Here is a 68,480-nt window from a genome sequence, read left to right as displayed (position 1 = left end):
ACATAAATCGAAACATTCCACTTCTCTCCGCACACGGCCCCCAACGTACACACTCTAATGTTGATATTCTCCGTGTAACTTTCGAAGCAACGTATGTTAATAATAATATCGCACTATAACTCGTTTTTGGTAACTCAGTGCTCTTCTTCACCCCAAACATTCCAGACACCTCAATAGAATCCGAATATGACAAAAAAAAAACAACATAACGTTCAATACAAGTTCATCCAGTTTGTTGCACAGTGAACGCACATTACAGTAAAATATTCCCAGTAATGGTGACACAAGTCTGCGTTGGCAGAGCGATCTGCGCCACAGCAGCGCAGCAGCAGAAAACAGGGTAAATTAAATACATCCAAGATTTCTTACTCCCAGTGTTCCCCTCGAGCAAAAATATCATAAATTTTTCTGTGCTTCTGCCCTCACCACTTGCAGACGTACGTGGCTATGCAGCAAACTAAACACTCTCCCAATAAGTACCTGGAGACCGGAGCTCACTTCTGATATCTTTAATAGAAGCGGTGTAAAACTGTGGAACAGTACAGAAATATGCAGATTGACGATCAAACTCTATGCAGATGTAAATAAGCTGTTAATACGTTGTCATAGCGCCTACACTGTATGCATACACAAATAACATGAATGAACTCACAGATTGTGCTTTCTCAAGGGCAATGACGAGGCTGATGGAAGAGATGTTAGTCCGAGTTTGAGATGTGATCGGATCGACTGTGTGTTTTCCCGTCTGGTTATCTGGCCATCTTATATGGCTAAGTCCGATGTCATACTATCATCACAATGCTATGATGTCACAATACAGACTGGGGGGCAGAACACTCCCAGCCTGGTATCTGTAAAATGTCAAACCACCAGGATCCTTGACCTCGGGGAGTCATGCTTCACAGTCTTCTGTCTTGGAGTCACTGGGCAGAAGAAGGACAACCTCTGAGACGGACCTAAGGAACAGCTTTGCTGCACCGTCCTCGCTTATCTTTACCTCAATCTTCCTCGCCTTCCCGTCGTCACTGGAAAAAACCCTCATGACAAGTCCTAGGGTGTTAACTCGACTCTGGACTTGTCGCCATTGGCGACAGAACAGGTCCCTCTCATTGAACTGGCCTGGAGGTAACAGGGATGCACCAACCTACTGGGTAAGCAGAGCAGCTGGAGTAAGTGGTTGGGTGCTCTGGATGGAAAATGGAAATCAATGTCAAGCAGTTGGGTGCTTGAGTCTGGGGATGGTGTGGTCGGGTTCGCTCTGACCTTCCACATTAGCCACCTTGAGGTATGTGATGGCACCAATTGCCTTGGTGGAGGCGCCGCAGAAGATACGATTTTCTTTTTCCTCTGAGCTCTAGAGATAGGACAAATGCTCTCCCATTCATCGCCAGCGGGAGTAAGTTCTCTCAGGCTGACAGGAGCGGCAAAACCTAGAGGGTTGAATAGGCTGTTGACAATCGAAGGCACATTGCATCATCGTGTGAAATGTCTTTCGTTGGCTCCTACACAGAAGGCGAAGGTGTCAGTGGACAGCTGCATTGGGGGGGGTCCTGATCGAAGTCGAGGTCTTGTAAGCCCATGGCGATTGACTTCAACCCCGACGTGCTCAATATGCAGTACAGAAGTGTGCAGATTAACGATCAGTCTCTTTGCAGATGTAAATATCCGGTTTATCTACGTTGTCATAGCTCCAACACTGTAGGCATACACAAATAACGAACTCACAGATTGTGCAATGAGGAGGCTGATGGAATGAGCTGTTAGTCCGAGTCTGAGGTGCGGTCAGATTGACTGCGTGTGTTCCTGTGAATTATCTGTGTTTTGTCATGTAGGTCATTGCTGCTGTTAACACTGGATTTTCCCTTTGGGGATTAATCAAGTATCTTTATCTTAACTTATCTTATCTTATAAGTCTAGATGTCATACTACATCACAATGCTATGATGTCACAATACAAACTGGAGGCGGGGGGGACAATCCCCGCCTGGGAGCGGAACGTAGTTTAGTAACAAACTTTTTGTTTATTATTACGTTTTGCTAAAGCACTTAACTGTTTAGGTGCGTTGTTTAAATATTTTCATATTTATGTTATTATTTATCTTTTTTACTATTCAAATAAAAGTTATTAACGAACAAGTGTTTGTCTTTACTAAACAAATTCAGACTCAATAGTCTAACGAGGGCATAGCCGTCAGTGCTAGAAAAACACAAGTTTAAATCGAAAAATGAAATTGAATCATGCCCCTTAAAATCAAAAGTCAAGTCAAATCGTGGATTTGGAGAATCGTGACACCCACGTAGTTATTGATCTGGACCTGGTTTCAAGTGGTCTGTGTGTACTAAAAAAAAGCTTAAGAATTCCTAGGAATTTGAATGCACCATGAAAACCCGCTGTGACCCGGCTGCTAACTTTTATCCCGGGAAGCAGAGCGACCTGCAGCTCATGTTCCAGTTGCTCTGCAGAATACATCTAGCCACCCTCCCATTCAAACAGATTTCCACCCGACCTCACCAGGGTCGGGCCAATCACAACCTATTATCTCTTATGGGGCGGGTTTGATACGACGAGGATGCAGTGCTAAGCCACTGACGCACCTTACCAAGATGGCTGCCGCTGACGTGGAACTGTCTGTTGAATCCGCTGCCGTGACAGTATTAAACCAACTGGACGGTTTCATTGACATGAAAAGCTCTTGTTGATAAGAAAGATGTGTTTGCTGTACTTAACACAGGATTTGGTAAAAGTAAAAAAAAAAAATTGAATCTTTATTGAAAAAAAAGTTGACATATACAAACATTGCAGACATGCTCAACATAACGGTTATCAAAGAATCAAGAATATGAAATAAACAGAATCAGCATAAATAAACTTTATGAAAAGTTCAATTTAGCAACTCACCCACTCGGCGCTACGTCATACGTTTCCCCGCTCTGATTGGTTGTAGGACTATCCAATGCTCTGATTGGTTGTAGGTCTTTCCAATGCTGGGATTGGTTGTAGGCGTCTGGAAGGTTTGAGGTGAATAGGTCACTGAGCTCCCAAAGCTGAGATATAGTGCGATAATAATATTAACGTATGTTACTGTAGATTTATTGCTTCCATGTCAAATGGAGAACGAAAATAACAACGGGTCTATTCAGAGGCCCCATGGGAGAGGAATTGTGTTGATTCTTCCATCTTGACCAGAGGAGGAAATGCTTAGATTTATGGCAAGACAGAGGCTGAGCGGGCACCTATGGGTTAGAACCAGATGTGGTATGTTATCTCTGTACAGCTTTAAAGGCGAGTGCCGAGCGTCGCTTGGCAGAGAATACTTCCGGCTTTGTTCTCTCCTGGACGTCCCCCTTGATTGAACTTAAAACTCTATTTGTTTTATTTTTCTTTGAATTTGCCACAGGACTTCTCCCATTGTGTTGCTGAATTGTTTTTGATTCCAGCCATGGCCGCTACCCCCGCCAACAAATAACAACAATCACTACTTAAAGTAGGATTTTGAATTCTTTACATCAAAAATGGAATTCTTGATATCAATTTTTTAGATTTTGATATCAAAAGATGCTATTTGACTATTGATATACTGTATCAAGGGTCTGTTTTTGACATCAAATTGTAGATCTATAACAAGTTCAGTCAGAGTTGCAGCTAGTTTTGAAAAACTGAGTAAACGCTCAAAAGGCTTGCCATACAATATGCTGCTCGCATACAGGTGTAAGTGGCGGGCAAAGCCAGGGGCTAAAGTTCGACGACGTCAAGGAAATCCCTTTGTACACTTGTATATGGATTTTTCACTCTTAGACACTGACGTTCCCGTCTTATCTGCTATAGTACTCTCCCACGTGCACAATAAGATTGTAAACCGTCAACGCGCCCTGAAAGCGCTCGGTCTATAACCGCCGATCATCGTATGAAGAACAAGGCGTGCGGCTGGGGGCGCGGTCAAAAGACCACGTCCCACCTGAAGAAAGTACGAGAGCTCCGCCCGGACAAAGGAGCGGAGATGAGCCGCTGCCTCGCTGCGCGAAAAAGTCTATCACTTTGTCCGTCCCCTCATTGTCTCCTCGCTAACCCGGCGAGGGTGGGCGTCGGTCCTGACGGGGAGGCTTGAACTCACCGACCCCGCGCTGGAATTTCCACGGGGGCGTTTGAATGAGTTCACCCCCCGCTCCACTTGCATCATGTGAGACGTCAATGTGGGCCCGCTGGGAGGGGGGCGGGGTCTAGGCAGGTGGCGGCTCAGGTAGAGCGATGCCCGGGGATGTTTCACTTCCCTCAAGACGAGCCTCATGTGTCCTCCATTTCTAGTTGCCATGGCAACCTTCCTCAATACCCACCGCTGGGGGGGGGGGGGGGGGGGTGCAGGTACATCAGGCACAGCAGCAAAGTGATTCTGAGTTCCTCAAAGCTCCGCTGACACAAGGAACCAGACCTGACGTCGCTGCTCTTCACCACCAAATATGGTTCAAATTCTGCTCCAGTGTGTGAATGTGTTTCCCCTCAGAAAAACTTCCAGTTTGTCACGGTCACAACCAGCCCAGCGGCGCAAACAGATCAGAACGCAAAGTTGTCTCCTTGAATCATGGGACATTGAGCTTATTATGAACACGCTGAATGAATGAGTGAATGAATGAATGAGCGTTCAGACGATGGATACTGCACTGCGTTCCTCCATTAACGCCTGTGAACGGATGAATACGTTCAAAGCTCTAAAATTGAAAGCAATCGCTGAAACAAATGTCAACCCGGAGCACGAAGCGCCTTGAGACCTTGTTTCCCGTCGAAACACACGGCCCCACCGCGTGGTGTGCACACGGTGCGTTTTTCAACCCCGCGCGTGAAGAACCACGCTTCAGTTTTGAAGTTATGACACGGGATGAAATCACAGCGGATGTTTTGTGATGAAACCCGCGATGTTTCCCGAGCCACAGAGAAGAAACGGCGATTTTCCCGTGGCTTCCCCGTCGTCCCGCGAGGCTCAGCGTCGTGTTTACACCTTGGAACGGCCGCGAGGCGTCGCAGGGGCGTCCTGCGAGCGCATCCCCAAGGAAGCAGCTTCTGATGAAACCCACTGGAAGGCTCCTGGGGGCCCGGGGCTGATGTGAGGAGCGCAGAGCGTTACATCAGACTCTAAACACATCCGTGCACGCACGCACGCACACACACACACACACACACACACAGACAAACAAACACAGACACACACACACACACACACACACACATACACAGACAAACAAACAAACACACACACACACACACACACACACATACACAGACAAACGAACAAACACACACACACACACACATACACAGACAAACGAACAAACACACACACACATACACAGACAAACGAACAAACACACACACACACACACACACACACAGACAAACGAACAAACACACACACACACACACACACACACACACACACACACACACACACACGGAAACAAATACAGTTTTCCTCAGTTGCCTGGACATCATTCCTGGAACACGTCACCATTTGTCTCAAATCCTCACAAACAACTTTAAAAACTCTCGGGTCACTTCTGTCTCAGGTTTTGCCGAACGGGTTGTCAATGTTGAAACATGTGGAAACAGGTGAACAGCATTATGGGAAATGTGTGTTTTTTGGGGGGAATGGCGTAACGTGCAGGTTTTTGTGTTTCAGCAAACGAGAAAAACTGAAAAAACAAATATTAGCAGGGGGGGCTCAAGGCCAACCCCCCCCCCCCCCCCCCCCCGCCCCCACCCCCCAGCTATGGATCTTTTTATTTCAATATTTTTTTCTTGTTTTGTCTTATGTACAATGTATGTCTGTACATACTGTCTATGTATGTCTTATGTACAACATGTCTTATGCACAACATGTCTTATGTACAACATGATTTATGTACATGTCTTATGTACAACATGTATTATGTACAACATGTCTTATGTTCATGTCTTATGGTTGTACAAAATGGGCCTGGCCTTACCATATGATTCCCATTTGTTCAAAATTATTTGAAATATGCACATTTTTATTCATGCACTTGTCCTCCGCTCTAACGAATAACGCCTGGTGAGAAGATCATAATGAAAAGTTTTATAGCAGTAATAAATCACCGAGCCAGACCAGAATACTCAGGATTTATTAGATAGAGTCTGTGAGAGCAGAACTACGCTCTGTGACGGCAGTTTGAGCAATCAGGGAATTCAAATCATTTAATTTCATGTGATTCGAGGCTCTTGTATCGTTACGGAGTCACAGTATTCCTCGTCTGTTTAAAGTGTAATGTTGAAAGTAATTTAAGGTTTGATTGTTATTTGGGAGATTCCTGGAGAACGGAGTCAATTACAAAAAATGTTTTGTCTCAATGGAGGGTTTAGTGCACAATTGTTAGGACAAAACTTTTATTCCCAGTATGAAACTCCTGACATGCACTGTCAAGGCCATGCTGCCCCCCCCCCCCCCCCCCCAACCCCAACACACACACACGCGCACACGCACACGCCCACGCACACACACACACACACACACACCATTTGAATCTCTAATGTCCCTACATGGAGCTATGGAGCCAATGGCAGGCGGACAAGTTCCAGCCCCCCCCCCCCCCCCCACACACACACACACCATTTGATTGTCTGATGTCCCTACATGGAGCTATGGAGCCAATGGCAAGAGGACAAGTTCCAGCCCCGGGAGGAAACACCCCCCTGGGAGTTCAAATACATGACCGGCCCAAGGATATTTGCTTCCACTGTCTGTGGTGAAAATGCATCTCCAGTTTATTAGATTACATTAGAATCCAGGAATACAAAGAGGAAGCGACAAAAAGTGTAAACCCCGGGGATGTGTGATGATTGTTAAAAAGAGCAGCGCAAATTCAAACTGATGTATTCACGTTTCAGGGCCATAATTTGTCATAATTAACTGTCTCTCATGACCGGAGGAAAAGGGGAATAAACTTCTTTATACATTAATTGTTTGGCGGCCGTTAGATGCTGCATAATGTCTTCACTCAGACATAAACTAGATCTGCTGCCTCCTGTAGACACTGTTTTTCTAGAGCATATTTTTGTTTGCTCCAGTTGAACTCGCGTTGGCGTCACAGTTTGTTCTCAGATACACAGGCAGTTTCCTTTCACACGTTTCTTGTTTTAGTCACGGACAAGATAGGACATGAACAATAGGACAGAATCAAACTTGACCTTGATCTCTTTGAAAACTCGGATTTCTTGTCACGTTGGACGTGGGTGGGGTGGGGTTGGGATTCTTATTATGTCATCACATGGGGTGGGGGTGGGGTTAGGGTTAGGGTTCGGTCATCACGTGGGTGGGGTTGGGGTATCGTTAAACATCCTGTGGTCATTAAGAAACCATATGTTCACATAAAAGGAATATCAAAGGTGCTTTTAATGTCCTACAGATCGGAATTTGTGTCATGCGGACTGGGGTCATTTAGAAACCACATTGTGGCGGACAAAGGGCCGTGGTCAAGCACCGGCTGCGGACAACAGCACAGTTCCTTTTCCCGCAGCCACCAAACTGGCTCAAATTGGCCCATTCAGCGCCGTCCGACTTGAGAGGGAGTTTTTGTAATGTCTGTCTGTCTTACAGAGAGGATTGGCGCACGGGCTCGTGAGCAGCCCACCAGCGGAACCCCATTCCTCCTGCTCCGGAGAGGATCATTATTATCCGGATTTTTATAATCCTAATCCTCAGTTGTGACATGTTTGTGGACAGTGTTGTGAATCGGACAATAAAACTCTAGCCATGTTGGCGCACCATGGCTAGAAAGACTCCGCCTCCCTCCCTAAACCCTTACTTGTGGGGGTCTCTGCCCATAGGTAAGGGCCTGCCTCTGTAAGACAGACAAACATTAAGAAAACTCCCTGCCTCGAGTCAGACCAATCAGCGCCGCGTGGGTGCTGATTGGGCCGATTCGAGGCAGCTTGGTGGCCGCGGGAAAAGGAACTGTGCTGTCGTCCACAGCTGTAGCTTATTAATATTCAATAACCACCTCTCAGCTAGGTCATTTAAGGACTTCAAAAGCTTTAAAGACACCAAAGAGATCCACAACTTCAAAGAGATCAAAGAGATCAATGTTCTCAATTATCATAAAAGGACAACAAAGACACCCTCTGTTCACTTCAAAGGACAGCTGCACAGGAAGTCCCGCCCCCTGACCCATAGGGCCAAAGGTCAAAGTTGTAAAACTGTCACTTTGTTTGACAAGAGCCGGTACAATAATCTCTCTCACAACCTCATAAAAAAAGAGACAAACACAGACTTTCAATTTTATTCAAGTTGTTTTTCTGCTCAAAAGCTGAATTTATATGATAAAAACATTGACGCAACTTGACAATTTACTGCAAAAAAGATCAACAATGTTATCAATCAAAAAGACTTTTGTCTGAATGAATACTTTATTTAAAAACAATCATACACCATAACCAGAGCAAGGAAAAAGATAATCCAGATCACATGTTCAGTAGCAGTAGATATTCACATCTGATGAGGTTCAGGTTTCTGGAGATACTGTTTCACAACATCAACAATGGTTGAAACTTCTGCCATTGCTCCTTTACCTGCAACAGAAGGGAAATAGAAGGACAATTATAGGCCAGTGAGATATTTATTTGGCACAGGTGATCTCAGATGGGAGAACACACCTCGTGGTTTTCGAGCTGGGACTCTTAGTGACGGAGACCAGTTTGGCATTGTTTTTAAATGGTGAGTGTAGCAAACGCATTCGATGAAAACACCAGAGCTGGTCCCATCCAGTCTGATCGCCGACGTTATTATTTACACACACACTTTTGAGCCAGTTTGTAGGGATCCGTGCGGGACAGGGCAGCTTCCCGCACTCACAGTGACTGTCATGTGAGCCACATATCATAATAAGTCGAAATTGTTCCCACACAGCCATGAATCATACACTCTTCACTGTGGTACAGATGAAAAAATAACCAGTCCACATTCAGCGTGACACACTGGTCCAGCGTCTGACGGGTGTAAGTTAACTTTGGAGAAGTTCCAACACAAAGAGTCCCTTTACAGCCAAAAAAAAACTCGGATCAATAGCAGCTCGTATGTTGAAGTAAGGGCAGCGTTATCTCAGCGAGCTCTGCTGGGATCCCCGCTAAACTCCAGATGAAATCAAAACTCTGGCATTTTTTTAAATGAAGCTTAATTTTTCCGATCATTGGGAGACAACCCGGGGGATGGGCATCAGAATCTTTTAAATGCATCAGGTTGATGGCCGACCGCATCTCCGAAGAACGCGGCCGGGATCGCCCCGTGGCCCCTTAACATGTTTCTGTGGAGTCGGGAAATTCATCAGCTTCTGTACAGTCCGTGTGGAAACCAGCCAGACCCAGAAGAAATAGAACCTCTACTCACTGTGTCGTCTCTGTCAAAGTACAGTTCCCAATTCAACAAATTCACAATAATTAATTGTATATTCTCCATCCTGGCGTCAGAAGAGGCTCAGGGCTGATCAACACAACCATTTACCCTCTAAAATCTAAAATTCTGTGGCCTCAAAATCTGGATCAGACTCATCACTACTATGGCAATTAAGGTAATTAGGCTTAATATCAAATTGAGGGCACTTTTGGTTTCTAAGTTTTTCAGCTGTGTGGCCTGTTCAGAAGAAACATCCATGCTGCTACTTCTAGTGGTGTAGATGCAGAGCTACAGCCTTCGACGACCACAACATAGCGTACGATGACCGCCCCGCCCCCTTGCTCTGTTGAACTGCTCTTCATGATTAATTGTTAGGCCTTCACTTGTAATTCAAATTCAAAAGTATGGGTTTGGTCACTTATTTCACTGTATTCATTGCCAGTGAGGATGTGTAGTTTGAGCTTGTAGCGGCTGCATTTAGACCAGTCGATGTGACGGCCTGCGTGCATCTGTAGGAATACGACCACATGCTCTGACACAACCTGGATTTCCTGTCCTCACAGTCGTTCAGCGGCTGCATCAACGCGTACTTTTACAACCACAGTACTGCGACCAAATAAATTGATGTTCTGTCTGTGGTCTGCAAAGGACTTGCTCTCCCACTTGGACACGTTGAGTAGTGTTACACACTCCCTCCCCCTGTCTTCTGTGCTGTCTTCCTCTCTTCCTGCTCCTTTATGAGGAAACAAAAATAACACCTTTCGAAATACAACGTGTGCTCGCGCTTCAAAACGATATTTAAGCGCGATCGCAGAGCTCATGGCAGCGTTACGCACAGAGGAGATGCCGACCTCTGCTGTCGGCATGGCAACAGCATCGGATGACATTCTTGTGCTCAGCGAGGACAAATAAGTGTCAGGAGAGTTGATGATCTACTTCCAAACATGTTCCTAAGTGCCTCCTTATCCAAACAAGCGTAAATCAGGAATGCAGCGTATGAGATCGACACGTTCATCCTTGAGAAAGTGGAGGTGGAATCCTGCGTTATCCCGAGGTTCTCCAGGTGCACGCTCCCAGACTCCACTCCCGAAAGTGTGAAAAAGGTACTCAAAGAAAATGTGCATAAACAACGATGCACGTCATCTTGCAAACCTTGATGCTTTCAGATCATCTCGTGTATAATGTGATTGGGGTGAAATTCCTATGAAGCGTAATGATCCGGTCCTCGTGAATCTTAGTTTGAGTTCTGCAGAATAAATTAAAGTAAGAGATGCAGACTTCTGATTCCTGAGAAATACAGCTGTGAATCTCTCTCTCTTAGAGAAGACATTTTCACCTTTTAATGGTGAAATATTATTTTGCTCGGCCGATTTTGCTGAGCCGAGCAAAATAATATTTCACCATTAAAGTTATTGAGTTTTAGACATACACAAATGCTAGATTGCGGAGGGTAAACGTTACCACATTTTGGTAAATGATGCGCACCTTCATCGCCGCACACAAGCTTCTTGGCGATGCAGGGGATCTCCACGTACCCAAAGCGTTTGAGGGTGTCGATCTGCTGGGCGGTGATGGGATGCTGCCACATGGCGGTGTTCATGGCGGGACAGAAGAGCAGAGGCCGGCTGGCGTCCCACGCTCGCACCACGCACGTCTGGTCAAACCAGCGCACACACACCGGTGTTGATTCTTTGACTTATTTTCATTTAGTGGAAAATGAGGCTCCTCACATACAGGCTCTTACCAGAAGATTGTCGCAGATGCCACTGGAAACCTTCCCCAGCGAGTTGGCGTCCAGAGGAGCGATGACCAGCAGGTCCGCCCAGCGCCTCAGCTCGATGTGCAGCACTGGGTCTGAGCGCCGTGCCCACAGCTGCAAGGGACCAAAGTGTTTGGAAACGTCTTTAAACAAAGGTCTGTTTAGGCCTTTGATTAAAGCGGTGTTTAGATCTTTAGGAGAAGTGTCCTAATGTACCACAACACGCTTCGAAATGTATATTATTGTACCCAGGGGGTGAGAGAAATCAAATAAAAAGGATGTTACATACAAGGGTCATGACAGTGATGAATTACAACCTTCTTGTTGCGGTTGACTTGACAAGAAAAAAAGGTTTACCTGTTCCTGACAACCGAGTGAAAGGTGTGAATCCCCACAGCATGTCTCGCTTTGAGCCAGTTTAGTTCATCACATACACAGCACTTGGTTTCAACATTGTTCAGACTTGCACCTAGTCCAGGCCATTCCAAGGCGATATGAAAAGAATTGCTTTCACACCTCCCACTCGTCCCTGTCGCTGTAGACTTTCACGGCGATCTCCGCAGGATCATAGAAGTGTTTGCCATGTTCTGTCGTCACCACTCTGACATCCACCTAGAACACAGGTCAAGACAAGCAAACTGGTTTTAAACAGCACATTTTTACAAGATTACACAACTTAGAAATAGTTGTATCCACTGCATATGAACTAATCTATAGGCCGATAATTTATTGTTTTTACCAAAATATGTTTTAGAGCCCTCAGATCCAGAAACTCTCCTCTACCAATCAACCAGAAAACAGAGCAGCAGTGGTGAAGCTGCATGTTGTTCTTATGGAACTCTGGAATATTCTCTCTGTGGATCTGAGGAACTACATCAAAGAAAGCTTTAAAGAACCTTCCAAAAACCCTCTTACATTGGTTTTTAGCTACTGTATGATCAATTATGACACTATTATATTGTTTATTTTGTATTTTTTTCCATTATTCTTTCTTTCATTTCTCACTTTCACTTAATCTAAAGCACATTACATAGCACTTTAATGCACAAAATGTGCTATACTAGTATAGTTTGGCTGATTGATTGATTGATTGATTGGTGAAAGCTAAAGTTCATTAAATGCTATATTATGTGGCAAATTGCTTACTTTACTAACAGCTTTATTGTCACTCAGAGCGGAATGCCCCAAGTTCCGCCTCATTCATTCTGACCCTTTCAATATGATCGGGGTCATTAACTTTCCTCCATAGTTCACTAAACGTCTTAGCAGTCACAGCGGTGCAACAACATCGCCACCCAGCGGTCAGGTGAGGACCTACATGTTCGCTTCCAGACCGAACTGGGGCTGAAAACATTAAATAAACAATGTACAGGACACGAACGTGTACAACACACACTGTGACGGAGTACAACACACACTGTGACAGAGTACAACACACACTGTGACGGAGTACAACACACACTGTGACAGAGTACAACACACACTGTGACGGAGTACAACACACACTGTGACGGAGTACAACACACACTGTGACAGAGTACAACACACACTGTGACGGAGTACAACACACTGTGACGGAGTACAACACACTGTGACGGAGTACAACACACACTGTGACAGAGTACAACACACACTGTGACGGAGTACAACACACACTGTGACGGAGTACAACACACACTGTGACGGAGTACAACACACACTGTGACGGAGTACAACACACACTGTGAAGGAGTACAACACACACTGTGACAGAGTACAACACACACTGTGAAGGAGTACAACACACACTGTGACAGAGTACAACACACACTGTGACGGAGTACAACACACACTGTGACAGAGTACAACACACACTGTGACGGAGTACAACACACACTGTGACGGAGTACAACACACACTGTGACAGAGTACAACACACACTGTGACGGAGTACAACACACACTGTGACGGAGTACAACACACACTGTGACGGAGTACAACACACACTGTGACAGAGTACAACACACACTGTGACGGAGTACAACACACACTGTGACAGAGTACAACACACACTGTGACGGAGTACAACACACACTGTGACGGAGTACAACACACACTGTGACGGAGTACAACACACACTGTGACGGAGTACAACACACACTGTGACGGAGTACAGCACACACTGTGACGGAGGACACGGGCGAGGTTTCGTGGACACGTCACAACGAATAGCATGACGCAGATCTCACCCCGGGAAGCTCCAGAAGCTGAGACACGAGCAGCGGAACCTTCAGCGCTGCGACGCTGCCCGTGACGCCGACGATGACGCGGAACTTTCCGACAGAATCCCGCAAATCCAAGCTCGACCTCGCGGCGTTTAGCTCCGTCTGCATGTTGGCGGCACAGCGGCGTCCTGCCCCGACCACCACCACCCGACCACCACCCAACCACCACCCAACCACCACCCGACCACCACCTAACCACCACCTAACCACCACCTAACCACCGGACCGGACCGGACGCCGCGCAGCCCCGTGCACTTCCGTAAACACAGACCGCCGCCAGCCAATCAGCAGAGCAGACACTGGCACGAGCACGTCGTCATGCTGCGTTCAAGACCCATGGGAGAGATGGGAACCACCACTGCCAGAGGCGTCCGAAGGCCCAATTCCCTACGCGACTTGAATGCATCACCGCTCAACGCTCGTCGGGCACGCGCGCCTGGCGGAAGGAGCTCGTGGCTGCAGGTCAGCGGCAGGTGACGTCGGCAGCTCCCGCAGGAACCCGCAGAACCCGCAGGGAACCCGCAGGAACTCCAGGAACTCCAGTCAAAACAGAAAACACATCAGAAGTGAAACTAGAGCAGAATGTCTCTCACACCGCGTGTGTTTTGGGCCCAGCGCCACGAGGAGGTTTACCTGCGCGTGGAGCTGATCGACGCACAGGTGAGCGCAGGTGGGACGTTCGGTCGGATTTAGTCATTTATCAACAAACCCATAAACACTTGAAGTGTAGTTATTAACAGTAAAATATAATTGATATCATATAGATTCATGTTTTAAATCAATCTGTATATTATATACACGCCTTTCTCATTTAATGACAGTCCATCTTATCATGTTGTGTTTCTGGTTGCGTCGTATGGTCCGTTTTTCAAGAAGAAAGGGATGAATTCCATTGTAAGAAGCGTCCTTCACAGCTATTGTTTGTTTTATTTCCCTGAGTACACAGTATTCAGAAGAGATTAGTTATTTTTGAAACATCCGCACACAAACAGCACAGGACACAGAGTAGTCACTGAGTAGAGCCACCTACCTGTTAAATAACGGTGTTGCGGCTATTTAAGGTGGACTGAATAATTCGAATAAGGAGCCAACTTCAGCCTCGTACATGTATCTGCATCATTGCTCACTTTATTATTAATATTATTTTTATGATTGTCTCTTGGAGAACACTGTGCTTACTCTGTTGCATTCTGTACATACTTATTGTGGCGAGCTTGCGCCGTGAAACGAATTCATTCGGTCAAGACAGAGCGTTCTCTTATAAGTCCCGTACACCAGGGACTTATAAGGGGACAGCTTCCATCCATTTTCACATAGAACTCTGAGGCCATCACCGGCTACGACAGTCAACGCCCCGGTCCTGTCCTAGTCAACAACAACATTCAACGCAGTCCGGGTCACCCCCAAACACAAACAACACAGCCCAACCCCAACAGAATATCCCGAACAATTGAAAATATACAAAATAAAACAAAATGGAGACACATCACATCTCTGGACCCATAATCCTTTGCACCAACATAACCAAAAGGCCTGGGCCCAACCCCTTGGGTTGCTACAGCCCCCACCTGTAGCCCCCACCTGAGGGGTCATCACCCCCGACGACCATCACCCAATACAAAGTCTGCAAAATGTCCCGGTTGGCGACGCCAACAGACTGGCCGTCAGCGTTCTATAGAGGATGTCTCTGTTGGCACGGTGCGCTGGTCAGAGCGTGGGGTGCTGTGCTCGCCCTCATCCCCAGCAAAAGTAGGGACAAGGGGCCGATAGGGAGCGACGTGCCCCCGACCCGGCATGCGCACCCTGTACACCACCTCAGTGATCTGTCCCAGTATTTCCCCACGTCCTTGCTAGTGACTGCACAGCTTGGTGGACATCCCTCCCACCCGCACCCGCACCCATACCCACACCCTGTCCCCAGGCACGAAGGCGTGCCCCCCACAGCGGGGGACTGAGCCTGGCGGGTATACTCATGGACTACCCGCAGGTGGTCTGTCAGCTTTCGATAGTAGTCCAGTTCTGTGCCCTTGGAAATCTTGGCCTTGGGCGGGGCCCCAAACACCAGGTCTACAGGGGTCCAAAGTTCCCACCCGAACATGAGTACCACAGGCGTACACCGGCATGACTTCTGCACAGCAGTTTGGTAGGACCACAAGACAAGGGGCAGGTGGCGGTCCCAGTCCCGCTGGTGTCGGTTGGTGAGGATGGCCAGCTGAGTTGCCAGGGTTCGGTTGAAGCGCTCAACCAGACCATCACTCTGGGGGTGCAGTGGTGTCGTCCTCGTCTTGCTCACCCCTAGCCGCCTGCACACCTCACCAAACACCTGGGACTCGAAGTTCCACCCTTGGTCACTGTGGGGTTCAGCAGGAATCCCAAATCAGGCGAACGCCTCGGGCCACTTAGTGAAATAATCCATGATGACGAGGACGTAGTGGTTGCCCAAGTCAGTGACGGGGAAGGGGCCAAGGATGGAGCGCATTGGGGTGGACCCCCAACGCGCTCCATCGGGGCCTCCACCAAGTACTGCTACAAGGGGGCATGGGAAGGCTGGAAGGGTCCCTTCTGAGCTGTACAGAGGTCACAGCAGTGCACGTGTAGCTCGACAACCTGTTGGCACCCCGGCCAGTAGAACCCCAGCGGAGACGGTGAAGAGTCTTAGAGTTTCCGTAGTGCCCCGTCCCTAATGCACCGTGGACCGGCTGAAGGACCTGGGGATGGAGCACACGAGACACCAGCAGTTGGAGCAGGTTGTTTCCCCGTTCAGGTGCGTGCCATTGATGATACACCGCCCGGTTGCGGAACTCAAGGTTACCCCACCGGGAATGGTAGCCCTTCACTTCAGGGCCAAATGCAGACACCTCCGCCCACACTAGTCGCCGTCCTTCCTCCAGCCAGCCCCGCACTTGCACCAACACAGTGTACGCTCCCCGATGTTGACGCAGCTCCTGGTTTGACTACGGCCGCCACCCCTCGTCACCGCTGGTCTGGATGGCTGCCACCATCGGCATAACACATTCCCACTCCTCCTGAGGCCGACAGTAACGGCACTCCATCGCTTTACAGGGGCACCGGGAGAGGGCGTCAGTGTTACCATGCTGATGGTCCCGGCTGGTGCTGCACCTCAAGATCATATACCTGTAGGACCTCCAACCACTGGGCTACCCGGCCCTCAGGGTATGAAAGTTTCGGAGCCAGGTGAGAGAGGAGTGGCCAGTGCATAGGAGGAACCGATTACGTGCAGATAAGGTCGGAAGTGCCGCGTTAGCCAGTTGCTCCTTGCTTTGGTCTGCAAACAGGCGCTGTCAGAAACGTCTTTCCAGCGCTGTGACAAGGGCTTGAAAGTTGCACTGCTCTGTTGTTGCAAGGTCAAGCAGAACCTGCAGAACCTGGTGGATGGCTGCCTCTTTATCTCCCGTCAGCTGTACCGTTCTGCAAGCTGTACCTGGGCGAGATCCCACACTGTACCTTGGCAGCTTAGCAGGGGTTCGAGGCGCAGCCAACGGTTGACAGAACCCCAGGCGTAGGTGTCGCTGGTGGATTTTCATAGGCAGCCGACAACGTTGCCCCCTGGCCGCCGGGTGGCGACCGATCTTGGTTGGCTTCCATCTTGCGCCAGAAACTCCCTCTTTCTCACTGGGTGATGCACATCAGGTTGGGCGGGGCGACCTGTCAGTTGGTCCCATATAGCCTCTGGTATTTCAGGGAGCTTTCGATGAATTTGTTCCACATCCCACTTCTGACACCAATGAGGTGAGCTTGTGCCGTCAAACTAATTCATTTGGTTAAGACCGAGCGTTCTTTTATAAGCCAGCCAAGGGGCAACTTCCATTTATTTTCACAGACAACAATAACACATAGAACCCTGAGGCCATAACCGGCTACGTCAGTCAACGCCTCGGTCCTGCTTAGTCAACAACAGTCAACGCAGTCTGGGTCACCCCCCAACACAAGCAACACAGCCCAACACCAACAGAATATCCAGAACAACTGAAAACACATAATAAAACACAATGGAGACATATAACATCTCCAGACCCATAATCCTTTGCACCAACATAACCAAAAGGCCTGGGCCCAGCCTCTTGGGTCACTACAACATATTTTTATTATGACTTGATTATACCTACTACACTAAAATGATTTGCTCCTTGGTATCATACAAAATATGTTCTTAGATGGAGAGAGGTTATAATTTAAGAGGAACGTTTAAAATACACGGTTTGTGCCACTATGAAGAGTTTATCAAGTTGTGGAATGGTTTGGATCTAGTACTCAAGCAAAGTTCATAGGTGAATCAAATCTAGAAGATTTACAATAAAATACATTTTAAGAGGTATAGGTACTGTATGTGGAAGGGTTGATGTAATTGTTTAAATTATATCTGGTTGACACTGGGTTGATATTTGGGTCGTGTGTGTGTGTGTGTGTGTGTGTGTGTATAAGTATACTGTTTATATGAATATGTATATAACAGCATTGGGGTTGTTGTTTCTGAATTATATATCTGATAAGTATTTAGTTATTTGTTTGAGTTATGGAGGGGTAGGACCATAGTATATACTTCTTCGTACTCCATTTTGGAAACATTTTATTTATTTGTTGTTTCTAATTTGTCTATTGAGAGTTTGCTGGTTATGTTTATTGATTATTTTAATTGTTATTGTTGTTTCTTTTGTTCCTTATTGTTATAAATAAAAATCAATCAATCAATTTTTTTTGCCTATATTTGTGCCTATACATGTTTTTGCTCATATATTCTTTTAGGTTTTCTTGTGTTTGTATTTTTTTTCTGACAGATTTATTTCTTCTTCCCACTTTGTTTTGCACGTTCTTCTGAGTTTGCTCCTGATCTTTCCACTGCAGCGCTCTTAAAACCTTGGCTCTTTGAGTTTTTTCATGCAACCTGGCGCTTTGTTTGCCTTCACTGTTTAAATACTTGGAGCAGAGGTGACCGTGTTCTACCCCAAGCGCCTGCGCAGCAAGAAATAAGAGGACGCTTTATGTGTCGTTTTTGTTTTTGTTGGTTAGCTGCCGTTAGGGGCGTCCCCTAACGGCAGCTGCCGCACAACCAACAGCCCTTGCGTTGTGTGCTTTGCCCCGCACACGGAACGAAACTGACCCTAACGAGAAACAAAGATGATGAGGCAGGTATTTACTGACTCACATGCACTTTGGTTTTAATCTTCCGGTACAAGATGAAGTCTGACGAAGATCCCGTTTGTCTCTCCTCTCTCTCATTTTCCCCCAGAATATAAGTGTCCGTGTACATGAAAACGCCCTCAAGTTTAGCGGTGAGTTGTCGGGTGGACTTTGCGTCCTGGCTTTCCGCTCAGACGCGGTTCTAAACAAAGCTGTCGCAGGATAAGTCTGAAAACCTCTTTTGTCTTTGTTTTGTGTTCAGCACAGGGACACGGCGCTAAAGGACTAAATCATTATGAGTTCACTCTGCCCTTCCTTCTACCAGTGAAACCGGAGGTACTGTATGTGCACAAGCTGAAGTCGGTTTCACATTGAAAACACGGCCCTGACCCAGGGCGGCGGCGGCGGCGTCCTGGGTCAGGGCCGTGCTTCCACGCCGCGCGGACGCGTCGCTCGGCGGTGCATTCAAATCCCTTGAATGCGAGCGAGACGCCGATGTTTTCCAGGTGAGCGCCAAGTCCACCCAGCGGCAGGTGAACCTGACGGTGCGGAAGGAGCGGCGTGGCTGGTGGGAGCGGCTGAGCGGCCAGGAGCGGCGCCCCGCCTTCCTGGTGCCCGACTTCGACCGCTGGCTGGAGGAGTCCGACGCCGAGCTGGAGATCCGTGAGGAGGTGCCTGGAAAGCCACACTTTGCCGCGGTGGCGGGAGGCAAACTTTCATTTTGTACGAGTTCATGACGTTAGTCACTGGTAGTGAGTTTCTATCGCATCGCTTAGTTTTTAAGGAGTCACCCTGCTTGTTTGTAATGATTGCTCCAGGTTTTCACTTTTGGGCCCAGGTCACACTGGGCCCGTTGCAAAATGTGGCATCGCTTTAGATGCGGAAGGAAGGGATGGAACACAAAGATGAGTTTGTTGTTGTGGGGGCCCTGGTGCGGCCCAGCTCTCCTTGCGGCTGCAGCTTATTCATTCGTTCATATTCAGCCGCGCATGTGTTCAAGGGCAGCTGTCGCACAAAGGAAGCAGAAGACGCTGCTGTGTGGATACTTTCAAAGTTAAAACAAAGTATTTTTTCTTTTTTAAAGGAGGAGAAAAAGAAGAGATTAAAGCGTTTAAGGAACCAGGACAATGGTGAGTGAGAGGGATTGAGAATATAAAAATGACTAGTTGTAATAACTAGTGTCATTATACCAGGATGACAGTGTTTGTTTTGTATAAGATCAATGATATAAGATAATGATGATGCCGCAGAGAGAGTGGTTTTCTGAACTTCCAAGGAGGAGAACGTCCAGCTGGTTTGAATGTGTTTCATTTAAATAACAGGATTTAATGTTTGTTTGTTTGTTTGTTTTTACTCTAAACTGAAAGATGAAGAGAAACCAGACAAATTTGAGCCGAACTGTGAATTACAAACATCTACCACTGGTTTTATTTTCAGGGTTTGATTCTGTCTTGTCAGAAAATGCTGAAATAAGAGAAAATATAAAAGGATCAGGGTACTGTTATGAACTTTAAATGTTTATGTTTACGTTTAATGTTTACATTTAATCTTTACGTTTATTGTTCATGTTTAATGTTTATTTTTAATGTTAATGTTTATTTTTAATGTTTATTTTTAATGTTTTATGTTTAATGTTTGTTTGATTTAATGTTTAATGTTTTACGTTTAATGTTTATTTTTAATGTTTATTGTTAATGTTTATGTTTAATGTTTGTTTAATTCAATGTTTAATATTTTACGTTTAGTGTTTATGTTTAATGTGGTTGAAATGTTTCCTTTCAGGTTTCAGTGTCAGGACAGGATTCCTGTTCCTCTACAACTTGCTCCAGTTCCTCTGCTTCTCCTGGATCTTCATCAACATGAACGTACGTCTGGTTGTCCATGGTCCAGGTGAGGTCCAGGTCCTCTTTCTCCTCCTCCTCCTCCTTCACTGGTTGTAGTTTAAATCCGTCTCCTCCACCCGTCTCATTTCAGATTCTCTCTACGACACCTTTCGCTCCGTATCAGACGTCATGTTCTTCTGTCAGATCTTTGCGGTTGTGGAGGTTCTCAACGCGGCGTTCGGGGTGGTCAGGACGGGCGTGGTTCCCACTCTCATTCAGGTTCCAGGAGCTTCTTCCAGGAAACGTCCTTGAGCCTCCGCCTGGTTTATCATCATGTATATAAATCAAACACGTCCTGAGTTTTACATGTGACGTAGGTGGTCGGAAGGAATTTCGTCCTCTTCATCCTCTTGGGCGTCCTGGAGGAGATGCAGAACAGGCGGGTGGTGTTCTTTGTGTTCTACCTGTGGAGCGCAGCCGAGATATTTAGGTGAGAGAGGAACACGGTGTGAGCAGCCACAGACTGTCCTCAAATGAAACATCGTTCACCTTCGCTGCAGCGCAGGCGGGCGGGGCCCCAGGCCCTAGAGTGAGGGGCAGGGGAAATGCTCCTGCTCCTCCACCTGACACAGTTGCATTCAGATCCTGCTTCAGGTTTAGTTTTTGGACCTCAGTGACGTTGGTTTCACGTTCTCTCATTTTGTTTAAATAAGTAGATGTAGTCGTTAAAATCACTGACCGGTCTCAAACAACAGGCCCGGGGACCAAATGTGGCTCGCGAGCCGACTCCACGCGGCCGCTGCACGTTGATGACACGTGCTTCACTCTGGATCGCAAATCACTTTTCTTAATGAATCTAAACAAGTTTACGTCACGTTTTCAAAATAAAAAACAGGATGAAGTAGAATATAAACCAACTATGTTCTTTCTGATTATATGTCTATTTTTGACAGATGTATTTATTAGGCAATTCACTGTGTTTGAAAAAAAAAAGTTGTTTGAGCGTCAGAGGTCTGCTTTAAACAGTTCGATTCCAACGCTTTATGACGGAAGAGCAGAGATCCCATTTTGACCTGATCTTCCAGGTATCCGTTCGACATGCTTGGCTGTTTGGGCGTGGAGTGGAAGGTGCTGACATGGCTGCGCTACAGCGCGTGGATCCCGCTGTTCCCGCTGGGGGCGTTGGCCGAGGGTGGGTGTCGTATTCAGACTCTTCACTTCAGCGTCGTACTTTTTATTTTTTTATTTTTTTCCGCCGCGTAACGCTCTCTCCGCCCCTCGGTGCTCACCCCGCCCAGCCGTGGCCGTGGTCCAGTCCGCCCCCGTCTTGGATGAGTACCACCCGCCCGGCGTGCCGCTCCCCGCGGGGATGGGCGGCTCGCTGCGTCTCTCCCGCCTCCTCTACGTCTACCTGCTCCTCATGCTTTTGGGTGAGTCGACGAACCACCCGAGCAGATCGCCTCCTCCCCCGCTGACCTCAGCCCTCCCCCCGCTGACCTCCGCCCTCTAACAGAGTGTCTCTGCAGGACTGATCGTCAACTTGCGCCATCTCTACAAGCAGAGGAGGAGACGCTTCCGCTCCAAGAGGAGGAAAGCAAACTGACGGAGGCGCACAAATGAAGCTCTGCAAACACTGTTGACAGCCATAAGTGAAAAGACAGCGTCTCCCGTCCCCGTCGGCCCAGATGGATTTTAAATGGTATCGGTGATGAAGTGGTTTCTTTTATTCAATCCGTCCAGTCTTCCTCACCAGGTTCTCTCTATGTGGACAGTGCAGGACTTGTCAGCGTCTTCAGTTGTTCCTCCGCCGTCCGATGTCTTCCTGTTCGGTACCTCACTGTTGTTTTTTCTTTGACTCAGGTCACGTGCGTCTCGTTCCCTGGGATCGCAGCACATTTCACGGAGTCAGAATTCCATGTTACCTTCTCAGCGAGTCCCACGGGCCAAAGAACTTATTTTGTCACAGTTATTATATAATCACCTGATCACCGTTGTCTGACCAGAGTAGTCCATTCTACAACCCCGTCTCCACCCGGATTTGTCAACGTGAATTAGGTGCGTTCCCATCAGCTGCATTGAGGCAAGAGATTCCAATCCTCAATACTATTTAATCTTCGTAAGGTAGATGTGTATTATTACACTATTATAGGCAGATACTATTATAGTGGCATAAAACAAACTAAAAAAGACGATAAAATTGTGAATCGCAATTATTTGTGTGACAATTTTGAACTAAAATGTCAAGAATAAGACAGATCTACCCTGAAAACTGAAGTCCTGTCTGAAAGTTACTTGACACACACAGAAGGTTGGATTTGTACGGCTGAACGTGGAGGACGTCACACTGTGAAAACATTCACCCCATCGGACTATATTGAAACTCGCTGAAAAGGTAATGCACATGTTCCGTTCCCTTCATTGTTCTGTGAAATTTTAAACTGACTCGTTCATGCAAAACAGTCTTGGTTGCAAAAACAATCCTATTGATTCTTCATATACTGTATGTTGCAATCTTTAATAATTGCTGTAAAGTTATATTTGGGGAGTCTTGCTGTTCAACAGATCTCCAGGAGTGACTGTTCAGAGTTTAATAATCCAAGAGGTCCTTTATTTCCCCTTGTTTTCAATACTGAAAAAAATGTCCTCAGCTTTAATATTAATTTGATAGAACTTTAGATTATTCACAAATTAAAGTTCTAACCAAAACTTTGGATTAATTTGATATAAAGAGAAAGATACAATTAAGAATTTCCAAGATGGTTCCTACCTTACCACTCTATAAAGACAGAATGAGGCAGGATCTTTGTTTGAACCTGCTTCTCTCTGTGAAGGGTGTGGACAGAATTTATTACAGTTTAGTGCTTGAGGTCCAGCATTTCATGATTTCAGTTTTCCAGGACACACGAGAGTTCTTTAAAAATAATCTTTTTTTTTTTTTTTTTGTAGTTTCATTCCAGAACCAGGAAGTAAAAATCCTGTTTCCATGTTTTGCTCCAGCCGTGCACTGAGCAGTTGGTTTCACTCATCACTTGGACGCTGGGTTGATACTAATTAGCAGATCCACGCGATTGGCTCAAAATCACAGAGTGGAATTTTACTTTCTGAATCTGGATTTTCCACCCTTTTCCCCGTACCTTCCACTTTGCTGCATTGGGTGAAATCATTTTAAAATTACTTTGTCAATTGATTTTGTTGGTTGATTCTTCAAATTTATTAAATTTTTAAGCTTCAAGGCAATAAGATTTTTTTTTTTTTAAAGAATGTTTAAAGTGTGGTGCCTCTGTTTGTATTGCAAATATGATCAGTCCATCTGCAAACCAGAAGTTAAACACAGAGTTTAAAATAAATCAATATGGTCTCATTTGTGAAAAAAGTTCTTTGATAAACATTGTGATAAAAAACAAACGAGCAACTATGTACAAAACACCGTCTTCAGCTTTCCTCAAACATCGGACAAATCCGTCGTCGATCCGTTCGCCAGAACCGTCCGAAACTCTCGCGACACGTTCCGACAACGCTCGCCGCAGCGACCAGTCCCTCCACCTCCACCTCCCCGTCTCCGTCGGGGCGTAGCGCCCAACGCCGCGCTCTGTGTTCAGTCCGTTCCCTCGTCCGGGCTGTGGATCAGCTGGAGAAGTCGGTGTGCATGGGGGCGATGTTGTGGTCGAAGGCGGCGTACAGAGAGTCTCCGTTGCTCGCCAGCTTCAGCTGCTTGGCGGCGTGGGAGAGCTGGAAGGCGGCGTCGGGGTGCGCCGAGTCCGGCAACAGCGTGCACTCCCGCTCCAGCAGGTCGGCCACGCCCTTCAGCAGCTCCCAGAACCCGAAGGCCAGGGCCGCCTTCCGCAGGCGGTTCAGCTCCTGGAGGATCAGCAGATGAATCAAGGATTTTAATTCATTAGTTCGTTCTGTTTAAGGTTTTTCTCGTTACCTGCTGGGAAAACGTCACCGATTCCACACCCACTCAACATTTTTCCACAAATAACTGACTCAGTCACCAAAAGTTCAAGCCCTTGTTAAAACGTCACTTTACAGAAGCAACATCTGCTCATCCAAGCTACAACGCCCGCTCAGTGTAAAACAAAAGCACTTCTTCACACTTCCTGCCTCTGTGACTGAGGTGAGCTAACTGTTGGTGAGAACCTGCTTGGTTGATCACCGGTTGCCATGGTGTTGTATGACTAACTTCACCCCCCTTTTTATATGAGAAGAACAAATAAAGAGGAGAGCAGGAAGTGAAAGCTGCAGGTGGGTTTACTTTGTAGAAGGTTTGAGTCTTCTCAGGTAGTTTCCTGGCGTTCCGAAGGATCTTCTGCACGTCGGTCTGTGGACGAGGAGCGGACGCACGTCAGCCACAGGAGAGCCAGATCCGGCTCCTTGTGATGTTTTTGGTATCTACAGGCGCTACGGAGCGCCGGTCCGGTCTCACCTGCAGCCCGCTGGCCTTGATCCACACCGTCACGTTCTGGGCGTAGCTCCGCTTCACCTGGAGCTGCAGCGGGAACGGGCTCTTACTGTCGTCCTCTCCGTATGGGTTTTCAGCGGCCTCTGAAACAGCAGTGATCAGATGTAGAATCAGAACCGCGTCAGTCTGACGGAGGAGAAACCTTCAGACACGGTCTTTGATTAACTACCACCGCACCAGTCTGTAGACTGTACATTTTAATAATAACAAACAAGTGATTCAGGACAGAAAACAGATGTACGTCTTCATCCGTGTACATGTGGACAAACACCTTTTACTGAATATTTATTTCCCCGGTTGCACACTGTGTACAGTCATTCCACATTGCTCAGTGTACGGTATTGTATGGAGATGTTCTGTTTTGTTCTTTAGAATGTTTTCTTTCTTCCCTACTTTGATATTTAGGTTTAGTTGTTGAATCTTGGCTGCCTTACACTGACAGTTTTCAACAGCTCGCCTGCTTGACCCTGTCTCGTGATGATCACAACACTGAGTGAGTTATGGTTTTAAAATACACGCGGCAGAACCCTGGGATGAAGTATTCGATAAACAAACGCCTGGACAGGAAGTTACCGGATATGGGTCCGAGCTGAGAGACCTTTCCCAGCCAGGGCAGCGGCTCTGGACCGGGCTCGAACAGAGACATCATCAGGTTGGACTTCTTCTTGCTGTCCGCTTGGGAGTAGAGCATCCCGTACCACTCCGGCCTGCAGACGGAGAGCGCTGACGCACTGTGACAACTACTACAGCAGCTACATCAACAGCTGTATTACCATTATTATTATAATATTCCTTCTAACAGCTTTATTATAATAACTTATCTGTATAGTATCTCACCCCAGCTGCACCAGCGCCACCATGCCCTCCACCTTTAAACTGCCGTGCAAAAGGACACAGAAGTTGGGGCTCTTTCCCGCCATTTGACTGGCGGAGGCCTCCTCCTCGGCCTCCTCCGTGGGCCCCGCGCCGACATCGTCCGCCTCTGAAATACCACAAACGTCAAGCAACACTGCATCCGCCGAAGCCCTCGTCACGGAATGACAGGACCATCATCAGTTCAGTTCAAACCTTTGTTCACAGCGATGGGCAGCACCAGGTGTCTGGATGTGACCGGAGGACTGGAGATGTCCCCGATCTCAATGAAGCCTACGATCTCCAAATCTGAAATGGATTCAACAGGGGGAAAAAACTAAAAAAGTCTCAAAAGCCTCCTTCTGACCAGACGTTTTGCACAAGATCTATAATCATAACATGTTTTAAAAAATGGACATGTTCTGTGACATGAATTTGTTTGTATTTGAAATGTTTGAGGTACCCGTGCTGACGGTCTTGGGCAGCGGATCCACCTCCTCGTCCACTACCACGGGCTCCGGCCGAGGGAAGACCTGCACATCCGAAGACAGGTTCCCACAGTGCAGCGTGGCGTGAAAGGGGGAGTACGCCTGGTCGATCAGCCGCCTGCGGATTTAAATACATCTATAAATGTTTCTTCAACACAGCACCCGAGAACCGGTTGAGAAAAACAACATTTGTTTTTATTTAATTGCAGAGTGCCACAATTCTCCAGTTGAAATGGTTGTGTTAGCCCTTTTTTTTTTAATTACTTTTTATAAACAATATTATTATATATTATATTACTTATCCTACTGACTCCTATCTTAGTAACATACAACCCATGGGACATTTCCATGAGCCAGACATGTTTATCAAGGTGTTATTTGACATTCTAGCAGAGAGTTTCCAAACGGGGCAGCTGGATTACTCATAATAAAAGCACGATCACTGCGCAAGTCAAACAATTTAAAAAAAAGTTCAATCATTTCAACAACGTCTTACTTAACTTTTTATATTATAAAACAGGTCTGATATCCCACAATAAATCAAAAAAAGTGTCGGAAAGCTATTGGGAAAACTTCTGAAGAAACCCAATTTCCTGACAAAGCTCACCCGAACATGGCCTGCACGCTCTTCAGGCACAGCGGTCCCTCCATGGTGAAGATCTGCCCGTCTCCTCCACTGAGACGCAGAAGTTCCTCCAAGTTGTCCATTGCGTCAGACAACTGTAACTGCATTAGAGTAGAGCAAACACACAGCTCAGAATCTAAAAAAAGTGAGAAAAATTGCTCACTATAGATCATAAATAAAAAAATGTGTTTTCATATTTCCATATTGGACAAACAGACAGCATTTCTGACATTCCTGCTGGGGAAAGGCGGACCCCGTCACCAACAATGGAAGCAGCATATAGAGGAGCACACAAATAACACAAATACATTGAATGGTTGTTCGAGTGCCAGCTCACAATCTTACGGATTACCACTTTAAGTGCGAGAAAAGCCATATGAGTCAGTACCTCCTCTGCATTGGCAACACACATGATGAACAGCTTGGCTGGAAAGGGGAAAGGGAGCGGGAACTTCTTGTCATCCCCACGTTGTTTCAGTGTGTGGAGCGAGTGACGCAGGGAACCCTTTCCAATCCCAAATGAGCCGTCCGTCACCAGCACCACCTACAGGTAGGAAGGAGAACGTGCAAGCACATAGCCCACCACAATCAATCGATGGGAGAATTTGAGAATAATATCTCGGCAACACAGGCTGTCATCCAGTGAGTAGCTACGTTGTATTTATCAGTGAAGTTATGAAATTGCTTATTAAAAATACCTGACAGGGACAGGAACTGCCCCACTCGTGCTGCACTATGGTGTTGACTCCGTGAAGAGCTGATTCGAGACACGTTTTGTCATAATCTTGCAGGACACTAAGAGCTTCCTGCACAGGAAATACGTTTGTCAGTGAAACCAAAAACCTCCAAGTTACAACATCAAAATCTTTCACAAACCCAAGTGAGAAAAGATTATTGAATCTGAATGTGAGCTGTATAACATCTTTCCTGATCGCAATTTTTACAGCAAACCACAAAAAAAATCAACAGATCTCACAGTAATATGTTGTTTCCGTTTGTTATTAATCATAATCATATGCATTAATGACAATTATGACAGTATTATAGTGGCATTTGAACAAACAAAAGAATTACATTGTTATTAATTATCTGCCTGAAAATGAATTGTCAACTAAAATTGGTTTCCATAGTGTAGTGTATTCACATTTGCCTCACATTGTGAAAGGTTGGCAGTTCAAAACTGTGCTGGGAACAAAGTTTTAACTGTTGGTACAGCGATGACCTTCAGAACAAATGAATTAATCTTATCTTACCTGCAATGCGTTGTAATCTCTGGTGAACGGCACCATGAGCTCATGGTTGGAGGAGAAGGCCACCAACGACGTGAACTCCAGGCGGTAGTTGGTGGCCATGTGCTCAAACAGCATGGAGAGGCCGTGCACCGCCAGGCTCTTCCTCTGGATCTCCTCCACGCCATCCGACCACACGGGCCTGGTCATGGACAGCGACACGTCCATTAGAACCACCGTGGGCATCTTTGGCTCCTGGGGTTATCACCCGAACAGCAGACTGGACTCAGCGCAACCTCGTATGAACTCCCACTGGATGGAAACAAAACGACACAATCACTAAACATCAGGGGTGAAAATAATTTGTCTGATCGTTTTAATAACTTAAGAATTTAGACATTGTCATTGCAAGGACAGCGATTTGACTATGGAGACATGATAAAAGACACTAATCCATTGTGATCCTTGCCTATAATTTTTTATACATATTTATTCATCCTGTACAGAATATCCCATCTATATTTACACCCACAGCCAATAGTAGCAACTACACTGCCACTTAGGCCCTGCCTTAGAAAAAATAAAAATCATAAAAAATAAAATAGAATAAGAAGTAAATTAAAAAAAATAAGTTAAATAAATAAATAAAAGTTGCCAAACATACGAAAAAAGCAAAAGAGGAATAGTCAAATATATCAAATATACAGAATATGCAAAGTGATACTATGCACAGGACAAGTTATGGGTATGGTAATAAATAATGATTATAAATGCATTATAAGTGCAATTTTTTTATGGAAAAAAAAATTACAATCCCTGATGTGCAACTTGTCTAAATATGTGCAATACTCTTTAACACTCTGATTCCTATCTATGTTGTTTCTACTTGGGTATATATTTTTACTTTCTTTTAGTTACTACAACTCTTTATTGATGCACTTTATTTTCTGCTGTCACATTTTGCTGCCGAACTGTGCAAATTTCCCCGCTGTGGGCCCAATAAAGCTTCATCTTCTCTTAAATAACTGTATTTACTAGGTTGTCACCGTTTCTACATTGTTATTGGACGTATATAACTGCAGTGTGCGGGTCAGTGGGATCACGTATGATCAAGTGCAAGCGGACAGCAAATTGGTCAAACAAGGACAACAATTCTAATCACCAGCCCTATAATAATAATAATATAATAATAATAATAATAATAATAATTATTATTATTATTATTATTATTCTATTATTATTCTACTGATGTGAACACTGAACTGAGAATCCTGCATCTATCGTAGCCTCGGCTAGTCACCGTTAGCTTTAGCAACTTTAAATAGGACAGCGAACACGACAAGAAGGTTAATAAAATACACCAAACGATAAGAACTTTATAGAAGTCTTGAATATATAAATGCAGAGAACAACGTAGAAATATTTTGACAGTTTACTAAATATAAACAGAATGAAAAGATGTATACATGCCGACCGGATGAAGGATTTGTGTTGTGCACCGCATAAACCGTCCAGGCGAAACACGTGTGGTTTAAGAAGGTTCCTAGCGCAATTAACTAGTGGGAATATTGATAACTCAATTAATGCATAATATCAATTTTAACATTTAATGCCATTTTACTTCGGGGCATACAGAGAACAGAGAGACCAAACATTCTGTGGGATTTACATTTTAGGCAATGGAAGATAAACCCATATCAAGGCTTTCGAGTCATTCCAGTGTCATTCCAAGTCATTTTGTTTTATTTCAACAATTAATTATCTGATTATGTTCAAGTCTCAGTCTGAGCCTTTACAAGGAAGGAAAAAAAATCAGCTTCCAAGACAGAGGTTTAGGTCAAAACACCACTTATTACGCACAGATGAAATATTTGGAAGTTACTCGGGCCCCAGGATAAAGTGAGAGTGAGACAATGTCCATAATCCTCTTAGATTCAGGTGTTGGGTATTATGATAATCCACAGTGAAGACTTGTCCTACATAACCCCCTGGTCACTGGCTGCAGCCTGGACTTTTCTTCTGCTCCAGCTGCAGCTTCTTTGGGTGCACAATTGTATTTCCTGATGTCCGAACAATCACTCAGAGGTAGGTCTGTGGCCCGAACCACATTTATAAATGTTTTATTAAGACTAGTTGTTTCTTTGTTCCCTGTGACCTCATCAACGAGGTCAATCAACCAATTTTTTTGTCATTGTCCTCCGCTGGAGGTGTCTTAACATTTCATTTGCTTGTGGTTTTAAATGTTTTCACACTTTTGTGTTCATTTTATGGTTTGTTTGATACATCCTTCGTTAAATATCCTGTATGCAACATAAATATTTTGGCGATCTAATATATCCACATTCTAGTTTTTCAAGATGCGTGTCAATCAAACATACATGTATGTTTGAAACTAGCATCTCCTTTTTATGTATTACATTTATTGAAAAGCTATATTTGAAAAGCTATATATTTATTTATATTGCTATAAATTGTATAATATACTAGCTATTGACTTATATAACTAGTATTATGATATTATTAATATATATTGTAGAAAGTATACACACATATTTTCCCCGGATAATTTTTGTTCTTCAAAAGTTAACAATGTACTGTATTGCCATTCATTGCAAATGTGTTATTTAATCATTTGCATTAGATGTTTCCAATGCGTGTGGACGTATATTTGTTCTGTTAGTGATTCAACATTATGCAGCCATTCAGTGATGCTGTGCTTCTTCTGTCTTACAGCCCATAATGTAGTTTCTGATTTGCATTTACAACAGGCTGGGCTTCTTTACCAAGTGAGGATATGAGATGAATCAAATCGCTGGAGCCTTGAGTGTGATTGGCCCGGGGTCTTCTGGGGAGGTTGCTGGTCTTTCCCCATCCCACATCATCTATTTCCACAAACTAACTTTCCATAACCAGTGACACTATCACACCAGAGGACAATGTACTGTACACGGCGGAAGCGACTTCAGCTGAGCCGGGTGGTCTTCCTCCTCTCCGGGGTCATCCTCTGCATCCTCTACCAGCTGACCATCAGCGCCAGGCTGTCCGAGCCCTGGCACCTGCCCCAGATGGAGGATCCTGGGGAGGGCTCCACGGAGGAGGTTGAGGAGGCAGCTGAAGAGACCCAGGGTCTGGAGGAGCCCATGACAGCGACACACAACATGGAGCTCACAGATCAAACCACACCAGGGCCAGGCTCCGTACAGAACTATGAAATGACTTTAAACGCTACATCGGCCCCCGCCAACGCCCCTCCACCTCGAACCACCAGCCGGAACGTGGTGCACTGCATCTATGTGGATCCCGAACCTCCCAAGGAGACGCCCGTCCCGACTCCGACCCCCCCGGTACAGACCACCGCCCCCCCGGCCTCCCCCGGTGAAGCCCCACACATGAAGGGGGAATACCCCGTGGACATCTTTTCCGTGGAGGACCGCAGGAGAGGCTGGGTCATCCTCCACATCTTCGGGATGATGTACATGTTCGTGTCTCTTGCAATTGTGTGTGACGAGTTCTTCGTGCCCGCTCTGGGTGTGATCACAGACAAGTTGGCCATCTCCGATGACGTGGCGGGGGCCACGTTCATGGCCGCCGGAGGTTCAGCTCCAGAGCTGTTTACCTCGCTGATAGGGGTCTTCATCGCACACAGTAATGTGGGAATCGGCACCATCGTGGGCTCAGCAGTGTTCAACATCTTGTTTGTCATCGGGATGTGCGCCATCTTCTCCCGGGAGATGCTGCATCTGACCTGGTGGCCCCTTTTCCGGGACGTGTCCTTCTACATCTTGGACCTCATCCTGCTCATCATCTTCTTCCTGGATAACGTCATTCTGTGGTGGGAGAGCGTCGCGCTGGTCGCCTCTTACACGCTGTACGTGTGCTTCATGAAATACAACGTCCAGATAGAGAAGGCCTTTAAGTCCCAGCTCCATAAACACAGGAACATCATCCAAATCATCGCTGTGGTGGAGCCTGAGAAGGTTTGTATTTCCAGCAGTGCAAATGACACTTAATCAGAACCACAGGAAGTCAAAGGTTCTGAAATGAACAAAAGTTCTTTCAATATATAAACTCTCTATTCATAATTGTTTTTGTCATGTTTTTCATAAAGCTGTGTAACCTACAAGCATTGAGCAAAGGGGGACCAACTCAGGACTCTGGTCGGCTGAGTAATTGTCTCTGTAATGTTGCAGCATTGGTGTAAAGCACCCAAAGGGTCCAAGTAAATGTACTCATTTGTGGAGCAATACATTAGTCTCTGATGATAAAGGAGATAATATCTCATTCTACCAGAGACCGAATGCAAAGCAGAGATATATTCATGAAGATTGCTGTGGGCCTTACGGTAATCTAGTACTGCCAAACACAAGATCAATGCATAATTAATTATTTTTCAGGCGGGTACCCTAATAGTACTAGTTTATAAACACGGCAGGATTTATCTTCTTCTACCTGAGGAATTCATTGGTGAAAATCGTAGGAATAGAGCGGAGTGATTCCAGCGTAGACCTTGAGGAACCAAAGCCGATCATGCAGAGCAAACCATAATCCGTTGAGGGGTTAAGGGTGCAGAACGCAGCACTGACACGACATGCTGGTAAACCCTGGCGAGAGTAATTGAGGCTTAAAAATGTATACAAGGCCGGTAAAGCTGTGTGTGCTTACTCAGTGCTGTCTCTCCAGCTGCACTACCGTAAAATATCCTAATCAGAGCAATTACAACGGTACCTCAAACATCATTCTAATATTATTTCATAGCAGCTTGTTTAATTGGCTTTACTTTGCACACAACTTGGACAGGGATATATACTAAATTGTGCTAAGTACATTAAAAAAATATGTACAATTGGAAAAAATTGCAGTACTTTGATCTAGCCCTGTCCCATGAAGATTATAATTTAAAAACATGTTTCCCACAGGAGGACAGAGAAGTAGAAGATGCAGCCCCACCAGTTCAGGAGGATAATAACAGGTTAAAGGTAAAAGTATCATATCCAATTATGGAAAATTATATTGAAATCTTAATTTAAAAAAAAAGAGCCCCCTACTCCAGTGAAATCACAAATTAAAACCTCCTGCAGCGCATTTTGCGAGTCTCTGAAGGACGATGCGTCTCTCCTCAGCTCAAACCGTCTCTTCAGCGAGGGGGAAGCTCAGCCTCTCTCCACAACAGCACCATGAGGAACACCATCTTCCAGCTCATGATCCACACGCTGGACCCGTTAGGGGAAGGTAAGCATCCTCCGTGTCAGAGCCATGGATTAAGGCAGAACTCAATCCAGACTGATACTAAGCAGATAAACGCTCACTGTGGTCCCTGGTCATTTCATTTGTTCTGTTGAACAAATGAAAAAAAGAGAACAGTTGCTGGTGGTTTTGGGTCACCAGAAAGGTTTCAACAACACAATGAATACGTAGTCAAAATTTCACATTGCGTCATAGCCAGAAATACTTTAATTTCATTTAAATTCCTTAAACAACAGCAGATGACACAAAGAACCTGCCAGCTGGACGATGGAGTGCACGGCGGGCGTCTGCTCGAGAACTCAGCTCTATCAGTGCTTTTTCCCCGTGAGACGGGTTAGGGTTTTGCGGACCGTGGACTTTCCTCAGAAGTCAGTGTCATGGCTGCCCGTGTCCCAATCTGTGGCTCCGGGTCCCACGCTGCGCTGCAGGGTAATCAGCTTTTGAATGCGAAGCTGGACGGCAGCCAGCAGTCTGCAGGCCCAACCAATCCCTTTATCTCAACACCACATCGTTCATCCCGCTCCACCCTGACGCCGCTCGCACAGTGACTGTGTGTTACTCATCCAACCTGCTGCAACAGGATGTTTTCAATGTCAGAAAGTGATATTGAGTTCAAAGCGACGACTTTTGTCCTTTCAGGCTCTTTAGTTTTATACATGCACGACTCCAGTTTTAAGTTGGATTGTGCTCAATGACAATTTAGTGAGGTAAGATGCCGATAAGGTATCAGTGTAACGTGTTATCAAAGACCTTAATGATGATCGTGTGTCGAGATTCATCCTGGATCTATAACCTCTAGTCACCCGGGAAGCGGCTGTGATATTTTGCTTCCGGACGTTGTGCCGTTTCATGCTCGATCTGCTCCCCTGCGGTCGAAGGCATTTCCTAAACAATACGCACGCCATCGAGTGGTAAATCACAGAATTTCGATTTTTGTTCTGCTGCCTGTTGTTTAGTTGTTGCTATTTTGCGTTTGTAGGGAAATTGAAGGAAAAAGCTGAAACTCTAAACAATGTGGCCAGAGGGAGGGCAGAGAGCAAGAGCCAAGACAAAACTGAAGGTAAAAATAACCTGTTTGAGCTGAACAACACCTCAGCGTCCGGCTCTCAAAGCAACCGATATAACATACAGATTCGTCCGTTTGACGGGATTAAAGATCGCTCCGAGGCGGTTAGTCCTAACAGGAACCTAATGGTGTATGATATATATATATATTCATGATGTAATTAGCCACAGGCGGCTCCAAAGGCTTCACACAGTTACTCTTACTGCATTCAAGCCCAATTGCACACGCAATGTTGTGTAAAGATTAATATTCCCATGTTCTGGGTCCAGCGGGGATTCATTCTGGCGTCAGGAGGTGCATGAGCTCTGTCTGCCACTAGGCTGCGCTGTTCTCCTCTCAATAGCTCTATGTAGGCATCTATGGTTTGACGTGAAAAGGTCTCCCTTGTGAAAGCGACGCTGGGACTTTACCTGTAGAAATAAAGCAAATAACAGCGATGATAGGAGTGGGCTTGGGTGGGTTTCAGCGTTTGAGGGAGTAAAGTTTCAATGAGATGCTGCGTTCACTCTGTCAGTAACAGCTTGAAAGAAGGTCACCGGGTGTCGTTTCCCCCCGGACTGTACTGGCAGTACACCCCGTGCATTTTAATAACCAGAAATGCAGCATTCTGAGATGTTCCGGCCTCACAGACAAACGGCGCAGACATTATCACACAAGGTTTGTAATAGAATAGATGACTCCGCAGCGCACGTGACACAAGACTCTCGGTTGTTTTTCCCACCTCAGCCAGAGAAGGGAAACCTCCACCCAGCAAAGAGGCCGACGCCCCCCCGCCGATGGAGCCCGAGAAGCAGGAGCCGCCAGAGGACAAGAAGGTACACGGCGGCGTCCTGCGGGGTTCACCACAAACACACGAGTCAATCTCTGATGCCTGTCTACGTTAGAGTCGACCCGCTGCGACGCCGCTCCAGACGAAAAAACCAAATGTCCTTCAGTTATTTAAAATGGAGGTTTTCTGTTAAACTGACCTGCTGTGGCTTTGCCAAAACCAATGGATTCATCTCTGGCGCCGTCACTGTCTCTGACCTCACCTCACCCCCTGTGCAGCAGGACGCTCCGGCAGGAGGGGAGGGATCGGCCGGATCGCAGGACTCTGACAGTGACAGAGACGGCAGCGAGGAGGACAGCGAGGAGGACAGCGAGGAGGAGGACGACGACGACGACGACGACGACGACGACGACGACGAGGAAGGGGGCGAGGAAAGCGACGAGCCCCTGTCCCTGGAGTGGCCCGACACGCCGCACAAGCAGGCCACCTACCTCTTCTTCCTGCCCATCGTCTTCCCGCTGTGGCTGACCGTCCCTGACGTCCGAAACCCAGTGGGTCCCGTCCGTCCCCTCCCTGGGCACCTCGCTTCACATGGGTGGTAGAGAAGGCGATTCCGGGTCCTCGCTTTGGTTCCAGTAGTTGGACCTTTGGGTTGATGCTAAATACCAGGACTTTTACCTTCTGAACCTAGAAGTCACACCTCTGGAGATCAGAGGTGGATAATCCCCGGTGCAGAAGGTAAATGTCCTGTTTCCATGTTTTTGCTCCAGCCGTGCACGGAACCAGCTCATTAGACTCTGGGTCGATGCCGCTTTGCAAATCCACAGGGTTGACTCTGAATCCCGGGGTGGAGTTTTATTCTCTAAACAGGGACTTTCCATCTCTGCCTTTCCTCTAAAATGTGCCTTTTCTTTCCTTTTATTTTCCTCACCGCAAGACGTCCAAGAAGTTCTTTGTGATGACCTTCCTGGGCTCGATCATGTGGATCGGGGTCTTCTCCTACCTCATGGTGTGGTGGGCGCATCAGGTGAGGCCGTGGCGTTTTAGAAGCATTTTCACACTGCGAAAAAGTCGTTGTCAAACAAGAAGAAAAATAAAATAAAACACTAGAATCATACTAAATGATCTGCTATCTGAATAAACTCTTATCAATCCAAAAATTGACTTGATTACTAGAAGATTAGGTCTAATCTTCGAGTAATTATAGTCCTAAAAAATTATAGTCCTAAAAAACAGTCTTCAAAAAATATAATGTATTGTTTCCAAGTGGAAAGCTTCACGTCATTCTAGTCATTTTAAGCCCCCTTAAAAAAAACAAAAACATTTTCTGCCTTTTCTGGCTGGTTAAGATTTAGTTTTTCCCCAAGAAACACGATGAAACGGTTCTCCCGCACAAGCTCTATCTCTGAACCAGGGCGTGTCCTTCCAGGTGGGCGAGACCATCGGCATCTCGGAGGAGATCATGGGTCTGACCATCCTGGCGGCGGGGACGTCCATCCCCGACCTCATCACCAGCGTCATCGTGGCCCGCAAAGGCCTGGGCGACATGGCCGTCTCCAGCTCCGTGGGCAGCAACATCTTTGACATCACTATGGGGTGAGATCCTTTTGGGATTTTAAGTCAGACTGAAGCTGAAACAACAAATATTTTCTACCATCACTTATAACTTTACCCATTATTCATTTTGTTCTCTTCCCTTTGAAAAAACAACTGGTGTATAAAAGGAAGAAATGGATATTTCTGTGTTGCTTCTGTTAAAAGAGCGTCAGATATTCGTCCTCTTTCAGTCTGATTCTCATGATGTCACCAGTTGCGCTCATTTAGACACAGCCAATGAGATTGCAGCATCAATTTAGGAAGCCACGGCCGCATCTGGACCCCCCCGTTGAGCCGACCTCGCTTTATGTTTGCCTTTTCAAGTTTGTACCTCACGGGTCCTTGTCACAGGTCAAAGGTCGGCTCATGAATATTTATTAGGACGAGACCACGCCCTCTCAGTTCTGGAGTTTGAGGATAGTTATGGATAAAACTACAGAAAAAAAAAAAGAGTAATTCACAAACAGAAAATGATGTTTTGTCGCGGCGTGTGCAAGTCAGATGTATGACTTGAACTCTAAGAGCCACTGCGCTCACTCCTTCCTCACTCTTGACACCGTTTCCTGTCTGGCCGCAGTCTTCCCATCCCCTGGCTCATGTTCTCGGCCACGCACGGCTTCGTTCCGGTGCCGGTCAGCAGCAACGGGCTCTTCTGCGCCATCGTGCTGCTCTTCCTCATGCTCCTCTTCGTCATCATCTCCATCGCCTGGTGCCAGTGGAAGATGAACCGGGTGTTGGGCTTCACCATGTTCCTGCTCTACTTCATCTTCCTGGTCCTGAGCGTGATGCTGGAGGACCGCGTCATCGTCTGCCCCGTGTCCATCTGAGGCCTCGCAACGGCTCAGGAAAAAATACTTGAATGTTCCATTTAATAGTTAAAAACAAGGTAAATATCTCCGTAGTTACCATGGTTACCGTTTCGTCTTAACGAGTTATAGCCAAACTGCATAAATCGTTGTTAAAAAAAGTACAAAGAGGAAAAAAAAAAACAAAAAAAAAAAACAAAAAAAAAACTTGAATCAAGCAGGTTCTGTATCTCATAAGGATTTATTCTAGAGCTCAGTACCGGAGCACTATGGCAGCTTTAACATGACTATTATAGCAATGAAACTAAACACATTAGTGCAGGTCATTTGTTTTTTTACATAATGATACAAAAATAATGAAAGTATGAAGGGAGAGGGGGATGGAGTCCTTGTTCTTAAAGTAATTTTTAACCAAATTTTAACTAGTTTCTATGTGAATATGTATAATATGTAAGTATACCTATTCTTTGGCTGATTTTTCTTTTTTTTTTAACCATTCAACTTTGCAAATTCAACAGAAGCATGCCCGAACAAATTGTGCTTTTTAAAACCACGGTAGTTTATCGTTTGTTTTGGCTCTGCGCTGAACAAAATGAGTGAGTCTGACGCTAAAATATCCGTATTGTCAGTGTTTATTCATACTTAAGTAAAAGTAAAGTAAAACGAGGTGCATCCAGGCAGAAAACTCCATAAAGTTCCTTCATGTAAAAATTATACAAATTTGTATCTGTGAAGGATAATTGAATTCTTTAAAATCGTGTAAATTGTCCAGCAGTGTAAACATCACGTGGTTTTGGTCGCAGTGGGTTTGTACAGGACGGCGGAACACGTTGGCGGTGATTCCAAACACATTGTCATCCAGCAACATTCCCTCTTATAAAACAGCAGTAATATGTCACCTTTACAGCGTGAAACGTCAGATCATTTCTTAACATGATTCCATATTCTTAGTGCAAAGAGTTCCCCGTTCCGTTGAACTGGTGCCTGTTCTGGGAAGGTACCGGGGCAGTATCCACACCGCTGTGTAGCGTGTAGCGTGGTCGAGGTCCATCTGGAGACGGACCACCTTAAACAGTGCTTTGGGTTTCTGGTCCAACTGAAATATTAACTGTACAACAAAACAATACGAGGAAATCTGCACAAAGTATAAAATACTTTGAACATTTTTATAACTCAGTGAATTTGCAAATAAATACATTTCTTTATGAAAATATTGTGTTGATTAAAACAACAGAAAAAAAGTATTTTTTCCTTTTTTTTTTTTGATTGTGGCGAGGAAGTGGTCCCATACAACACTGGCTATAAATAACATTATTATTAGTAGTAGTAGTAGAAGTAGAAGTAGTAATAGTGGTAGTATTGCTGTTGTTAGTATTACAGTAACAACGACAACAACGATAATAATAACAATAATATTCACTTTAGAAAAAGTCACTTAAAACATTTAGATAAACCTTAATATTTTTTTCCCTTTCATGAAATCATTTTGGTAAATTACCATGGGCTACATTTGCACTAAAATAGGATTAATGAAATTAGGTTGGTTAGTAGGATCCATCCAGGGGCACTGTCAGGTTTGAAAAAAACCTTCATGTTTGTGCCTGAACGCAGCGCCCAGCGGAGGAGGATCCGGCTTTTAATACTGTTAACGCCACGTAACTCAGGGCTCGTCTCGTCAAAGTGCTTTTTTTAAAAAGGTAAACGTCGTGTGACCGGCACATATTTTTTTGTTTTTCATCCCGACCACGCTCTTCACACTCCTGAAAGAGACCTGGACACCTGTCCACACCTGGATGAAGTCCGGCTGGGATGGCGGCGTCGGGGCTGCGCAGTCTCTCCCGCCGCGTTGTGCTTGGGGGGCGGATGGGCGGGGCCGGCGGGGGTCCTGAGTGGGAGGAACAGCAGCGTGGCGGCGGGGGTTCCACCGTGGGGGGTGGGGGGGTCAGAGAGCCGGCTCCCCGAACGTCCTCCTGCACTCCATCACCCCCGCGCCGGGCGGGCGGTCGCAGTTGTGCGTCAGCTTCACCTGGCTGGGGGTCAAGCGGTCGTACGCCATCTTGTACTCGCGGTCGAAGGCGTCTGCGGAGGGCGAGGCGCACACCGGATCAGGGGAGAGAGAAAACCATTTCAGGATTAAAAAAACCCCCAAAAAAACACCTACATGACCGTCGTCTACAGTAAACACATCGGGTGCTCTCCACCTCTGTTGCCTCATGACCCTGTTTTCTAGGTCCCCAAATTGTTATTTTATTATCATCTTGGCCGTTAGCACAAATGTTAAAATTCACACGAAGGTGGATAATCAACAGATTGAGGTGCTCAGGCACTTGGCGTCCAGGCGGCTCCGATGCTCGATGTGCGCTTTGATGGTTCCTCGCACCATGTCATTAAATGAATAATCTTTGTTTTGACCCGAGACCCGGTGAGCACATCAAATGGGGTCGCGGCATCAGGACTGAGAATGTCTGGTACGCTGTGTGTGCACTGTACATGACCTGCACGCAGAGTCCAGGAAGAAATACGAAACTTACCAATATTAATGTTGTTCTTGCCCAGAGCGACCAGAGCGAGGAACAGCGTGTCTCTGTACAGACTCCTTCAGGAAAGAGAAACAGGAAGCGTTAGATCTAGAACAGGTGTGACACCTCCTCCTCCTCCCCCTCCTCCTCCTTGCCGCCAGTGATGACAGGTTTGGCTCTTTCAAAGCAAAACAAATAACCAGCTCTTTTGCGTGACCCCAGACTCAGGAGTTGTCTGCTAGGTTCGCTTCACTACGAGCAAATCGTTTGCGAGTCGTGCATCGCTCCTCACCGCTGCCGCCTGAAGCCCAGTTCGGGGCCCAGGACCTGGATGATCTGGCTCATGGGCTGGTAGATGTCACTCTTCTTGATGCTCCTCACGATTCCCTGCAGCATCTCCACGGTGAAGAGCTGTCCGTCCTCGCAAAGCCCCGAGCGCACCAGCGAGGTCGCACCTGAACACACGACAAGATGCTCTCATCACCCAACACCCGCTAACATCCGGCATTCGATCAGTGGGAAAGGAAAGACCCGGGTTTCAATCCCGGGTCAAATGACCCTGCAACAGACACGGCTCTGATGTGAACAGGTCGACCATTTTGGCCCCTTTACCGGCACGACGCGACGTGCGTTGAAATCCCGGACGCTGCCGCATAAATAGACAGGAATATTCATGTGTCATTCCATCATTTCATATCCCATTTAGAATCCCAAATAAAAACGTGTTCAGACGTTACTGACTCTTTCTCCGCATGGGGGACCGTGAAATGTTGCGAGTGCGGGGATCGCTCCCAAGCCTTCAGAGACGCAGTTTAGATTTAGGAACGATGCCGTTCTTTTGTAGGACCCAAGGGAACCGGGTCTCGATGTCGTTGTTTGTTTAGGTTTCCGTCTCCTCTACCGCTTCGTTCCCAATCACACTGGAACCATGACACGCCCCTTTTCCGGCGTGTTTCGTGTCGTCAAACGTGACGCACTCGAAAAAAAACAGCGTTTTTCCTGCCAGTGGGAAATGCTCCAGCCGCCTATTTTAGCGGGTTTTCCCGCGTTCAAAAAAACCCGCGTACACTGCACCCGCTAGTTTTGGCGCACAAGCGGTAAAAGTCCGGCTGACGTTGTCTTTAGTGACGGCAGGTGTGACTCACAGTGTGTGTTCCACAGAACGTAGCAGGGCTGGATCTGGTCCTGGTGCAGCGCCAGGTTGTCCCACATGACCCGGATCAGCACATGCTTGCTGTCCTCGGAGGAAACGCTCGGAACCTGGAGCCCAAGAAGCAGGAGGACGGGTTAGAACCTGAGCAGAAAAGACCCCAAACCCTCCCCGTGTTGCGATTCCCCACATGAAATATCAGGTTGTCCCCTTATCCCAGGAGAAAAGACACGATCATCATGTGATCACGTCGTGGATGCGAGGTGACACCACCTTGTCAGAAACTTTAAATCCTGAATGCAAAAAAGGAAGCTTGCCAAACGTATCTCTACTGATGTGACTGTTGCATGTGGATGGAAAACACGACTGCATTTTCATTTGTGTTCATTTTGGTCAAGAGGGGTTTTTGGCACCCGGGTCTGAAAGTCACATGTCAGGAACACGTCACCACACGTGAAATCCACGTGTTCCCCTGTGAGAGCAAAGCAAAAATCCCCGCGGGCGTCTGAACTGTAATGAAAGGACTTGTGATAACCTCGTCTCCATGGCGACAGTGCTGGGAGGCCAGGATGAGGGCCGGCAGGTTGCTAGGCAGCTCCAGCCTCTTGAAGTACCAGATCAGGTTCCAGAACACGATGGGGTGCTGGTCCACCACGCTGGGGGAGCAGAGGGCCTGGTCGCCCTCGTTGCCCATCAGGCTCTCCAGCTCCTTCCACAGGACCAGCGGGCTCAGGTAGGGCACCGTGACCGGCGTCGTGGTGGAAACGCGAACCGGTGCCGACTCCTGGAGCGGGGGGGCTGGCGAGGGCCCCGCAGAGGTTCCGGCCTCGGGATCCAGAGGAGGAGGGGGAGGAGACTCTGCTTCTGAAACAGGACTAGTCTCCTCACAGATCCTGAGGGAAGAGGGACATGAGTCTGAAGCATGAAGGACGCTACTGCCTGTCAGCGTGCACGTGTGTGTTGTGTGTACGTTTGTGTTTAGTGTGTGTGTTTGTGTGTACGTGTGTGTTTAGTGTGTGTGTATTTGTATGTTTGTGTGTATATGTGTGTGTACCTGCTGCACGGCCTCAGGTCCTTGATGTGCACGTTGAGCAGCGACAGGAACGGCGTTCCGCAGAAGGGACACGTGCTGTTCAGGTTGGAGTCGTCGGCCGTCCATCCGGCCATGATCTCCTCGTCGTACACGAGGGAGTCGCACGTCTTGCACTGCGAGCAGCTGGACACCAGAACCTGAACGGAGCAGAACCAGGTCAGACACCAGAACCTGAACGGAGCCGAACCAGGGGGGTATTCCCTAAAGGTCGCTAGGATCATGCGGTGACACCCCACGATAGCGCTGCTCACGTAGCGCCCCCTGATGGTCCGCGCTGGGCAGGTTCTCTAAACGCTGCTTCGAGCTGAACCAGTCTGACTCAAGATGGAGACGCGATGGATCAACCAATCGGAGGAACGCGGTTCAATAGAGGATCAATACACAACGTGACGTTTCCTTCACATCAACAGAGCAATAATTACTGATGGAACAATATACAAAACATATTTTTTTATATTTTGACACACAATTGCTCAAAAATCGCCGTATTTATAATCGCCTTTCCACTCAAACTGATCTTAAGTAAATCATCTGCACAGTGCATTTGTGCTAAATTGCGTTCCCTTAAAATACATATTTTTTAAAGAAACTGATACAAACCAACTTGCAATTTCAAACTGCAGTTTTTTTTAAAGAAGGACAAAACGTTGCAAATAATTATAAGTATTGCATGTACATACAGTATTGTGTGCTTTTTTTTTCCAAGGTATGTTCAATCCCACAATATCATAGCATATAATTATATATAATAATATACAATTATATCAAAATAGGGTATCTATTTAACGTTTTAAATGATGGAGGCCTCCTACAGTATGTACAGTAACTGCATAAAATAATATTTATTATTTCCGTGCACGCAATTTACTGGGAAAACAGGCATGTTGGTCATTTGAATGAGGAAGACGGCAATCCCATCTATTCAGAGAAGGTCATTAAAATATACACATTTAATATGTATTTCTTTCACTTTCACAATATAATTACAATGCGGAACTTTTCATGCAGAAACTGTGAAAAGTCAATTCTTTACGCACAATAAAATCCTGAAAATAAGCAAAAGATCTTCTTGATATGACTGGCGGAAAGCTTTTTATTTAAGTGAAATAAGTGACTTTTCAGAGAGATGAGGACAGTTTTGATCCTCAGTTTTAACCTCTTACATAATTCTAAGGACACAGCTTAGGGTGAATTTTTTTCCAAACCCCTTTGCGGACGGTATCAGTTTTGCAGGACGAGGCTAGTAATGTGATTTTTACCAGAGGTGTCAGTCATTTTGGGTATAAATTTACAGTGTAAAACTCTTTGATGTCGTTGGTTTCGCTCCGGACTGCATTTAAAAGATCAGAGCTCTGAGTTTGTTGAAACGCAGCAGGTCTCCGGGGCAGGAATAATTACTTCTGTAGTCAGGGAAAATCATGGCCATCAAGGTGGGATCAAAAAAGCGGAATTGCTCTCGCAGAGGTACACTGACGTCTAGAAAGGCTAAGACCATAATAACTTATATCACAAGTTTATTTTAAGAAACCTTTTCAGTGATGTGTTTCTATGGAACTCACCTCTACAGTGTAGTGAGGAGTCTGCTGGAAGCGGCTGGAGTCAGGGGAGGACACTGGGGAACGAAGACCTCTGGATGAAGACGCCAAACCTCCTACAAGCACACAGAACGATGCATCACACACCAGGACACGACCAGGTCAACACCAAGAACACCAAGTCAACACCAAGTCAACACCAAGTCAACACCAAGTCAAGACCAAGTCAAGACCAAGTCAAGACCAAGTCAAGACCAAGTCAACACAAAGACAACACAAAGACAACACCAAGTCAAGACCAAGTCAAAGCCAAGAACACCAAGTCAACAGCAAGTCAACAGCAAGAACACAAAGTCAAGACCAAGTCAAAGCCAAGAACACCAAGTAGAGACCAAGTCAAGACCAAGTAGAGACCAAGTCAAGACCAAGTCAACACCAAGACAACACCGATAACAACACCAAGGCACCACCACAGCCGACATACTAATGTCATTTTAGGTCAGAACAACTTCAGTGCAACTTAATTCCCCAGACTCTGTAATAAGTGGATGTGTGTGTGTGTGTGTGTGTGTGTGTGTGTGTGTGTGTGTGTGTGTGTGTGTGTGTGTGTGTGTGTGTGTGTGTGTGTGTGTGCGCGTGTGGCACAGGGCTGGTTGTGACGTCATCCTACACACACTGAATCAGCCTGGCGTCTGCTGGCCTAGATTCCAGCAGCACAAACACTCAGCGATTTGCGATTCTAAGCTCGTCTCTTCCTCCAAATTTAGAACAACTAATGTTCTGCTGTTCAGCCAATTTGGACGCAGCCAAAAGAAGTGATTAAACACCAATGTCCTTAAAAGCCTGCTTTTAACCACTCACTGCTGCCTTAACTTCACTTTCTTTTATTCAAACAATGTTCCTTCCATTACCGTTTTCATCTATATTTTTCTACTTTTCTTATGGGATGCAAGCTCTGTGTGGCCCCACGGCATGATGGGTATATATAAAATAAGCAGAATTTACTGTTCCCGCTCTGCAGTACAACTACTACTTTCTTCTCCCTTGTTGCTTTTGTGAGACTCCTTCCATTGTTTTTATTATCTCTGTGATTCTCTGTTTATTTATTTACTCATTGTATTCAGAAGATAAATATAAATATAATATGTGAATGCTGCTCAGCGATGGGTTATTGTCTCAATCAATTTTCACCTCTACAGCGATAATGAAAGAGGACATCATTTCACAAAATGAATTCATTGAAACAAAAATAAAAAACAACGTCACACGAAGAGAGATGTCTCATCAGTCGCCAAACCAGACGCAGTGACGGACCTGAGAAGGAGTTGTGTCTGAACACTTTGCTGGGGGTGCCGGGGAAGGCCGCGCCGCCGTGCTGGGGGGACGCAAAGCCGTCCAGGTCCAGGGCGGAGTCAGCGTCCAGGAGGGACGAGCAGTCCAGCTCTGCCGAGGTCAGCGAGGAGATGCTGATCTGGTCAGAGTTTGCATCCTGAGGGAGAGGAAGAGGAAGCTGTCACCCAGTGAACTTCCTGCAAAACTCAAGCTGCTTTCGCACATGAACTCCAGACAATGTCCGTATAATCAGGTCTGGACATCGTCTGGAGTTGCCCTTTCACACACGCAGCACACGACCGGAGATTGTCCGTGTCAGACGCGTTGTCACCTGGAAATGCTGCGTTTGGTTGAGACGAGGGGCGGAGCCTGGGCAGAGCGTGCAGGAGGCAGGACGTGACGCAATGACCCTGCGGCGTTTTACAGCCCACCCAAGATGGCGGACGAGGCTACCGACTTGTCTTTTTTGGCGTTGATACTCCATGAATTTGGACGTAATATAAACAAAAGAGTGGGAAGGAATACAAAGGAAAGCAGGAAGGAGTACGAAGCAGCTACGCTCCGTGCACGAAGATCCGCACAAAAGGTAAATAACTGGGGCGTGACAGAAACGTCATCAACGTGCGACACGCCCGCTCGCTCTCTGTGAACGCTCCAACCATCACCTGCTCCGTTCACACATACCGCTCAATCAGACATTACGCAGACTTTGTACTAGGGCGCTGGTTGGGTAATGTCCGGTCCAAATGATTTCGGACATTTGCGTTCACACATACAGCTCCTCCTGGTAATGTCCGGATATTTTTGGGGTTGCAGTGCATGTGTGAAAGCAGCTTCAGACAAAGCACCCCAGATGGTTTTCTACTGCTGCTGTGAGCTGAAATGTTTAGTGATACTGACTCCACTGAAAAATTAATTAACAATAGAACTTAAAGATGTCTTGAACATGTGTTTTTTCTAGGGATATATTTTAGTGATATTATTACACTTTTAAAGCGAATGGCAGCCTTTTATGCTCTCCATCAGAAATCTTTCCTTATTTTAAGAATACAATACAATTTTGGACTGTTTTATTGGATAATTCCTCTCGGTTATTAGATATTTTCAAATATAATACATTTTCTAATAATTCTCATCTCAACTTTTTTCGCAATTTGACCAGCCATCACCAGACAATCAGGAAGAGATGTTTAAAATGTCAGCATGGACATCAAACTCAAGCAGTCAGAAATAAAGACAGTTATGGAAGGTTCCAATGTAAATAATATTTCACAGATTGAATTTCCGGGCGATTCTCTAACCTGCGAGAGCGACGTCTGGGACGACAGGCGGGAGTAGAGGCGGCTGGCCTTCTCCGCCATGCCACGCCCCGCCAGCACGAAGCTGCTGCGGAAGCTGTCCAGCGAGGGCGAGAACAGCGAGTCCATGGTGAAGGAGGAAGAGGAGGGTGAGGGGGAGGAGGGGGAGACCAAGGAGGAAGGCCTCTCCCTGGAGAGCGGGAGCGACGGAGACGTCCGCAGACGCTCCTTGGACTTGACAGGAAGCTGGAGGTGGGTGTTGGCGCGGAGCAGGGTGGGGGGCCGGGCAGGGGGCCGAGGGGATGGCGTGGAGCGGAACGAAGGGCTGGGGGGGCTCTGCAGGTCCAGGGTGGTGGGGTTCTGCCGGTCGAGACGGAAGGGGGTCTGCCGGTCCAGAATGGGGGGGAACCGCATGTCCAGGCCCGAGGGGCTGTGCAGGCTATGCAAGTCGAGGATGGAGGGGGTCTGCTGGCCCAGACGGGAGGGGGTCTGCTGACCGAGACGGTTGGGGTTCTGATGGTCCAGACGGGAGGGGGTCTGTCGGTTCAGATGGGAGGGAGTCTGCAGGTCCAGGCTGAAGGGGCTGTGGAGGGACTGCAAGTCCAGGACGGAGGGGGTCTGCTGTCCCAGACGGGCGGGGGTCTGCTGACCCAGACGTGCGGGGGTCTGATAGTCCAGACGGGAGGGGGTCTGTCGGATCAAATGGAACGGGGTCTGCTGGTCCAGGCTGGAGGGACAGTGGAGGCTCTGCAAGTCCAGGACGGAGGGGGTCTGCTGTCCCAGACGGGCGGGGGTCTGCTGGTCCAGACTGGGGGGGCTTTGCAGATCCATTCTAGGGGGGCTCTGTAGGCCGAGGCTGGGGCGACTTTGCCGGTCCATGTCGGGGGCGTGGTCACCCGGGGGGGCGCCGACACTGCTCACGTATGCCTCCGTGTCCTGAGGGAGGTGCGGCCGGGCGGGTGGGGGGCTGACCCCATCAGGCTGCGGCGTCTCTGCCGCCATCAGGGGGGGGGGGTCCAACCCCAGCTCCATGCCGGACGCCTCACCACCGCTGCAGCTCAGGCGCCGCCCCTCCAGCGGCACCACTCCTTCCCTAGCGGGCTCCGCCTCCTCCGCCTCCTCCGTCTCCTCCCCCTGAAGCTGCTCGGGCAGGGGGCTCGCTCCGAGCGGGGGGGGCCACTGGTCCGACGCCAGCTCCAGGGATTGAGGCCCCTGGTGGTTTGGAGGCGTTCCGCAGGGAGGGACGGGGAAACAGGTGGGGGGAGCAGAAAGCATCCTGCCGCCATTGCCTGCGGGAGAGAAAAAAATAAAATAAATTCTCATCACACAGTTCCTTGACGTAGAATGTCCACTCAGATAGTTCTACAGAATAGTCTGTTTCTCGAGTGGCAAATTGGATTTATGTTGGATGTCGCTGGAGCTATCATTATAAAACAAATTTAAGCTGCAATTCTTGCCAAAAGGCCCAAACTAGACCCGTTTTAGCCAGTTTCCACTGCTAAGGAGGGGGATACTGAGGCAGTTTAGATAGTTTGTCAAGTTATAATGGATTATGCTGATCGCGTGACAGAGGTGTTAAAAGAACTGATCAATACGCTGCTCAGTTATATCATGGGATCAAATCGATAAAACATAAACAGTGTTGTCACTCCATTACGCAACACATTCAGCCCCGCAGCGGAATCTGTATCTGGAAACATCTCAATTTAACAGCAAACAGATTCCTAATGAATACATCCTGCCACCGCGGCTCCCAAAGGAGACGATTCATTTCACTGCAATAACACTGTGAAAAGGATCTGTTATCAGGTTAGAAATAAATATTAATCCAGAACTCACTGAACTTCCGCTGGCCCAGTGCGACGTCAGTCACTTGTTCTTCCTCTTTGGAAAGTGAATCATATCCTTGGTCCGACTGGCCGCCTGCAACCCAAAAAACATTAATTTTAATTCATTTCTGGGGGAAAAACACGCGAACACAGTTCTGTGGAACTTCTATTTCGGGGAAACTTGATGTTAAATGTTTTTTTTCCTAAGAGCTGAAAAAAGTGAAAATCCTCCTCCAGTGCCACAAGAGTTTCTCCTGTTCTACGTCAGACCGGCGTGATTCTCCCAAAGGGTGGAGCGCCGAGTGTTCTCCCAGAATAGAAACGCCGCCGAGGCTCCGCAGAAGGAGGAGGCGGTTATTAGCGATGCAAGACATCCCCAAGGTCACCGTCATGGAGGAAAGCGGAGCCCCTCCGCCCGTCTTCTTTATTATTTCATATCTCGGGCGGTGGCTTCGGACGTCAGACAGATGAGCTGATATGGGATTCAGACCTGAGGCACCGCAGCTTTCAGGCCTACGTCTCACTACCTGAGCTGCTGAGTTACTCGGGCAAAAACTAACAATGGATTCCTCACAGAGGGGACGCATTTTGACATTAATTGAAAGATAAAATATTCTGAAGAATACATCTGAATACATGGAAGGGCTCCATATATATTTTGCAATATATTACAAATTATAATCACAGTATGAGCATCGCCTAGTTTTCCTATTGTTAAGATACATATCCTGAATATGTTTCTCCATCATATATTGTGGGAAAATGATTGTGGGTTATACTTTTTATAATACATGAAAAGTGGCAATGCCTGCCATATCCTTCAATAAATATTTGATTCTATCATGTTTTTCAATGGATTATGTTAATTTCCATCATATAAATATATGATATATGTATGTGATAGCTCCACGTATGTAATCTCTGTCTGTTTCATGAGATGAGTTTGAGAAGAAGCAACACCTCATCCTCATGGAAGGAGCAGCAGAGGCGACGAACACTTTGATGAGTTCAACACAGAGCGGATCAAACCTGTGCTGCTGCCGTCGTCGCTGGAGTCCATCTTGTTGAAGTCCGCGTCGAGGGAGGTCCGCTCCACGGAGTAGTTAGCGCTGTCCAGACTGCCGTGGCTGAGCGAGTCCAGGTCACTCCCGTCTGAGGGAGAAGAACGTGAGGAAGGTTCAATTACATCACAGTCTGTTGAAAGGGCTGTCAAGGGGACAGCAGGTAAACATTCCAGAAAACCACCTGGAACTATTGGGTGCAAAAACAGCCAGCAAAGTTTCAATGCGCCATGAAGCCATCTTCAAAGATTAATAAATTATACAAGATGTCGGAGTTAAATAAAGTTAAAGTCAAATGTGAAGAGCAGCATCACCAGATAGCGTTAGAGCCTCACATACAAGTTCTAGATGGACTGATTGAGCTTTCCTTGGTACTTAAATAAGGGGGTTACTAGTCGGGAAGAATCAGAAATGATTTGAAGCGTGTGTTTGAACCTGAGAGCTGGGGGTCTCTGATGGAGCAATCCTGTTTCCTCCCTGCAGCCTTGAACTGCACCACGCCCAGGATCACGTTCCTCAGCTTCCCCCACAGGAAGTTCCCGCCCCTCGTGCTGGACGGCCACACGCTCTCCAGCACCGCCTGCACAAGGGAGAGCGGTCGGCGATGGAACATTTGAAGGAACTAAACCTTGCACCAAACCAGGCTGTGGACAGAGCTGCTCGGTCGTCACCTTGTTGTAGTATCCGTACGTGATGGCGTTGGGGTGAACTCCAGCTTTCTTCATCTCGAACAGGACCCTGACGGCCAGGACGGGCTGACCAAACAGACCGCACAGCTGCATCAGCACCCGGTAGCAGACCTGGAATAAAACCCACACGATGGGTGATGCAAACCGATTTTCAATGTATGGATATGGAGTATATGCTGGCATGCAATGATTTTCGTTATGTGTGCCAACGGTCTCATGGTATCTTAATATGATGCGTTTTGTGTGTGTGTGTGTGCATGTGTGTGTGCGCGTCACCTCATCAGGGGCCTGCAGCTTCTTTTCCTGCATTTTCCTCAGCACGTCGTACGCCGTGCGCAGCGCTCGCACCTTGGAGGGGCAGGACGCGACCAGCGCAGGCAGGCAGATGAACCAGAGGCCGTAGCAGTGACGCAGCAGACACTTGGACCACATCTGGGGCATCGACGAGTGAGCTTTGGCCATTTTCTGAGTTGATTTGATCTCCTGGAATGGAAGAAGTTGACCATCGGTAAGTAGGGCTGCTCGATTATGGCAAAAAATCACAATCGCAATCATTTTGGTCAATAGTGACATCACGATTATTTAACACAATTATCATTGACTTTGGAAACATCATGCATTTATTGAACTTTCAAAAAAAGCTTGTCTTTTGAACGGTGGATTTTCTTGAACTTTAAAAATGATTCAATTGAAACAAAAAATAATAAATAAATAAAGACAAATAAATAAAATAACATATAAATAACATATAAATATATATTATTTACATTTAATTTAATAATATAATCATCATTGTCGTCTGAGAACAGTCATAAAAGTTCCCAAATCTGCGCTCTGCGATTATATGCGGGAATTTTGGAGCAGACCAAGGAACTCTCTCCGAACATGTCAGACCAGACGTCACTGAAAATCACGGATTCTTTTTTTAATCGCTCTCCTTTTGCGGGGATGGGGGCCGCGTCAGCTCCGGGGAGCCTCATCCCCGCTGCGCGCTGCCCAGCAGGAGCGCCCCGCTGCCGGGGAGGGGCGGAGGAAGCACCGGGTGCACCTGGAGCTCAACGCCGGTCAGACTTCATGTTTGATAATAACATATGTATTATAATACATATGGAAATGGACATGGAAACCCCTGGTGGAGTGTCTTTCAGTTCAACTAAACATGCCACGTGGTACGGTCGCACAGCCGGCCGGCGCACATGCACAACAACAGCCCGGCTGAGAGTGAGTTTGGGGAGGGGCGAAGGAAGAAGGTGAGGAAGGAGAGGGGTGCATTGGATTTATAACACAAGACAAAATGAGAGCATCATTGAGAAACGGAATGCAGCGCAATAATCCTTTTTTCTCGATTGTCTTATTTTCATAGTCGTTGGAAGCCAAAACCGTGATTGAAAATAATATTCGATGAATCGCCGAGGCCTATCAGTAAGGCTGACGTTTAGCTGAGACTCAGATCTACAGTCGTGAATTAGACCCAGTACGTGTTACAGTAGGACGTGTCATTTCTGAGATCACAAGTTAACATCATCTAATAGATAGAAAGGATACCCCAAACAATACCACGTTATTGGAAAGGCTGAGTGAAATAACAGATGGATTGGAGCCTATTTCAAGAGTTTAAGAGTTTAAGTGATTTAGGTTGTAGGGCTGACCTGCTTGGATCGTCTGAAGATGGCAGTCGGACTGGCTGGGCTGCTGTGGCGCGGAGCCATGGCTGATGGAGGATTTGGTCCCTTGAACGGCTCCAGAAGCTCCGTGTCCAGCACAGGGAACCCAGCGTAACTACACAAAGCACACGCACACACACACACACACACACACACACACACACACACACACACACACACACACACACACACACACACACACACACACACACACACACACACACACACACACACACACACACACACACACTTTCAGATTCTCTGAAATCTACCAAAGTGGACATCAAAAGTACTTTATCCTTCATAAACACTGGCACAAGCCAAAACAGGCTCAACATGACGGCTCCTTCATCCCAGGAGTCTGAACACAACACAACACAAAACACCCGAAAGCCGATGCATCCGAGCTTAAAATAATCACAAAGCCTCACAGCAGCGTCTAACAATAGAGGCGGTTTAAGCCGAGTCTCTCCCTGGGGATGAGCGTTGTGCAGGAGCAGGAGAACCAGTCAGGTCTGAACGGCAGTACCTATAGCACAGAGGATGCTCCTCCCCCGGGGGCAGCGGGGGCAACTCGGGGGGGTTTATGTAGACCGTGTGCTCGGAGCGGTGGGATTCATCCAGCTCAATCAGTCTGCTGTCCTCTGGGCGTTCACTGTCCACCTGGTCAAACGGAGAAACACAAAGTCATTACTGGCCAGCACACTATTCTCAATTTCGCTCCCAACCTCTTCTGCTTGAAGCCTGGGTGGAGGGAGAGAGGTCTGGATGGATGGAGATGGATCTGGATGGATGTAGCGGGTTTAGGGTAGATGGAAAGGGGTATGAGTGGATGGTAAGGGGTCTGGGTAGATGGAGAGAGGTCCGGATGGATGCAGAGGGGTCTGGGTAGATGGAGGGGGTTCTGGGTGGATGGAAAGGGGTCTGGGTGGATGAAGCGCAGACTTTAATTGAAAAAATATGACTCTCCATACGCTGTCACAACTCTAGTGAAAGAAATGGCCGTGAAGTCGTTATGTGGAGCAGTACTTTGTGCCGTGCTCAGGGGAACAGCAGCAATACAAACCCTCCCTTAGGAACCTCAAGTTTAAAGCCCCGTGTTCTCTCTTTAAGAATGACGACCAAAAGACCTTCTGGGATGTCATACACCACTGGTGAATTGATTCAAGTAGCTTGGATCTGTGCAACAATAATATATTGCTATGATAATGGATCATTCAGCCAACTGGCGCTCAGTGACCTGAAAGCACTCTCTTCCACGCCGCTCTGCTGTCCTTCCTCTAAAACCTCAGAGGTCTTTCTCAACATCCTCCCATCGGCAACCTCAGCAAAACTGACATTGTAAGAATCAATGCTTCCACTTCTCCAAAAAAACCACAAGGACCATTCATACCCGAGGTCCAGCAGTTAATAACTTCCAAACATCCGGATTGCACAAGCTTCCTGAGGACAGAGCTTTTGTTTTGGATGCTTTTCTGATGTGTGTGTTACCGGCTTTGATTTAAGAAAGCTGTTTATGCTCCCTTTCCTTGAACGCCCAAAGTGGCGCAGGTCCCCACAGGACACAAACACGCACACACTCGTAAAAGCAGTGTGCGGCTTCTTCTACTTCTTTGTCAACTGTTACCCTGAAGAGAGGCGGTTGGAGAGCTCGACACGAGAGGAATGCACAGAGGAAATCTTGGATGACAAGTAGGAATAATTAAACTCAGAGGTTTTTTTTTTGCGGAGGCTGCAGCAGTCTCCAAAGCCTTTTGTGGCTTCGCTCTAATGGCCTCGGATTCAGTAAGGCACGCCGGCACCGCTAACGCGCACGGACAGCCAGGACTCGTGCTGCTCCAGAAGTCCTTTGATTCCATCGCGGCGTCACTATCTCATCCGGCGGTGTGCTCATCTCGCCTGCACCTTCTCCCGCACGGACGACACACAAGCACGCCTCTCGCAGAGTCCAGCCACATTCCGAGAACAAAGACAGGGCTTTAGATAGCGATGGAGAGGGGTTTCAGTTGGGATGGCCAAAGAGGTCAGAGGTCAAGCACTCGGGGCACTCACCTTCCCTCCAGGGCTGAAAAGCTGCAGGCCGGAGCCGGAGGTTTGGACCAGAGTGAAGGGTGGAGAAAGAGAAGATGCAGCAGAATGTTGAAGAGAAGACAAAGACAAGAGGAATAAGAGGAGATAAAACAGAAAGTGGGGGATTTACTGATGACGGGGGCTTAGTGTCTGTTAAATGACGGCTCAAGGGAAATGTCAAGGTGCTAATTACCGATAAGCTGTTTCTTATTCATTCCTGTGATTTTCCTATTAGAACTGCAAATAGTGTTTAATTAAGCAACACTCTGCCAGAGCAGACAGCTTGACGTGACTCAACGTTGCTCTCAGTGAGTCAGATCACCAGTAGGTGATCAACCTACACAGTGTCACGCACACACAGCGTCATCGGTTCCCGGTAAGGAAGAGAAGAGGTACTGTCGAGTGGAGCTTGAGGTAGAATAATAGATGTAGAGGGAGGTGGAGGGGAGGTAGATTAGAGAAGAGGATGAGTAGAGTAAAGTAAGAGTAGAGGTAGACTACAGGTAGAGTCAAGGTAGAGTAAAGTAGAGGGGGTGGGGGTAGAGTGGGGGCAGAGGGGTAGAATACAGGTAGGGTAAAGATAAGGTGGAGGCAGAGTAGAGGTAGGGATTTGAGGTAGGGTAAAGACACATCAAAGGTGGGGTAGAGGTAGACAGGAGGCAAACTAGAGGTACAGTCGATGTAGAGCAGAAGGGGGCACAGCAGAGTAGAGTAGAGGTAAAGCACAGGTCGACTCGAGGTAGAGTAAAAATTGAGGTAGAGAACAGGGAAGTAGAGGTTGAATAGAGTAGAGTTAGTCGTGGTAAAGTTAGAATAGAGGTAAAGTATAGATACAGAAGAGGTAGAATAGCGGTGGGATAGAGTCACGGTAGAGTACAGTAGAGAAGGGGTAGAGTGTTAGGACAGAGGTGGAGTGGGGTAGAGGTTATAAGGTAGAATGGAAGTAGAGCAGAGGTAAAGTGGGGTAGAGTAGAGCGGTGGTAGATGTCTAACTCCGTCCTTGGGTAAAAACTGAGACCGGGGGCTGTTCAATGATTGTCCTCAGACACAGGAACAGAGCATCTGCTTGGGTCGGAACAGGGAATATGTCGAGGAGTCTCACCTTGTCCACACACTCGTCAAAGAACGCCAGGCTGGCGTCTTTATCGCTGACGAAGGAGCACTCCTCGATGAAGCGGATGAACATCTGCGTCTTGGTCATGAGGGAGTAGAACTTGTGATGGGAGCGATCCCGGCTCTTCAGGAACCCTGCAGCAGATAAGGGTCCACAGCGCACGGGGGGGGGCGATATATGAGCCGGGCCAGCGAGCGATCACAGAGCGTCCTATCAGAAGGAGCTGTTATGTAAGGAGGGCCGCTGCCGGACACTCATTGTAGGAGGGTTGTTTTTTTTTTTGGATCACAATAAACCCGTACTTACAGGAAATGAATACCACGGTAAGAAACGACATGTCCTCCGGATCCCACTTACATAAGAGCCTGCAGATGTGCGGGGGGGATTGAACCACTAATCGCGCTGCCCAATGTCCAACGAGGGTTACGTAAAATAACCAGTCATTACCAAGGTGATTTAGGGCAAACTTCAATGGCCAGACCTCAACCCGCTGACTTGGACGGTACTTAACCGCACAGGAAAAAATATAAACTATAAAAAACAAAAAATGCATCTTGTGAGATTCTCTAAAAATTTGAGGATGTAGTAATAAAATGAACCTAACACATGATCACGTGGACGGGGCCCTCACCTTGGAGGTCGAACAGGGAGCTGGCGTCGGTGGTCTTCTCCGAGGGGGCTTGCGTGATGGGCAGCAGGTAGGCGCGGTAGCCCTTCAAGATGGCCGCCATGAAGCGCAGGAAGGCCTCCTGGATCTCCAGCTCCAGTTGGTGGAGGCCCTTCCCCCCGCTGAGCTCGACGTCGGTCACTGCCTGCTCCATCAGACCCTCCTCCTGGTTCATCTGGCCCGCTGGAGGGGACCAACACCACACATTAGGAAAGGATCAATGTTTCTGATCGGTGAGCGCCAATACTTCAGGGACACAAAACTGCTTAGCAGAAAGTACAATGACAGGCTGGCGTTCTCTACACTGTTCTCTGGGAGCATCAAACCGTGTTACATGAACTTTTTTATTCCATCCACCTGGATGCTAATAACTCAAGAAACTGCTTTGGTAGATTGGCACCTATGGAGCATGGATTACTTGGAACAGTTGAAGATTAAAATCAAATGAAAACTTTGAATCCTTAAAAGGAAAAACATTATGTCATGCTTATGTCATGAGAGAGAAAATAAAGCATGGGTGGGACATGAGGCTTGTTCTCACCCTCTGTGAGCTGCTGGTGCAGCTTTCCCAGCGTGTTCAGCAGATGCTTGCAGGCTCTCCTGGGCAGGATCTTCCACGTCAAAGCCCTCTTTTCCTCCTTGCTGAAAACACAACATACGGTTTTCATTTTAAGGGAGGACACTATGGAGGTTGGGGAGATGTGTAGGGAAGGAGGGAGACCCTCTGACCCCAGCGCTGACAATTTAATCTCCTCAAAGCACATCTCATATCTCTCAATTGTGCATCATATCAGTGTCAATGTTCTTTTGTACACATTTTTCAAATTCCTCTTTCACAAGAGAGGGGCTGCGTTGAGAGATCAGCGCTGATAACCTTGGATAAACCTCAAAAGATCCTATCTGAAGAAATATACTGTTTTTGGTGACCACATTCAGCTGGGGGCTCGCAGCCAAACGTGGCCATAGATGCCAAGGCAGCTGCAGCGGAAAGTCACTCACTGGAAGATGGTGTTGGTGTCGAGGTCCACGCAGCTGACGTCGGCCGGGGGCACGTAAAGGTCGAAGTAGCGCGAGTCCACGCCCACGATGAACGGGCACGGAGCGCTGAGCACGTCGGCCAGCGCGAGCGGGCACAGAGGGATGTAGGGGCACGGCCAGTGGAACGGGAAGATCATCTGGGGGAGGGGGACGGCCATTAGTACCATAATGAGATTTTGTAAATGCATTTATTTTCCAAACTACCATTAGCAGTAAAATGTTTATTTGGGGTTTTCGATGGGTCTCCCATTAAAGGAAAAGGAACCCGACATTATGCTCCGTCTGCTGTTCTCCTGATATCGAGAAGATGACTAAACTAGTAAAAACATCTCCATGTTCTGTTTTCTACCCCTATCTCCTCCCTTTGTGGCCCCTTCTCAAGGTTTCATCCATTTTCTCCCCATGTGTTTGTTTCTGGGAGCGTTTCCTTGCCCGGGTGGGGGTTAAGACTAGGGGACGGTGTAGATTTCAATGTGAAATTTGAAGCCTGTGAAGCCCTTTGAGACCCTACTGTGATTCATGGCTTCAGACATAAACTGACTTGACCTCAGTTAACACTGAAATTCCACAGACGATGTGAGATTGATTGTATTGTATTTAACACATTTCTTTGGGTAAATGCTAATTGTTGTTGTTACCAGAGCGTAAATAATCGTTCTTCTCGTTATTATTCACCTTGGGAGCACGGGGGGTATTACCTAGCAGGATTGTGTTTCGTATTTTTCAGTTCACATCAGTCAGGGTTGTATATTTTGAGAGACTCACGGACACCAGGGCCTCGGTGACGCTGGTCAGCACGGCCGGACGCAAGGAGTGGACCAGGATCTTGTGCTCGGTGACGGCAAGGACCAGCAGAGAGACGGCGTTCTTAGGACCCAGAGTCAGCAGCAGGTTGGACAGACTGCCTCCGCTACGGGGACACACAGACGGACACGCACACACCAGTCAGCGAGGGCGTTCGGGGGTGCACGGGGTGGAGTAACCCCAACGCGTCAGCGGGAAGGTCTCCTCACCTGAGCGGCAGCGGGGACGACACCGGCTGACTCAGGATCAGACTGTCGTGTGGAGACAACTGAGGACGACAAAAAAGATGGAAACCATGCTCAGACCGTTGGTTGAGCTCAGCACACGCAGACCGACATCCAATCCCTGAAAATTACACATTTACTAAAAAATAAAAACAACCACCTCTACTCCCACCATACTCTACTACTTGGGAACTGGTGAAGGAATACACAATTTTTTTTTAAATACAATGATTTTATTGTTTAATTTGTCAACATGAAGACATAATACAATATAAAATGTCCTGCATTATCTGACTCTTTTTCTGTATGTCGGTCAGAAGCCCCTGGAAAGCTTTATCTGCGTCTCAGCTCACCTGCACCAGGATGCGCGGCCTCTGCGAGGAGGGAAACGGGACCGTCTGCATGAAGTGGGAGATGTGCCTGTGGAGAGCCAAACAGAATGAAAGTGTTACCAGATCACGGAGATAAAAACAGGGCCGTGTCATCTTTCAGCGCGCAAAGCATCGCACTCACTTCTCGATGGGCAGGGCGTGCGGCCCAGAGATGGAGTATCTGTACAGGAAGGTGAGGAAACTTTTGAAGCACTCGAAGAAGGGCCAGTGGGAGAGGAGGCAAATGCTCTTGTTGCTATGGGGGCTCCTGGTGCCGCTGGGCTGCAGACTGCCGCTCCCCAGGCCCAGCTGGGAGCGCTGCCGCTCGGTCAGACTCGCGGGTGGGTAGGGCTCGTAGAACTGGATCGCTGCCCCGTACACCTGGGCAAAAGGAGATCACAGTGCAAACTCTCAGCATACACCACAAACCCGAAGTGGGACTTCTAGGATCAGAAAGTTAAAAGTCTGTCCTACACCATCCAACCATCTGGACTGGCTAATAAGCATCAGCCCAAAGGTCCAACTAATGAGTGGAAACCGATGGTTCAGTGCGCGGCCGGAGCAAAAACATGGCAGGACTCTTACTTTCTGAAGCTGGAATTTCCCTCGTCTATCAGACATACAACTAGAGGCATGAAGATCCTGATGAAAACTTTGAACACCAACCCCAACGGAGTGAGGTGCGCTGAGCGGGAAACTATCATTTTACAGCAAATCCAGAGGGAAAGGCTCACGGAAATAAAGCAGCCTGAGTGAATCAGCTAAAATATGCCGAGGCCTTTGAAGTTCCCTCTTCTAGAAGAGGGAATTAACACAGCACTACAGGCGTGAAGACACCAGGAGGAGAGCGGCTGGACCAGGGGTGGAGGGCGAGCAATTCGAGCAATTCGCATTCCAGGACTGTGCAGCAGCCCGAGCTGGATGAGCGGTCCGTTATTCAAAAGATCGACTGCAAAATGTATTTTATGCTCCATTGCTTCCAAAAGCTTACTGCCTTTTAGTATTCTGCTTACATCCTATGAGCAATTTGCTGTTCCGCCCAATCTTTTAGGAGTCTCTGCCTTTATGGGAATCAACTACCAACGAATCCAGAAGGAATAATTACTTTGCAACAAAGAGAGAGAGAGTGAGAGAGAAGTTGAGGGAGGGAAAAAAAGCAAAAGAAGAAAAGATGGAAACAGACCAGACTGTGTTATTGAGCTGGAACAGTGAAGGTCAGTTTATTGGTACCGCCCCTTTTAACAGCTACGGTCTTAAAAGGGCTTTAAAGGGCAACATTTAAAGGACAGTTTGACGATGGAACTGCTGAACCCTAAAGGAGAAGAAACCCAACTGCCTTCTGCCACCTTTGATAAATAAATAAGTAAATAGATAGATAGATAAATAAATACCTTTGAATAGCAGTTAAACTTAAAATACAGTCAATCCGGTTCATTTTTGTATTATTATGCTCCAGTCCCAGCGTTCCCACTAACAGACTTCCCTCTCTCAACAAACCCACCCACACACAGACACGTCCTTTAACCGCCGGTGAATCTGAGCGCGAACTCCTCAGTGAGCATCAACTTACTTCAATTATCTTTAAGCAGTAGGTCAAACACCGCTTAACACAGAGATCAACAATTACCAACACACAAGCTGTCGTCTGAGTGCGACTTTCATTTAGTAACTGAAATATTTTCAATAAGCATTTGAGAACAGACATGTTTTTCTGTGCTGCCCAATTCCCTACCTGTGTAGCTGTCAGGAACCAATATTAACCTGCTCTGGTGAACTAGTAAGTTCTTGGAAGAAGCTTTTCACCTTTTCTCCAGAGGCTCCAGTCAGCACGAATGTGGAGAAGACAGGGAGGGAGTGCCTGGTGTGGGCGGGCCAGCACTCGATGGTCGCCCCCATTGGCAGGCAGAACATGGGCACGGACTCAGGCAGGGGGAAGGAATCGTAGTCGTCCTCGGGGTACCTGCACAACAGACCTGGACACAAATACACGCGACATGACACTTCAGCTTCACCCTCATCTTCAATGTGGGGAAGTGACAGGGATGGGGCGATAGAATGTGCCGCAGCCGAGGTGTTTGAGCAGATGCTTCACCTGCTTTGTAGGCTATCATGTTGGTTTTAGCCAGAGACTTCTTATAGCAGAGGTAGACCGAGGACCCCCACTGAAACACCAGAGGACAGACATGTTTTAGTGCAGGCGGCGCAAAGTTTAAGGAGTGAAAAATGCTTCAAAGATGAAGAGAGAAAGATCTGAGCTCTTTCATCGTGTCACAAAAAGCCTCATGGATGGATGTGTGATGGGGGACGGCACAGCTTTCTATCATGATGACACTGTTGAGGTGACCCAGGTCCTCCACCCCCTCCTCCACCGGTCTGTCGGTGGAGTCGCTGCTGTGATTCACTCACCATGCTGCTGTTGAGGTTCTTGTCCACCTTGCAGAAGGTGTGAGGAGGAGTCTCCCCTTTCCCGGGGATGACGATGCAGACGTCGGTGACGGCCAGCGAGGTGTGGGGCTGGCTGGGCGGGGCGCGGCGGTACGTGATGTAGATCCGCTGCGAGGACGAGTTGCTGATGTTGGCGGGGCGACCGGAGGGCGTGGTCTGCACGATGTGACATCCGGTCTTCAGCTTCTCCTTCCACTCGTACAGCACCCTGGGACGCGAGGCAGGAGTTAGCACTTTTTTTCTGGCGTGTTCTACGGATGAGAACTTGACTCGGGGATCAAACTGCGTCTGTGTGTTGGCAGCGAGCAGCAGGAGCAGATCTAGAGCTAGAATACAATTTGTTTCATTTTTTCTTTCATTGGTTTTCTTTTTTTGGGTCGATTGTGATCTCCATATAACAAGTGTTGGCGAGAACAATCACCAAATTTCAATAAAAACATCGGCTATCAACACTTTAAAACTGTCCAGAGGAACAACAGACTCGCGGAGTCATAATCCTCTTTCTACGGGCTTGGAGCAACGTTCCCGCAAGGAGCCAGAGCGCTGTGCTGATGTGACCTGTCCAGGCTCCTCCGCTGCGCCTGGATCTTTCTCTCACGGTGTCTCGGATCCAGCCGTATGCTATTGTCTTCGCTCAGATCTCAGACCTCAACGCTCTGGTGTGGAAACTGTTTAAACAATAATCCTGGATCAGCGGTGACTGCTTTACTCTTCTACAAACAGATTTTCCTCAATGCAAAAATGCTCACAAAAAGCCTCGCATTGGAAAAACGTGGAGTGAAAAAAGACGCAGAGATGTATCAGTTACTAAGAGGTCAAAGCAGTGGATGTGGATGTGAGTAGATTAGAGTGACCTAAGAAAAGGGAGGGATTAGTCTGACGAGTGAGAGAAAGGTCAGCGGTGGGATTACGACTCACCCCAGGTCCGTCAGGGGGGGCTTATCTCGGCCTCGCCTGAAGCACAGGAAGATCTGCTGCCCTCGCAGGCTGGCGCCGTTCAGCTCGGCCGAGAGGCCGGAGGGCGTGGTCTCCACGCAGGCGAAGCCCGGGGGAACCTCCTCCCCCAGGGAGCGGATCACCACCGCCACATCCGTGATGGGGGCTTTGGCCTTGGCGGACCGGGGACAGGCATCGTCAAAGTGGAGCTCGTCTTCCAGAGGCTTGGGCGAGTCCGTCAGGCCGGCGACCACAAAGTAGTCGGCTACGCGAGGCCCTTTATCCTCCATCTTGGCCCATTCCCAAAGTCAGGGCTGGAGATCAGAAAGACAGGGAGGGATGCAGGTTACACTTTTTCATCAAGTCTTGGAAATCCCAAATTACGCAAGAAAGTCAATATTTTTAGCCTTACAAAAGGACTTAAGATAACAGACACAACATGTGTTCCATAAACCAAACCAAACTACCAGGACCCAAATCAGAAAGATCATCTGGAAGCCGTTAGGATGCATTCCTGTTCAAAAAAAAACAAAACATATTTCAGCAAGAAATATGGCCGAGTTGCAAACCATGACCCCTTCATGTGCCATGACAGATGATTTAAAATGAAACACATGCCTCTGTTAGAAGGCAGCCCGTGCGTTATACTGGGCTGGTTCTGCAGTCTCCACGTGGTCTGCACAGCCCGTAAGGAAGGAACTGAGCTTTTCTGCAGCAAAAGTCTCCTCTTCAGACACACGCTCATGGAATAAAAAGGCCGGAGGGGCTGCTGGGAAGAACAGAACCCTCTCCACGCTGGACCAGCTCCTTGTGCTTTAACTTAAGAAGCTGCTTCATCTTCCTTTGAACAGATGGTTTTCCTCTGCTGGGATATTCGGGAGCTAAAATAACAAGTTGCGCTAACTCACGAATGTACTGCGTTCGAGGCGTGGAGTACGTCGGGTGAGTGTTCCCCCTGGCTTCACGCCTTGTAGCGCCGCATGGCATTCCCCGAAATGCCAGCGAGAGGACTGGGCCTCGGCGGTTCTAACGGCATCAAGGAATGAAACTGAGCCCTCGCCTGGGAGGACAGGAGACAAGACGCTGCACACACAGCAACGTCGAATTAGAATCATTTAGGTTGAGGTGCGGGGGATTTGGATGTGACTCACTCAGTGACTTGTTGTCAAGTGCTGCAGTCTTCCCATCACGGGCAGAACGAGAGATGAAATGGTTTTATTTCAGGGTGAGTGGGCGCAGCGCCTCCAAATTGATTCATCACCTTGTCAAACGCTTCAAACAAGTGCTTTAAAATTTGAGCTTCTGCTCAGAAAATCAGTTTTTTGTTGGTGGTGGCGGTGACCGCCATCAATACATTGCGGCACCCAACGCAGTGACACAGGAACACATTAAATAACACAAAAACGCTAGATAAAACACTGGAGAGCATTTAAAACCTCATTACTTTCCTTTTGTGTTGTTTCAGCCCTGACTTGACATTTGTCGGTTTAATAAAACAACTCTCCTGCCTTTCGGCTCCGGATCAGCAGAATAACGCTCACATTTCACACTCGTTTTGCCTCCGTTTGCAAATTGGTTTGCTTTCGCCCCGACGGGGTCCGCGGGACCAAGGGAAAATTAGAGCGGCTGAATTGTCACTCATCTTCTGTGGCCCCCTTTTTGTTTACTCTGGGCTTCAACGCCGGACAAAATGACAATGGATTTGCCACATTTAACCGCGGTGGTTAAAACACAAAACACCAGGCAGATTGTGCGGTGCAAGCAGAAGCCAGTTGTGAAACAACCAAGGACTCGGAATTGCTTCCAGCCAACTGCGTCACGTTGCCAAACTTTGGAAGTGACACTTAGGTTGCTGCAAATGAAGCACATCAGAAGGAAAGGTTATTCCACGGGCAGCGTAAGATCAACGACGGGCAGAATTCCTGCACGAGCCCTGTTTGCGACGCACATGTCCACGTGCACAAATCCTTCGTCAAATACCCCAAATGTTCTGTTTCTCGTCACGCGTCACCCTCGAGTCACAGAAATATTGCCGCGTAGCGCGTCAGTGATGGCACGGCAGATCGCTCCGAAAATACTCTGCCGATCTAGGATTAAATGCTGACGCAATCTCCGGTCCACCCCCTCCGCCCGAAGCGGGGATCTGGGACCCAAAAATCTCATCCTATCCTTGCCATAGCGACAACCCGAGAGAACGGAACGCCTCTCCCTCTGATTCTAAAAAAAAAAAAAAAAAAAAAGGTGAGAACTCATGTCATGTCCGGAACAATTCTGCCTAATTGGCCTTGTAGTGACGGGTGAGTCGCCCGCTGAGATTAGCCCAGAACACGAGCGTGGGAATCCAGGACCTCCGAGGCCGAGAGCACGAGGCGCAGCACAGGATTCAAAACCACGGAAGCGGACGCGAGGAGTGAAAAGTCCCGAAGTGGGGAGTTGGTCTCTGATCCCGAACGCCTGCTCGCGCTCAGGGTTCAACCTTGGTGGTGAATTACTGTGGTTTTCAGGGTTTTCACCTCAATCCTGGACCGGAGTTTATTGGACGGTCGCCCGCGGACACTAACCGAGTTTATGCGATTGTTATTATTCCAACATCCGGAATTTGCTGCAAAAAAAACAACAAAAAAAACAACCATCTTAATTGTCAGATAGTTGCTGCTGTCATATCACAGCGCATTATGTCAAATCTGAGGGAATTACACCGGAAGCTCTTGAGTGACACCGACTCGCCCACAGATACTTCCCAGAAGCCACAAATCGTTTCATTCGTCACGTACGTCACAGAGTGACGGTGACAGATTAGACAACAGCAGATTTCCTCCAGGTCAGAACCCAACAAATTTCCACGTAGTACGTTACCAAATTGCGACCATGTGCATCATCGTCGTCGTACGTAAAAGCAGAACTTGTTTGCACGCTGAAAGTCACAGAAACCCTATTTCTCAACAGCGGTTTATGTTGCATCAGTCCTGCAGTTAAAAACTCCCTTAAAAAAAAAAATTTAATAAAACCTCTTCAATCATAGACACTTATTTTATTCCAACTGCAGGTGAAAGAAACGGTTTAAACATTAAATTATTACGACAAGAATAGTGAACGCAGTCACAGAATTACTTTGCGATGGGGATAGAAATTAAACAGATATGGATTATTAGTGAAGTGATTTGTGCTGAGAAACCAGCTATTTGGATCTCTGCAATTACTTGTTTCAAATCCACTAGCACAACCAGCATGTTTGCTGCGTGACTTCATCCTGAGAAATGGAGGCTTTTAACCTTTGCTTCAAGCGTGATCATGTAGGTATTACAGAGCGGCGCCCGGAGAGCAGCAGCAGGGATTAGCAGGGCTGGGATCACAGCAGGGGCCAGGGGAGGATGGGCTCCAAAACACTCAGCCAGCATCTGCTCTCTGCCCACAAGGCCAACCTCCATGTGCAATACACCAGTTCCCCTGATGTTTAGGAGGCAGTCACTGTTTCAAAAGGAATATTTAGATCATATTTAGTGAAGGGAACATAATGTGACCGAATGCAGAAAAAAACCCCACGGGGTTCATTAGGAGGATCCCTGTGAGCCTGTCGGCGCGTCCACGTTGACCGCCTCGCACAATTGGAAACCATTTCTTCTTCAAACAGTTGTCGACAAATCTCAAGCACCGTCCGATTTTCCCGTATACTGTACATCACACGGTAGTGGGATCTCTGTAATATTGCATCTGGGAGAAGCCATCTTACGGGGCTGGTGAAGTGAGGCGTGAGTAACGTCGATGCGTTTCACTGTAAACAGATAGCGGCGCACACGGGGATGGCGACGGGGACGATCAAGCATGATCACGTAGGAACAGAACACAAACATTAAAATGCGTAAACACAATCCAGGATCGAACTGTTGGATGAATTATGCATTTTATTATATTCCAAGGCGTCCCAACATGAAAAGGCAGCCGGTAAACAATAAGGAGGTGCCGGGCGAAAGCACAGCATTAACCAGCAACCAGATCGGTGGGATGGAAAAAATAACAAATTGGGAGATTTAATAGACGAACGACGCGTTTGTAACTGTTTTACGTGAATCAAATAACGGTGTGTACTCACGTCACAGGAACGCGGTGACTGTCAGATGATCTGAAGAATCGTAGATAAAAAAAAAAAATAATAATAATAATAACAATGAACCAAGAATCCCTTCGAAATGAACGTTGAGGCGATAGTGATGTCGGGGAAGGTGTTGTGTGTTTTTTCCAGTCCTCCAGGTGGAACAGACGCGCTCGGAGCGACGAGCGCTTTATCCCGAGCTGCGCTGGTCACGTGACCGCGGACAAACCCTGCTGACGTCATAATTGACGCGGCGTGGGCTCCTCAGACGGAATTGATCAAGTCCACAATTAAATAAATCCAAAATAAACCAGCAAAACTTCATTTTCGAGGAACCCGTGGAACCATTTGAATTAGTACTATGAGTATGTCACATTTTGACATTTCCCATAATAATAGTGTTGTTTCATTATTTTTCATTTCATAATAAAACTCAATATTTACGTTTCTTCAAGAGCTCTGAGGTCACGCGGCCGGAGGCGTCACAGAGAAATGAGGCAAATGATTATGAGAAAGTGATCTGGAAATATTGAGTTTGATGACGAATTACAAAAAAGAATAAGATTCGGCAGTAATTTTGTGAAAATGGCGAATATTGAATATGTATTGTGATAATAATGATAATTTGAACGTTTTCTTTGGATGCGTCAGTTTTCATGGCATATTTCAATTTAAAGTGGCTCATCTAATCTAGATGAGCTCATCTAACGTAATTATTTATTTATAATAATTGAATATTTATTATATGGTCGTGCATTGAAAATATGTGAACTCGATGGGTTAAAAGAGTCAAGACAATACTTTTTTTTTTTTCTTGGTGGCTGGTCTTCAAAATAAAAGAAAAGAAAACAGTCGCTGAGCTATATGTTCCCATGGTGCGTGTAACCGTTGATACGGGTGTTGTCTTGCGTCCTACTGCCGTTGTGCGGTGGTTTTGGGGAGTTGGGGGGTCTCTCGGTGGGCCTGGCGGTGGAGGCAGCCTCGGCGAGCTGGTGCTTCCAGCGGGGGCCGCACCCGGAGGACAGCGGACACTCAAACGGACCAAACGGTTCTATGAGCAGCGACCGGGAATCTTGTCGCTGTCGTGCAGGTGACCGTCCGCCAAAACGGGGACTGCAGCGTCCACCTTGTCGCTGAAACCTCGTGCATGACTTGGTTTCATTCATAGCGGTCATATCATAATATACATTATTACAAAATATGACATAATATGAAAAACACGCAGCGGACAGAAGTGACTTCGGGGCGGAGCGCGGCTTCCCGACACGACACCGGAGCCGCGGTGAAAACTAAGGTCCCACCGAGATTTGAACTCGGATCGCTGGATTCAGAGTCCAGAGTGCTAACCATTACACCATGGAACCCTCGCTGCAGCCTTCCCGCGCCGATTTCGCTTATTTTTCACGCAGCTGCGCGTAAACGGGGCGCAGCGTGACTTCCAAACGCCCTGTCCGTTCGCCGCGGTTCCGTTTGTTTCCGTTTCAACCGCGAATACACACCGCGACCCCGCGACCCCACGACCCCGCGACCCCGCTCTGCGTCGGAAGCGTCCGCCGCGCTAGTAAAGGGGTACAAATTCCACTTCCGGTATCGCAACGCAAGCCCCGCCCCCGCAGGGCGTGGCCGCCGGTAGCCAGCTAGCCGCGTCCCAGTGTCCTGCTCGGGTGGAAGTGCTCGCGTTCGGGAAGAAAAGTGACAGGACAGCCCGGTTCTATCTCGGTCACCGGCGGATCCAGAGACGCCCGGGGAAATGGGGACCAGAGACGATGAATACGATTACCTCTTCAAAGGTAACGTTTGGGTAAACAGTCAAAAATGTCGCGGCTGGCGCTAGGCTAGCGCGCTAGCTTGACACTTCTGGGGTAACGTCTCTTCCGCCGACCGAGCGGCGCGGTGGGCTCGGTTTGAGACTCCGGCGGGCCCGGTTAGAATAAGACAAAACGCTACCGTGAGCGGGGGCAAAATCCCGCCCGCCCGTGCTGCTCTGGTGAATTAAACTAGCGTAAATGAAACGGATACGTTAAACCGTAGAAATGACTTGAACTACGACTATTTGTCTTAAAAGGTCTCGCGTTAAATGTCTCCCTTTGAAAAAGAACGTTAAATGTGCGTGTTTGTGTGTATATATGTTCATATATATGAGTGTGTGTATATATATATATATATATATATATATGGGTTATACACAACTGTTGACTGTAAAATTTAACTTAGCTTAGCTACAGCTGCGCTATCTGTCACTGCCCAGATCGGCGTAAACCAGGAAATTACCTGAGTGTCCAACTGAAAGGGAGTGGTAATATCTGCGAACGTTATTATTATTATTATTATTATTATTATTACTATTATGAGAACAATGCAGGGTGTCTGCTGTGTATCTAACTTGATCTTATCTATCGTCTATCTGTATACTTGTTAACTTGTCAAAACCTTCGGTCTGTAGCACTGTTGTACATTTACAACACACACACGCACACACTCACATACATACATTGCTCCTTTTTCAATTTTTTCATATTTATTATGACTTTTTTCTATTTTTATTCTACCAACTTTGTCTTACACGGCTCTTGGGGTTAGCCCCTCACCATTTCACTGGATTGTACTTATATGATTGCCTGCGACAGATACAAACCCTGAATCTTGTGTTGTTCGGAGTGGCTTGAAATAGCAGTAAATGTGATTTGTCACCCCTTTGTACACAAACCCTCTCTTCTCTCTTGCAGTGGTTCTCATCGGGGACTCCGGTGTCGGGAAGAGCAACCTGCTGTCCCGCTTCACCCGAAACGAGTTCAACCTGGAGAGCAAGAGCACGATAGGGGTGGAGTTCGCCACCCGCAGCATCCAGGTGGATGGGAAGACGGTGAAGGCCCAGATCTGGGACACGGCGGGACAGGAGCGCTACCGCGCCATAACCTCCGCGTAAGATTGGACTTTTATAATATATAAATAAATAAATAAAAAAGAAACCTCAGCAGGAGGTTCTGCATAAACTATACTGTCATTGCCCAGGTCAGTGGTAACCAACCATTGC

The 68,480-nt window shown here is 47.2% G+C and overlaps 6 protein-coding genes across 6 annotated transcripts in view; 3 read left to right on the top strand and 3 right to left on the bottom strand.

Moving 5' to 3' along the window:
- Positions 1 to 8,272: 8,272 nt before the first annotated feature.
- On the bottom strand, positions 8,273 to 13,575 carry ppcdc (phosphopantothenoylcysteine decarboxylase). The gene is made up of 5 exons (XM_080001813.1): positions 13,383 to 13,575; positions 11,671 to 11,766; positions 11,140 to 11,268; positions 10,881 to 11,049; positions 8,273 to 8,575 (listed from the first exon to the last, which is right to left on the bottom strand). The coding sequence occupies exons 1-5, from the start codon at positions 13,524 to 13,526 to the stop codon at positions 8,493 to 8,495; spliced, it is 621 nt and encodes a 206-aa protein (XP_079857939.1). The 5' UTR covers positions 13,527 to 13,575; the 3' UTR covers positions 8,273 to 8,492.
- A 425-nt stretch (positions 13,576 to 14,000) lies between these two features.
- hacd3 (3-hydroxyacyl-CoA dehydratase 3) lies at positions 14,001 to 21,983 on the top strand (the record flags this gene model as incomplete). The annotated part of the gene is made up of 11 exons (XM_080002955.1): positions 14,001 to 14,078; positions 18,667 to 18,709; positions 18,820 to 18,893; positions 19,064 to 19,255; positions 19,642 to 19,687; positions 20,340 to 20,447; positions 20,532 to 20,659; positions 20,758 to 20,870; positions 21,466 to 21,572; positions 21,679 to 21,810; positions 21,907 to 21,983. 11 exons carry the CDS (start codon positions 14,001 to 14,003, stop codon positions 21,981 to 21,983), a joined length of 1,098 nt encoding a protein of 365 aa, XP_079859081.1.
- Positions 21,984 to 22,275: 292 nt separating this feature from the next.
- ints14 (integrator complex subunit 14) lies at positions 22,276 to 29,524 on the bottom strand. The gene is made up of 12 exons (XM_080002118.1): positions 29,511 to 29,524; positions 28,061 to 28,348; positions 27,506 to 27,613; positions 27,196 to 27,351; positions 26,790 to 26,908; positions 26,158 to 26,300; positions 25,911 to 26,003; positions 25,680 to 25,824; positions 25,416 to 25,549; positions 24,807 to 24,925; positions 24,636 to 24,701; positions 22,276 to 24,238 (listed from the first exon to the last, which is right to left on the bottom strand). The coding sequence occupies exons 2-12, from the start codon at positions 28,280 to 28,282 to the stop codon at positions 24,005 to 24,007; spliced, it is 1,539 nt and encodes a 512-aa protein (XP_079858244.1). The 5' UTR covers positions 28,283 to 28,348; positions 29,511 to 29,524; the 3' UTR covers positions 22,276 to 24,004.
- Positions 29,525 to 30,972: 1,448 nt separating this feature from the next.
- slc24a1 (solute carrier family 24 member 1) lies at positions 30,973 to 37,538 on the top strand (the record flags this gene model as incomplete). The annotated part of the gene is made up of 9 exons (XM_080002954.1): positions 30,973 to 32,013; positions 32,953 to 33,012; positions 33,157 to 33,265; positions 34,260 to 34,340; positions 35,073 to 35,161; positions 35,394 to 35,666; positions 36,053 to 36,142; positions 36,545 to 36,711; positions 37,289 to 37,538. The coding sequence occupies 9 exons, from the start codon at positions 30,973 to 30,975 to the stop codon at positions 37,536 to 37,538; spliced, it is 2,160 nt and encodes a 719-aa protein (XP_079859080.1).
- Positions 37,539 to 39,351: 1,813 nt separating this feature from the next.
- dennd4a (DENN/MADD domain containing 4A) lies at positions 39,352 to 61,646 on the bottom strand (the record flags this gene model as incomplete). The annotated part of the gene is made up of 29 exons (XM_080002953.1): positions 39,352 to 39,596; positions 40,049 to 40,113; positions 40,329 to 40,491; positions 41,182 to 41,296; positions 41,722 to 42,079; positions 42,241 to 42,416; positions 43,839 to 43,930; positions 45,129 to 45,303; positions 46,448 to 47,733; positions 48,284 to 48,367; positions 49,303 to 49,425; positions 49,770 to 49,914; positions 50,006 to 50,134; positions 50,300 to 50,506; positions 51,673 to 51,802; positions 52,217 to 52,350; positions 53,740 to 53,760; positions 54,860 to 55,005; positions 55,503 to 55,721; positions 56,080 to 56,180; positions 56,538 to 56,713; positions 57,342 to 57,486; positions 57,590 to 57,648; positions 57,958 to 58,024; positions 58,118 to 58,356; positions 59,779 to 59,948; positions 60,068 to 60,137; positions 60,382 to 60,628; positions 61,339 to 61,646. 29 exons carry the CDS (start codon positions 61,644 to 61,646, stop codon positions 39,460 to 39,462), a joined length of 5,487 nt encoding a protein of 1,828 aa, XP_079859079.1. The 3' UTR covers positions 39,352 to 39,459.
- A 5,440-nt stretch (positions 61,647 to 67,086) lies between these two features.
- Positions 67,087 to 68,480, top strand: part of rab11a (RAB11a, member RAS oncogene family) — a 3,821-nt gene continuing 2,427 nt past the window's right edge. The window contains exons 1-2 of the mRNA XM_080002762.1: positions 67,087 to 67,236; positions 68,173 to 68,368. Of these exons, the coding sequence (XP_079858888.1) occupies positions 67,197 to 67,236; positions 68,173 to 68,368 (236 nt within the window). The 5' untranslated portion in view covers positions 67,087 to 67,196. The remainder of the gene's footprint in view (positions 67,237 to 68,172; positions 68,369 to 68,480) is intronic.

This window comes from Zeus faber, assembly GCF_960531495.2.
Source record: "Zeus faber genome assembly, chromosome: 6".
Classification (NCBI taxonomy): Eukaryota; Metazoa; Chordata; class Actinopteri; order Zeiformes; family Zeidae; genus Zeus; species Zeus faber.
The sequence above is the reverse complement of the archived record's forward strand: the minus strand, read 5'-3'. Positions and strand labels throughout refer to the sequence as shown.

What these genes read in the sequence shown, in the direction of transcription:
- ints14 (XM_080002118.1), bottom strand. Translation starts at nt 28,282, where the DNA reads ATGCCCACGGTGGTTCTAATGGACGTGTCGCTGTCCATGACCAGGCCC. An exon ending in GCCCAAGACCGTCAGCACGG is followed by an intron (nt 26,004 to 26,157) that starts GTACCTCAAACA and finishes AATCCATTTCAG; the next exon opens with ATTTGGAGATCGTAGGCTTC. An exon ending in GCCCATCGCTGTGAACAAAG is followed by an intron (nt 25,825 to 25,910) that starts GTTTGAACTGAA and finishes GTGGTATTTCAG; the next exon opens with AGGCGGACGATGTCGGCGCG.
- ppcdc (XM_080001813.1), bottom strand. Translation starts at nt 13,526, where the DNA reads ATGCAGACGGAGCTAAACGCCGCGAGGTCGAGCTTGGATTTGCGGGAT. An exon ending in GCGACAGGGACGAGTGGGAG is followed by an intron (nt 11,269 to 11,670) that starts GTGTGAAAGCAA and finishes GGTCCCTTGCAG; the next exon opens with CTGTGGGCACGGCGCTCAGA. An exon ending in GCATCTGCGACAATCTTCTG is followed by an intron (nt 11,050 to 11,139) that starts GTAAGAGCCTGT and finishes TGGTTTGACCAG; the next exon opens with ACGTGCGTGGTGCGAGCGTG.